This window comes from Nicotiana sylvestris, chromosome 7, assembly GCF_000393655.2.
Source record: "Nicotiana sylvestris chromosome 7, ASM39365v2, whole genome shotgun sequence".
Lineage (NCBI taxonomy): Eukaryota > Viridiplantae > Streptophyta > Magnoliopsida > Solanales > Solanaceae > Nicotiana > Nicotiana sylvestris.
This window is the reverse complement of record NC_091063.1, coordinates 100,389,315-100,461,403: the sequence shown is the minus strand read 5'-3', so window position 1 is coordinate 100,461,403 and position 72,089 is coordinate 100,389,315. Positions and strand designations below refer to the sequence as shown.

Here is a 72,089-nt window from a genome sequence, read left to right as displayed (position 1 = left end):
TGAGGGGCAAAGGCGTCGCGAGCTAGAGATTTCGCCGGTTCGAGGTGAGTAATGATTGTAAATGATATCCTGAGGGTTTGAAACCCCGGATTCGCACATTGTAGTGCTATATTGAGGTGAGACACACGCTTGATGATGAGCGAGGGGTCGTTTACTATTGTGGATTGTGACTTGGTCCATCCCGATTGACGCTTTTACCGCATATTTGATTGGAACTTATTTATTATCATCATTATTTGGACTGATTGCCATATTTGGGCTTCGAGCCAACTATTTGAACCCTCCGGGGATTTTTATCACTATTTCCTCACTGTTTTGACCTACTACTTGAACTTAGTCGTACTGTTTTTCACTGTTTCACAATTCAGCCACTTTTACTCGATTTTGAAACTAAAATGATATAGTAAATGATATTTTGGGCCGAGAACTACTGTTTTTACTAATGCCTGAGAGGCTTATGTGATTTCTGGACTGAGTATGGCCGAGGGCCAGATGTGAAGATAATAAGGGATCGGGCTGCGCGCCGCAGCAGTGTTATACTGATACTGATATGAGGCCGAGGGCTTAGATTTTGATGCCACGATATGGCTTGATATTGCGCTTGGGCCGTAAGAGGCCCCTCCCGGAGTCTGCACACCCCCAGTGAGCGCCGTCGACGAGATATATGGATAGGGCTGCACGCTGCAGCGGTGCTGGTACTGTTCTATGTTTTTACTTTATTTCACTTGTCTGCCATTATCTGTTATTTGTGCTACTTCATGTGATATCTATCTGATTGCCAGGCATTATCTGTTAATTGAGTGTTGTGCCCGAGGGGCGAATTTTCGTGCTTATCTACACTATTTGTTTTGCACTCATTTGTGTAACCGTTGAAAAAGTCATTTTTTTAAAAGAGGTTTAAACTGAGCTAAGATGTTTTTCCAAGGATTTCACAGTTTCACTGCTTTTACTCAAAGGGTTTTAGACTGCTCTATACAGCATGATGGTTGTTTTACGTGATTTCTTACTGCTCAGTTATTATTTACCTTTATTACTCACTGAGTTGGAGTACTCACTTTACTCCCTGCATCTCGTGTGCAGATGCTGGTATTTGTTCACCCGATAGCAGGTTTTGAGCTGGTCGGAGGCTAAGTTATCGGAGTTTAGTGAGGTGACTGCCAGCGTTCACAGCACCGCATTTCTTCCTTTTGTTTATCAATCCTATTTTATACGTTTCAGGCTTTGCAGTTGTATTTATACTCTAATAGATGCTCGTGACTTGTGACACCCCGGTTTGGGCTGTGTTTGGATTGTATTCCGCACTTAATAAAGAAAACTTTTGTTTAGACTGTGGTTATTTAATTATGCTAAAACTGTTTATTAATATTAACTATTCTGAAAAAGGCGAAATGGGTTGGTTGGCTGGCCTTCTCTTCACGAGAGGCGCCATCACGACCGGATCGGGGTCTGGGTCGTGACACTTCTGATCTCCAGTGAGTGGCATACTCACGGAATGTTTCTGTGGGCTTCTTCTTTAAGTTCTGGATGTAGAACACATCTAGTGCATTTTCTGTGTTGAACCTGAACCTATCCATTTTCTGTGTTGAACCTGAACCTATCCATAAAGTCGGACGCCATACTCACCCAGTTCGACCATTTCTTCGGGTCTTGGCTAATGTACCAAGACAGAGAATCTCCCTTCAGACTCCTCATAAAAAGCTTCATGCGAATCCTTTCGTCCTTCCCTACTCCAACCAACTTGTCGCAGTATGTTCTCAAGTGGACTCTCGGATCCCCGGTACCATCAAACATCTCGAACTTAGGAGGTTTGTACCCCTCGGGCAGTTCGACATCTGGTTGTATGCAAAGATCTTCGTAGTTCAACCCTTCAATCCCCTTACTTCCTTTAACACCCTAAATTCGACTAGTCAATTTCTTGAGTTCCGCAACCAGGTTCCTGATAAGTGAGTTTTATCATTAGAATCAGGTGTGTTTGAGACAGGTTGGGTGGAGTGTGGCATGGTTTCCACATAGATGGGGGTGTTATGGTGGAAATGGTCATTTATGGAATTCAGAGGTTCTGGGATGAGCAGTGGAGTATTGCTGGATGTGTGGCATGTATTGCAGTGGTGGTGAGGAGCGGGATGATTTTGTGGAGGCGTGGGGTTCTAAGCGTTTGGAAAATTGATATCCGGAGTGGTGAGGGAAAATGACAAGTTTGCCAGATTCTGGACCTGATCAAGTTCTTACTGAAATTTCAACAGTTTCTGCTCGAGTTGGGACGCACTTTCTTTGGAGACCTGAGCACCATGAGTGACCTCTACCCGTTCAGTTGAGTTTTCCTTTCTGGTGTTGTTCAAATCTTCCATCTTTCCTTTGTTCCTGCTTCTGATAGGACTAGGATGAGGAGTGAGTGGAGGGCCCTTTGATCTTGTGGAATATGATGACGATGCCAGAGTGCACGAACTAACCTTTGGGGAGGGTAGTAAACAAACAAAAAGTAAAAACAAAAAGGTAACAAGTCAGTGGGGATTATAAGAAAGTGTTGCGATATTTAAACACATAGTGCAAGAATGTAAATCGCGTCCTAATTTGGGAGCCTCGTTGTGCCCGAGGTAGGCCTAGCGACAAATTGATTTGGAGAATTTAGAATGCTAAATGCCTCATTTTATTGATAAAAAGTAGATGAATCTCAAAACGGTACTAAATAACAAGGAATAAAATGTCATTAGTGGCCATTGGCCTTATTACATTTCATAAAGTAAAAGAAAACTCCTATCTATTTGGTCCCAAAAGGACCTTCCTCAGACTCGGCATCTTTGGCTCCATCGAACAGCTTCACCAGCTCGCGAAGTCCCAGCAGTAGGTAGGCTCTGTCCAGGTGTCCACCCTCGTTTCATTCAGCATTCTGGCAGTCCTCGATCCTCTTGAGAAACTTCCTTTCCAGCTCCACTAAACCTCGTTCCAGGTATCCTAATCGCTTGTTGGCACTGACAGCCATGTCTTTCCACTCTTCAATCAGTTTTTGGTGGGCTTCTTGAATCTCACGCTGCTCGCTTTCACATTCCTGAATCCTCTTGCGCAGTTGGTTGTATTTGACATGTGCTTCAGCCCTTTCATCGATGATTCTGTGACCTCGAACAAACCCGGGTTGGCCCAGACCATTGTGATTATCCTCCAGCCAGCCTGAATAGTATGGGGTGCAGCCAACATGGTATCTATCTGGTTCGATAGTATCTTTTCCCATGATGATCTTGCAATGCCACATATGCTGAGCTTGGCACTTATAAGGACTGTCATTAGCTTGGAAGTCAGCCCGGAAGTGACTCATCTTGTCGACCCTTGGTATAACCTGCTTCCTACCAGCCTGTCTCATAACTCGAAGAGGGACATAAGGGTAGGTTCCTCTCAAACCGATCAATATCAGAAATGGTACGTCCCTGGATCGGGCGATGAACTCTTCAGTAGGGAACCACTCGAACATCCATTGTATTTGATCCTCAGTTAGATTTTCAAACAACTCCACCTACCCCTTGGCATCTTCTGGATGAGCAAACATGTTAAGCATGTAGTTCATTCGCCTTGGTTGATGGAAGGCTATATGATCGTCCCAGTCTCTACGCTGAATCTCTTGCCGATATTCACCTCCTTTGAAGATGCTCCATGAGCCAGAGCTAGAGTAGCAAGTTGCAGCCATCGAAGTGTTGGGCTCCTTGTTGACACTTTTCCAAGGCTCGGTATATCTTTGCGATGATCATGGGCACTATGCTAAATGGTTGTCCACCAATTCCCTCTATCAAAGTTTTGGTGACCATGGCTAGCCTGGTGTGTATCCTTGCTTTCTTCATTGGAAACACTATCATCCCCAAGAAGCAAAACATGAAGACAAAGACCCTTTGGTGAATATGCCCCAACGATGTAAGGGCGAGCTCATCCGGATAAGTACGGTAGGATTTGTTGTGACCGTATCTCTCGTACAAATAATCAAAGGGAATGTAATACTCCTTCAAACATGTCAAGTCTGGATTCTTCTTTAAGCCCATCATTTTGAGAAAACCTCTACCCTTGCGATTTTTTGGCATTAACAAACCCGGGGTCTTCCATGGTATACCAGCCAATCCTCCTATTTCCTCTAGCAGAGGTGTCATCTCAATCTCTCCGAAGCGAAACACAAACCTATCATAATCACAGAACATAGTAGCAGCTTCTATGATTTTGTTGTTGGGTTGGACCTCCAGGAGGGAAGGTAGATTTCCTAGGTATTTCCAGACAAGAGTCTGATCACTGGAATAAAGATCCTCCCACCAGTTAGCAACCTTGGGTGGATGTTTGTGACCATACCGAATCTGGGGACTTCGTGCCTCATGTTTCTGCAAGACAAAAAGGTTAGGCCCTTACCCCCACCAGACTCGACTATTAAATACCAATAATTGGCATAAAAGCATTTAGTTCTCCAAATAAATGCACACAACTTGATAGTGTCCGTTTGGGTTTTTGGGAAACCCAGTGGACTTTGGACAAGGCTATCGTAAAGAGTCATTATGCGAACAACATAATTGACTCGGCTAGGTTTGAACATGATGCATGCATAGTTTAAACAGAGTAAGGTTTCTACGGGGTTTTAGACTAGTACCCTTGAGCGGACAACTCAAGAGGGAAAGTTACGGAACCGTCGACTACACCGTTGATCGACTGGTTTTACCGTAAATATGCCTTTGCCAGATTTAAAGGGTGATAATATCGGAAGAGCGCAACTACTCATTATAAGCGTTGCTATGGTGTTTGTTTGGCACGAGTGGAATATGATGTTGGAAACATGTATATGCAATAATTAAAATAAGTTGTCATGTATTTGCACGTTCATAAAGTAGTAATTACAATAATTTAAAACAGTAATAAAGGAGTGCAGTAAAGGAAAGCAGTGAAAGAAAAAAGGGAAAGAAACAAGAGACAAATTAGTTTTTGCAGTAGAAGAGGGAATTAAATGCTTAAATGTATTTAAACAAATAAAGCACATAACAAATGTAAAGTCACAGTAATAGCTTGAAATGGTAAAAGCCTAAAAGTCATTCCCCAGCGGAGTTGCCACGCAGTCGCGCCCCCTTTTTCTCACGAAAATCGGGTTTGTGATATTTGGAAGGACAGCTAGTTCCCTTTCGGGAATTAGGTTTGAATTGAAGAGTCGCCACCTAATGATTAAAGTGCATTAGGACACTAGGAGGGGTTTGTTTTGAGTAACCAGAGATTGGGTAAGAGCTTGAAATTATCCCAAGAGGAAGGTGTTAGGCACCCCTCAGGATCCACTAGTGTGGTTCCTGGCCAAACTATTATTGTGACTTAAGTGCAAATAACACATAGGCAAATAAAGGCTTCAAATAAGAAGAGGTTTTCACGTAATGGTTACAAATAAACAAGAAGTAAGAAAAAAGAACGAAAAGAGTTGATTTTCTTAAAAGAAATGGTTTAAAAAAAATAAAAGAAACAAAGAAAACAAAGGAAGGGGGGGGGGGGGTCCTAGGTTTATTAATAATATGGATCGCCCCACACAACATTCGGTAATCACTCATCAGTGAGGGGCTATACGTGATGCTATTGCGTGGTCATCATATCCATATCTACCCTTCCCACCCCGTTAAGGTATTAAAGTGCAGAATGGTCTCGTTTACTTATTGCATGCTATTACCCGCCCCAATCCTACCAGCCCCGGAGGCACTTGGGACTACTAATCCTAGAGGGAGGAGGTATGGGCTTATTTGTGATTTCAAAAGGTAAAATACCAAGGCGACAAACAAAACACATATAAAAGTTTGGGGAAGCATATAAACACATAAAAGGGCTCAAACAGACCTCCTTAAATCAAAGAAAAACATATAGTTTAGCATGTCTTACACGTACTGATTAGGGTTTGATTAAACTTAACAGTTGGGACAAACTGATTTATTGCATATTTCATATAAGAAGCCCGAATCAGGCCTGTCTGCTGGTTGTAGTTAATAAAATCTGATTCAGTTTATAAACTATCATATGGCTTGTCTAAGTGTTATACGAAAATCTATAGGCATGATATCTACTGATTTTAGAAAAGATGAAGTATACTGACTTTAGAAAAAGGTTGTCAGTTATTCAGGAAAGACGAGTTTTGACAAAAGATCATAAATTCCACAGACGTTAGACAATGATTTTAGATTTGTAGACGAGTGAGACGTTTCAGACTTGGTTATTAATTCATATAGGCATGTTTTCTAGGCGTTGTTGATTTTAAACACTTTTACAGACATAGCAAGAGTGCAGAAATCCTATAAGCATGACATCTAAATATTGTACTTCGTTTAAGCCTATGAACATGATAACTAAATGCAGTTAGTTGTTTAAGCCCTATAAACAGGTTTGCCTAGTGACAGATGCATATGCATGATTCGGATTTCCAGTTAACTATGAGCATGGTATCTATATGAGAGATGCAGAAATTTAACTATAGGCAGGATATCTATATGGGTGCAGAATTCCTATAGGCAGGATATCTATGTGATATGCAGAAATCAGAAATTCCCTATGAGCAGGATATCTACTCTTTTTACATGCATGGTTACCCTTCCCTTTTCATTAACCATTCCCAAAAGTTATTACAGTCCAAATAAAATAAAGAAAAATACATCAGAAATTGAAAATTACAACCAAGGAGAGCCTGATTCAGACTTCCTGTCTGAATTATGAAGTAAACCAACTCCAAAGATCATGTTTCAAAGTCTTTCTCTCACTTGGGTGTATCAGAGTTCCCTAAGAGTTTCATAAGAACTCCGGGCAGTGCTTACACCCAAATGTATCACCATATTAAGCCAAAGTGCAGTGTGGAAGGGCCAGCCCTCAGGTGTCCAAGTTCAGAGAGAACTCAAGGTCCGAAGGCAAGGCTCACAAGAGGGGAGCAGAACTTAGGAACTAAGAGAGAGTGTAAGTGCAGAATTCTGAAATGGGGAAAGGGAAAAGGAAATAGCACACATGGGGATATAGGGAATGAGAAGTTGCAAGAGGTAAAAAACAGGCTAGTGGGCATAACCCAACAATGGGAGATGCTGACACACCCATAAGCCTACTAGAACACATTGTTTAGAGGTTAGGATCCCCTAAGTGATCAAGTTCAATCCATGGACAATAACTTGTATATTGCCATGTCTTAAACTGTAACTCAAAGCACATAAAGGAAACTAGGGAATAAGGATTCATAACAGAAACAAGCAAAAGGGAATCAACATGCTAGTTTAAGTATTTAACTCTGCAGAAGTAGTAAAGTAGACATAGATGCAGAAAGTTGTAAGTAAACACATTGTGGGGATGCTGAAATTTGAAATTAGGACATACCAGTTTCAAAGAAACAAGTAGAGAAAATGCAGTAGTCTGGTAAAAACCTCAGTGCAGACAAGAAGAGAGAGTTCTATTATGTGAGTAAGAGTTCAGAAGAGATTGTGAATTGTGTCCTCTGCCACGTGAAGAAAGGTCGTGCCCTTTTATAGTGTAAAAACCAAGTAGAAATAAGGTAAGAAATAATCGAAGAGCTGATTGTCAATCAATTACACATGACTCCCTTTAGTTAAGGGATTCAGATTCAAATAGGTATAAACCAATTAAGGAAAGAAATTAATCAAACATTTTGTGCAAAGTAGGCAACTAGGGGTGAATGCATAAAAGTTATTTAAGGACGGGGTTTTTGAAATACACGGTTTGTGCGAATAAGGTAAGAAGATCAATTAACAACCTGTAAATCAAAAGGGTCTGAGATTTTTTATGAATGAACCGAGTCAAAAGATGAGAAAGGTTTTTAACTTAAGCGAAATCAGCAAATAATGGAAAGGGAATCAATTAGACCCATAGTGAGAGGGAAGTAGGAACTAATCACAAATTCAGAAGCTATTTTAAAGGAAAGTCTATCATATATAAGGAGCATACGAACATGTTACGCATGAAAGAAGACTGTAGTGTCATTGTAAAATCAGTCGAAAATCCAGTAGAGAAAAGTTTAGCAAAAGGTCAGAGTCATATGAAAGCAAGGAATGGGTCTGAAAGAGTTAGGGTTTTTGAAATAAACGCTAAGTTCAATCAAATCACATAATCAAGCTTGGCGGAACCCCCAAATTCTAGGCTTTCCACACTGAATCAAATACAGAGATGAGAAGGCAAGTAGTTGAAACATGCTTAGAGGTTTCAGAGTTGAAACATCTTGCATGCTTCTTTCATCAACAAAAACTCATGAGAAAAACATGATAGCAAAGTAACATTCGAAACACAGTAGAAGGCCTCAAAAGAAAAACACTGATAGGAACAGTAAAAGAAACATGCTTAAGAGATTTTTCAGAAGAAACTTAAACAGGGCTTAATAAAAGAAAAATAAGGACACTTAAAAACTTAGCACGAAAATACAGTAGAAGAAACATGCTGGAACATAGTAGAAGACAAAAAATATAAGAATACAGTAGAAAAGCATATGAGAGCATAGTATGGAAAACAAGGTAAAAGAACATACAAGCATGAAGTATATAAAACTCAGTAAAAGAACATACAAGAACGGAGTGTAAAAACTCAGTAGAAGAACATACAAGGTAGAAGAAAACATAAGAACACAGTAGAGGTAAATAAACACAAAAGACAAAGGAGAGAAAGTCAGAGAAACACTTAAATATTTTTAGAAAACCCTAGATCGGAAACAAAGCGGTTTTGAAAGTAATTTTTGAAAGAAAAGTTAGGGAAATCGTTTGAAAACTCAAGGAGAGCACATATACACAACGGATCTAAGGAAATCAGAGAAAACCTCGAAGGGTTAGGGTTTCAAAAGAACCCTAGAAGTGAGATAGGCTTTGAAAGGTCACCGATCTGAGTCGGAGAGGTCGGAATCAGGCTCAAACCACCATGGTACGCCGGAGTAAAGCCGGAGATGGCCGTGGAACCTTGAATCGAGAGAGGTCTGGGTGCAAACCTTCAAGGTCAGGCCTCGAATCTTCAGGTATCAGGTGGGTGGGAGCAAGAGAATGTGAGTATAAGACTCCTATAGCCTGAGAAGCCATGGATTCCGGTGGGTTTCAAGGTGGAGGTGGTGGTAAGAGGCGGTTAGGGTTTGGGAATGTTCGAGAGAGTTTGAGAGTTCAGAGGCGGATGGTAAGTGAGAAATGAGAAGGTTAGGGTGGTCGTTTGTGTTAAAAAGGTAAGAGTGAATATGGGTCGTTGATCTTTGAAACGGTCAGGATAAGAAGGGGTCTGGATCGGGTAGGATTTAATCGGGTCAGGGGCGGGTTTAAATTAAAATTGGGTTGGGGAATTGAGTTCATTTGGGGCTCAAATAAGGCTAAAATTGAAATAAACGGGGCTAACATTTAAATAACGATTTTTCCCTTATTTATTTTATAAAAATAGTAAAATAATTTTTGGAAATAAATTAAAGGTACTAAATCGATTAATAATATTAAATTAAAAATATTGGAATCAAATTTATAATTATAAATACAATTAAATCTTAAAATAGACTAAAATTGTAATTATATGCAATTTAACTTTAAAAAGCTAAATAAATCTGTAAAAGATGTGCAAAAATTATCTTAGCTATATTTTGGTATAAATATGAGAATTCAATAAAGGAGTTACCAAAAATGATAATTTGGGAAATAATTATTTTTTTTCTGATAAAATAAGGCGATAAATTGATTTAAAAATCTTTTAAAAATTAAAAAAATAATAAAACACTTGGACATGCTTATATATGCGTACGTATGCTATTTTGAAAGTATTTTGCATATAAAAATATACAGGAAAAAATTGGATATAAACACAACTTTCTTCCTAATAGCAATAGGATTTCATCAGAGAAATTCTGGAAATGGCAATTGATGAATTCATCCCTTCCTTCATCCAAGTAAGGAAAGGGCCGATCGAATTGTAGGGAAGAGAAATAAAACAAATGCTTCAAACCTAAAATCAACACCTCATCCTAGCATCTTAACATCCTAGCATACAGATATTGCACCTGCTACTGCTTATTCTGGAAAAGAACACCACAAAAAGCAAATTCAATCAACCTCGAACACTCTCCATCGTTCTCCCTGTAGAAGAACTAAAAAAAGTTGGCCTTTCATCATAAACATCTTTTACCTAAACAAATTTACTCTAACAAAAACTCTCCCTCTTTTAACTTACCACATAGTCAATTAACTTGGTTCTATACTTTAGTGGTTTAGCACTCTGGACTTTAAATCCAGCAGCGACCTGGCTTCGACTCCTAGTAGAACATTATCAATCATTACTTACCACATATTCAATCAAACCACAATACTTACCACAAATAACAACTATACTTCGATCCCAAGCAAGTTTGAATATATACAAACTAGACTAGTACAAAACTAACAAGAATTATACCACCAGGAAATAGGTAAGAACAAAATGATCATCAAAGATATATTTTTATAAACAAAATGGCAATATGGTTTTCCATTTTCCTTTTCCTTTTAAGTTCAAAAGTCTATGTTACATTATGATCAAATTTTGTACACCAAAAGGGAGAAGCTCTCACCGGCATAGAAGAGCTACAACACACATCCAGCCTATCACGAAATCGCGATTCGTGCGACTTCAACATCACAGGCAATGACAAGCACACCCCTTTCTCAACACACATCCTGTGCCTCGGTTTTATCCTTTTCTCTAAGCTAAATGAGAAATACTGAGGGAACACAGTCAATTCCTTCAACTCCCTCCCCATTTCCACCACAAAGTAATCGAATTTCGGCTCCAAATTCTCTTCTATACTGTAACAGAACAACGATGGGAACCTCCTAAACATCACTTTCGCATCTCTCCTCGAAAACCCAATTCTCTGAAAGTAATCCAAACGGGGTATAAACTTAGTTTCCACAGAACAAGAGAGTAAAGTTGCGCACTTTGAAACATCCTCAATACCAATTGTACTCTGCAAGAAGTAAAGGGTGGGTCGAAGATTCTGTTCTACGGATTTGGTGAGCAGCCGGGGGCGGCGGCGGAGAACAAAGGGAAGATTGTCACCGGTGACGTGAGCTTCCCGGAGCAAGAAGGTGACGGCGGGGCGGAGGATGGAGGAAAGTGGTGTGGTTAAAATGTCCGGGCACATGTGTAGCACGCGCCGGATATCAAGAATGGTGAGATTGATGGAATAAAGAAAGTCAATAATTGATTTGAGATCGGATAAGGAAGAGGAGATAATAAGGGGATGCGAAGTGAGGCAATGGAAAGAGTCTATGCCAAGAGAATCCAAGAAGAGGAGTTTCTCTTGGAGCTGGAAGTTAGGGGAGGTGGTTGGAGGTGGGGGGAGAGAAGTGGCGGAGGAGAGTTGAGGGGAGATGGGGGTGGGTGGTTTGGGGTGGGGAGGGAAAGAAATGGTGGTGGATTTGAGGGCTTTGGGCGGAGAAATGGAGGGTTTAGGAAGGGAAAAAGATGAAGAAGTAGAAGAAGAAAGATGGAGAGTTTCTTGCATGGTGATTTCACATGGTTTATTTTTTGGGAAAATGGAGAAGTGGTGGTGAGGAAATGTGTATTGATTGTATCAGTGGTGTGGTGAGGAAGTGGGGAAGGGATAAGGGGATGAGTGAGATGGCATTTCTGGATTTGCTGATTTTGTGTTATCTCAAAATCCTTCGGGTAGAGGGAGAATGGATTGGATAATGTATATTAGGCCCAATGGGCTGGGTTTATTTGATAGGTCCAATCGGGTTAGATCTGCTGGGCTTAATATTGCAAAGAGGATTTTTTTATATATATACTATGTAACAAACTATTTTATCTGGTTTAACTGAACTTTGTTAATTATCAAAATTAATTATTTTTTTAATTATAATTTATGTATATATTTCCTTTAAAGGCTCCCATGTAACGCCTTGGTTGATGGTTTTGTGTATTTGAGCTCGTTTCCCTTATTTGATACTTTTCATATGTGTATTTATCGTTATATGAGTTGCAGGGATGGCTACTTTGGTTTCAGAAAGGTTTTGAAGTGAATTAGAACACTAAGTTCCATAACGGGAAGCTTAAGTTACAAGAGTTGACCAAGATTTGACTTTTGTATAAACGACTTCGGATTCGTGTTTTGATGGTTCCAATAGGTTCATATAGTGATTTTGGACTTAGGCATATGCTCTAAATTGAATTTGAAGGTTCCTATGATGATTTGGCTCCTTTTGCCAAAAGTTAGCAATTTGAAGGTTTAGAAATTTTATAAGTTTGACTATGGGTTGACTTTGTGGATATTGGGTTCAGATTGTTGTTCCGGGACTTGAATAGGTCCATTTTACTCTTTGAAACTTGTGTGCAAAGTTTAGTCTCATTCCGAATTGGTTTGGTAGGAATCAGACGCTTGGTTGTGAATATTGAAGTTCTTGAGTTTTAAGGCTTGTATGATGCATTTTGGTGTTCGATTCGGGGTTTCGTATGTAATTTTTATGTTTTCGAGCTTGAGAGCGAGTCTATTTAGGGTTTATGTACTTGTGTCTATGTTTGGTATGGGGCCCGAGGGGTTGGGTGAGTTTCGAATTATTTTCGGATGAGTTTGGGAATAGCTTCAGTTTTGCTAGTGCTGCAGACTTCGCATTTTGCGAGGGTCTACTTGCAATTGCGGACTCCTTATCGCATTTGCGAATAGGTGGTCATTAAGGGGGACATCACATTTGTGAGGGGTATGATCATATTGTGGATATTGACTAGGAGGCTGGGAATTCGCAATTGCGAAATGGGGTTCGCATTTACCATATCTTCTGGGGACAGCTTAGGTTCACATTTGCGAGCCCAAGGTGCATTTGCGGAGGTCGCATTTGCGAACCTCAAGTCGCAAATGCCACATCTATAGCTGGTTGTATTTTGAGCCCTAGACTTGGTGAGAGACGATTTCTGAAGAGGATTTTTACATAAAGCTATTAGGTAAGTGATTTTCACTTAATTTTTGATATTATATCTTGATTTCTCATGAATTTTTACACCTAAATCATGGAATTTGGAAGGGATTTTTTGTGATTTTTTTACTATGTTTTTAAAAATAAAAATCGGGGATTTGAGAATAGATTTTGGGTTCGATTTTGGAATTTAATCATATAGTAGACTCGTGGGGTTATGAGTAGTCAGGATCTACCCCTTGACTCAAATTTTGATCGTGTGGGCCCATGCTTGACTTTTGTTGACCTTTTGAAAATTGGGTAAAGATTGAGACTTTATTATTTGGAATTGATTCCTTTAGCATTGTTTAATGTTATTGAGTCGTTTTTGTCTAGATTTGAGTCGGACGAAGGTGATTTTTAAAGGAAATGTATTTTTGGGGTATTGATTTGGCTAGTTTGAGATAAGTATCTTGTCTAATCTTTTATTGGGGGAACATCCTTATGATTTGACCTTATTTCGTGTTATGTGAAAAACGGCATGTACGCGAGGTGACAAGTGTGTACACGGGTGCTATCTGTGGTTTATGACAGGATTAGACCTTAAGCTATCAATATGCCTTTATTTGATGGAATGCTTTATATGAAACATGTTTAATCACTTCGTGACTACAAGAACTTGATTGTTACAACTAATTTAGTCGTAGTTACGTTTTATATGTTGAACACCAATCCGTATTTTATTATTTTTATACCCTGTGCATCTTGTTAATAAATTACGGGTATATATATTTTTATGAAAATTTGGCATATTACTTTTGTGATAATTGTGACATATGTGGACTTATTGAGCGGATTGACTGGGTGATGCACGAGGTCTTGTCGTGTGATTTGTGATTATTGTTATGCGCTGTCACGACCCAAATCTCCCTTCATAGGAGGTCGTGATGACACCTAGTCTTAGGGACTAGGTAGGCCTAACATTTACTGAAATAATCAACCAAAATAAATAACGATTTACAATTGCAGAGAAGAAATATTAATACAAAGTTTATAATCCCAAAATCGATAGTACAAGTCATAAGCTCTACATAGTTTGGTAGAAACCTCTACATACAACTGTTTTGAAATAAGGGTAAATAGTGTAAAAAAATCAGAAGATGACTCTGAAGCCTGCGAACGCAGCAGCAGGATTACCTTGAGTCTCCCCAGCAAGATTTGTACAACTAGCTAACAATCGACGGACTCCGAATTTACCTGGATCTACACAAAAATTATGCAAAATCATAGTATGAGTACATCACAATGGTACCCAGTAAGCATAAAGACTAACCTCAGTGGAGTAGTGACGAGAAACAGTCAAAATACCTACTAGACTAAATAACATGAGCAAATATAAGTGTAGTACTAATAGAATACGATATCTCTATAAAACTATGCATATTGACGACGATAATATGATACTTGTAATAAGAAATAAAAACAACTATTAGTGGTGGAACACAACAAGTAATAACACAGTAGAGTAAGCTAAATACAGTCTAAATCCGGTGATCACAATTAAAAGAAGGACAAATAGCAACTAGATGATAATAATCACTTTCACATCAGGTTTTTATCCAATAATCACCACGAGATACCAAATCTCAGAATATCCACAAGTCACGGGTCCCACTTATGAACCCTAAACACTTGGCATTTTGTGCCCTCATTTCAACTAGTAACCATACTAACGACGCACATGCCAATAGATCTCATATTAGGTAAGTAGACGGGGTGTGTATAAATACTCAATAATATCATGATCCATCTTCTTAAACGATAGGAGTAATTAACTACATGTATGCTTGTGCAAGTGTTCTAATACAGTTCAGGTCAACTAGCAAGTGCAGAGAAAATGAACAGCACGTAAGAATTTTCCCCACAATTTTTCACAAGATAAACTCACACCGGTAGGTATGACACTACACAAATAAAAATAACAAGAATGCCCCCAGGCCATCACAGATCAATCCCTGACATAACCCACCTTGTCTCGCCACATGCATAATAATAAAGTAAATGTTCGCCTTGTCTCGCTATATGTGAATAATAATATTTCTACCTTGTCTCGCTACTTGCGCAACCCACATATATATAGCCCGCCTTGTCACGCCTCATGTGCACATATCAATAGTAACAATAGCACGACAGAAATCTCGTGCATCACAATGACAACCGTACGACAGAAACCTCGTGCATCACAACACTGAGTACAACAACAACAATGACAATTACACAAGAGTACGACAAGTAAATCAATTCAATAGCTTTCAATTGCAAAGAAACAGTAGAACTAGTTCACAAAGAATAAACACAATAGAGAATACTAGTCATAATAAGAATAGCTCAACAAGGGAGAAATAATATGTAGCAACGATCCCTCAAAGTACATTTCAATAAGAAGGGGTATAACACAAGTCAATAATTCCAAATAAGGATAAGTCAACTAAGATATATGATATCTAAACTTCTTTTAAGGTTGAGCAATTACGAAAGAGATACAACACATTCATTTTATGGTTAAGCAGCGGAAAGATAATCATAACCTCAATTAAGGATGAACAATTACTGAAGAGATAATTACACTTTCAATTAAGGAGAAATGATTAGGGAGGGATAGCATAGCAATAGAAGAGGTAACAACTTCAGTTAAGTCATATAAGAGTCGAATAGGCAATAAGAGTGGATCATGAAGCAATTAATTCTAATTAAAGCATGTAGAGATGAAACTAGTAATTGGGAAACTTAATCATAACAAAAACAACTTTATATTCAGTGAACATAAGGACCTAAGAGTCCTAAAAGGTCAACTTTTCACAAATAAGCTCGAGCACATCCTCATCAACTCGTGTACACGGACTTTACATGATATAATTAGCACAAAAGACTCAAATTCCAAGGGGTAGTTCCCACACACGAAGTTAGGCAAGATACTTACCTCGAAGAAGATAGACTGTTACTCCAAAATAAACTTCTCGGATAAAATAACCATCGGACGCCTCAAATCTAGCCAAAATAACTTTAAAGGATAAATAAAACTCATAAGAAACTATTCCGGATAATAAAGTTTCAATCTTTATAAAAAAAAACTAAAAATCAACCCAAAAGTCGACCCCTGGGCCCGCACCTCGGAACCCGACAAATTTCACAAATCCGAACACTCTTTCTGATACAAGTTCAACCATACCAAAATTATCAAATTCCGATATCATTTCATCCCTCAAATCATCATTAAGTTTTCTTCAAAATTCCCATTTTTTCCTCAATTCAAAACACTAATTTAATGATAAAAATAAAGATAGAATTATGAAATAAAATAAATTCTAGGTGAAGAACACTTACTCAATTAGTTTTCTTGAAAAAAACACAAAGAATTGCTCAAAATCGAGCTCTAGAACTCCAAAAATGTTAAAAAATGGCTAACCGTCGGAATAGAGTACTATATATTCTGCCCATGTATTAGTACATCGCGATTGCGAAAAAGGATTTGCGATCGCGAAGAGGAAAAAGTCCAATGCCAGAAATGGTGCTACGCGATCGTGTGAAGCAGTATGCGAACATGAAGAAGGGCGGTATAATTACGTGTTCGAGGACAGAAGCATGCGAACACAATGAGTAAATTTTATCTGCCCCAAAGTTACACTACGCGATCGTGGAGGAATCGATGCGAACACGATTAAGGAAACCAGACATCATAAAAACAACAGTCCAAAAATAGAAGGAAATGGCCCGTAGCCCATCCGAAACACACTCGAGGCCCACGGGACCCCATCTAAACATACCAACAAGTTCCATAACCTAATACGGACTCGCTCGAGGTCTCAAATCACATCAAACAACGTCGAAACTACGAATCATACCATGAATCAAACTCATGAACTTTCAAATCTTCCAACTTCTAAAACTCGTGTTAAAACCTATCAAGTCAACCCGGAATAACTTCCAATTTTGCAGGCAAGTCCCAAATGTCATAATTTAGCTGCTCCAACTATTGGAATTACATTCTGACCCCGATATCACCAAAGTCAACTCTTAGTCAAACCTCTCAACCTTCCAAAACTTCAACTTTTCCAACTTCCACCGAAATGCTTCAAATCACCCTACGGACCTACAAATCCAAATCCGGGCGCACACCTAAGTCCAAAATCACCATACAAGCTATTGAAATCATTAAAACCCCATTTCGTAGTCGTTTACGCAAAAGTCAAATTTCGGTCAACTTTTACCGCTTAAGCTTCCAAAACTAGAATCCTTCGTCCAAATTGATTTCGAATCATCCGGTAACTGAACTTGACCACGCATGCAAGTCATAGCACATAATACAAAGCTATTCAAACCTTATGCCGCCGAATGAGACTATAATTTATAAAATGATTGGTTGGGTCGTTACATGTGCATAGAGCGAAATAAGGTTAGCGTTTTCTTGGGTTGCCCATATGGCAAAATAAGGGTGGTGATATGCGCATGTGGCAAAATTAGGCAGATATTTCTTGATATTGCACATGCAGCTAAATAAGTACGGCATTACTGATGATGTTATTTGATGGTTTGACAGTGATTCCCTTAATGATGTTCATGTGATGAAACATGGATAATAGTTTGATCATATATATATATGTTTTCTTGAAATCTGTCATGTATTTTTAATAAGTTATCTGTTATTTTTGACAGGCTATCATATGACTATGTTTCTACTTGATGAATTGTTGTCAAAAACGGGTTCTCCTACGTTGAGTTGTTATCATATGTTCTAACAAGATTTGTGATATTGTTCTTCATCATACGTTCAGTTGCCAATTATTGATATATTACACAGGTTCTTTGACTAGTGAGTTATAGGACTTGAACCTCGTCACTATTTCAGCAAAGGTCTTGATACTTACTGTGTACCGATTATGGTGTACTCATACTATACTTTTACACATTATTTTTGCAGATTAGGTGTTGGATGCAGTGGACCTAGAGAGTGAGTGCATTCACTAATTACGAGAATTCAAGGAGGAGTTGCATGGCTGTCACCGTCCTTTGGAGTCCCATCCTTATATTGATATTGCTATTTTCATATATGAATAATATTGTATCTCGAGACATTTTTACGTATTCAGTTAGAACTCATGACTCTGTACTACCTAGTTTTGAAAAATTGTATTCGATATTGCCATGTTGGCTTGTGTTAACTCTATTTGTGCTTTTATATTAAATTTTATCTTATTATATCACATCTTGTTAATTTAATCATGTTAAGTGATTGGCTTACTTAGTCTTGGGGATTAGGCGCGATCAAGACCCCTATGGTGTGATTTGGGTCGTGACATCCCAACATCGTAATTATCCCATTCAATTAAGGATTTCAGTTACACCCTTTTTCCTTTCCCTTTCACTTTCCTCTCCTTTCTCCATGTTCATATGTCGCCTTCCTCATATCCCCCTAATCGCTCTTGTCCCTAGCTGATATCCAACCAAACCAACCCCCCATCTTTCCTCCTTCTCCTCGTCTTTACCCAAAACAGCAAGAAACCATTTCAAACACCACCTCTACTGTCTCACTGGCACTACAACATTTTAGGCCTTTAGCCACACTCAAAAAGTGTGGCCTAGGCTTTATGTCACGACCCCGGTTCGCTCTCCGTGAACCATCGTGACGGCACCTAGTCTCTACGACTAGGTAAGCCTAAACTTGCGGAAGATAGCCAAAACTTGCGGAAGTAAAATAATTTAAAAACAGAAATAAGGCAATAACAGTGTTAAATGAGCCGCTCGGCATACACCATATTTATATAGATCTCAAAACCAATTTATAAATCCAAGACCCGAAAACCCACAAATCACAAGCTTAGAAAAGGAAATACTACATAGCTCTAACTCCAGAATTTGTCTAATAAGAACAGAGAGTACAGAAGGGCTAAATACTAAAAGCAGGAATAGAAAGAGACTTCTCGTTCTGCGGACGCGGCAGATGTACCTCGAAGTCTCTAGAGCAGTCGCCCCTCTCAAGGATAGTAGGCCTGATCAGCGGTACCTGGATCTGCACATGAAAAACATGTTCAGAAGGGGCATGTGCACCACAACGGTACTTAGTAAGTGCCAAGCCTAACCTCGGTTGGGTAGTGACGAGGAAGGTCAGGGCCCTACTGAGGTTAAACAAATATAAAGGTCAACAGTATAGGACAGAACAATATAAATAAGTACGGCAGTAAAATAACATAGGATATACAGAAAAGCAACAATTATACAAAACACGGTAAACATGGAAAGGAAATGCAGCTCAACACCAATAGTAACAATCGGGGATCTCCTAGGATACTGTCCTGTAGTCCCATCTTTACATATCTAGTGAATCTCCCGGGATACCGTCCCGTAGTCCATCATATATATGTCTGAAGGATCTCCCGGGATCCCGTCTTGTAGTCCAACTCATAATGCGCGGGGATCTACCGGAATCCCGTTCTGTAGTCCCAAATATAAATACCAGTACTGGGGGAATCTACCTGGTGCATTCTCGTAGTTCCATATAACTGTGCAGGGGGATCTACCATAAATCTAACCCGTAGTCCCAAAGTAAATGTGCAGGGGGATCTACCAGGAATCTAAACCGTAGTCCCAAAGTAAACAGACAAGGGGGAGCTACCGAAATCCCATATCTGTAGTCCCAAAATAAATACACAGCATCAGCAGGAAGATAAACAGAAATAGAAAAATTCATATTAAGGCAATAAGTGATTCTAGCCTAGCATGCTACACATAATTCAAGTAAGGCGGTTAAATCAAATGAAACAATTAAGTCACTTAGACATGCTTTCCTAAGCTAACAACAGACTTAATAGTGCAAGTAATAGAAACAGGAAATGAAACATATTAGTAAGTACTTAAAGAAAACCGAATTTTCAACAATTAGCACAAGTACGCACTCGTCACCTCACGTACAAGGCATTTCAATTACCAAATATACCAATCTCAAGGGGAAGGTCCCCCACACAATGTTAGACAAACCACTTACCTTGAACCAGCTCAAAATCAACCCAACACCACGTCTTTGTCACGAGTGCTCGACTCCAAATTGCCCAAATCTATCCAATTCAATTACATAATGTAAATAACACTTCAAGTAACTGATTATACAATTAAAGTCTAAGCTAATGCATAAAATTATGTAAAATGACCAAAACTCCCCTCGAGTCCATATCTCTGAATCAGTGAAATTTACATTTTCAGAAACCTCGTACTCTCACAAGTCTATACATAACAAGAACACTGAAATCGGAGTCCAAATGTCCCCTCAAATCCTCAATTTAAGGCCTCTCAAACTCAAGCCCTAATTACCCATTTCCCCAAAATTTTCACCACTAATTTGGTTTTTAATCACATAAAAACGAGTTATGAAGTCAAGGACGTTACGTCCAAGTAATTCCCCATTGTTTTCCTAAAAAGTATCTCTCAAAAGCTTTAAACCCGGATGAAAATGGTAAAAGAATCCCTCAAATATGCGAAGGCAACTATTTATATGTTCTGCCCAGTGATTTCCGCAGTTGCGGAGATGCAGTCCCGCTTTTATGGACACAACGTCGCATCTGCGACTTTCATTAAAATGCCAGTTTTCGTATTTGCAGACCTCTAATCGCAGGAGCGATTCCACTTCTGCGAGCCCTTTACCGCATCTGCGGTTCCTTAGGAATTGACACAAAGCCGCTTCTGCGGCCCTTTAGCCGCTTCTACGGCGCCGCATCTGCGGTCCCAAACCGTAGATGCGAAAATACTAGAAGACCAGCTGCTGCAACAACTTCAACTCCAAAATTTCCTCTGTTAACCATCCGAATTCATCCCGAGGTACCCGAGACCTAAACCAAAGGCATCAACATATCCTAAAACCTTATTCAAACTTGTACAAATCTTCAAAACACCTCAAACAACATTAAAACAACCAAAATACATCGGATTCAAGCCTAAGTTTCTAAAATCTTCTGAATTCCACTTTCGATCAAAAACCCAACCAAAACACGTTCGAATGACCTGAAATTTTGCACACACATTCCAAATGACACAACAGAACTACTGCAACTCTCAGAATTCCATTCCAGCCCTCGGATCAAAATCTCACTATTGAACCGGAGACTTCCAAAATCCAACTTTCGGCATTTCAATCCTAAATTAGCTACGGACATCCAAAATACAATCCGAACATGCTCCTAACCCCGAAATCACCCAACGGAGCTAACGGAACCATCGAATTTCCGTTTTGAGGCCGTCTCCACACTGTTTTGACTACGGACACTTTTCCAACACTTAAGCTCTCATTTAGGGATTAAGTATTCCAAAACTCTCCGAAACTCAGAACCGAACATCCCGACAATTCAAAATAACAGAATAAACTTGGGGAAAACAGTTAATAGAGGATTGGGGCGTTAATTCTTAAAACGATTGGACGGGTCGTCACATCCTCCTACATTTAAACATTCGTTCGTCCTTGAACGAGCATAGAGACATACCTGAAGTAGTGAAAAGATGAGGGTAACGGTTGTGCATATCCTGCTCGGTCTCCCAGGTCGCCTCCTCGACCGGCTGGCCCCGTCATTGAACCTTCACTGATGCAATGTTCTTTGACCTCAGCTTTCTAACCTACCTATCCAATATTGTCACTGGCTCCTCAATATAAGATAGATCCTTGTCCAACTGGACTGAACTGAAATCTAACACGTGTGACGAGTCACCGTGATATCTCCGGAGCATCGAAACATGAAATACCAGGTGAACTCCTGCCAAGCTGGGAGGTAAGGCAAGTTCATAAGCAACCTCCCCAACACGCGTCAATATCTCAAAAGGGCCAATAAACTTCGGACTCAACTTCCCTTTCTTCCCGAATCACATAACGCCCTTCATAGGCGAAACCTGAAGCAGAACCCACTCTCCAACCATATAGGAAACATCACGAACCTTCCGGTCCGCGTAACTCTTCTGTCTGGACTGGGCTGTACGTAGCCTATCCTGAATCACCTTAACTTTCTCCAAAGCATCCTGAACTAAGTCTGTGCCCAATAGTCTAGCCTCACCCAACTCAAACTAACCCACCGGAGATCTACACCGCCTACCATATAAAGCCTCATACGATGTCATCTGAATGCTGGACTGGTAACTGTTGTTGTAAGCAAACTCCGCCAATGGCAAGAACTGATCCCAAGATCCTCCAAACTCAATCACACATGCACGGAGCATATCATCAAGAATCTAAATAGTGCGCTCGGACTGTCCGTTCATCTGGGGGTGAAATGTTGTACTCAACTCTACCCGAGTACACAACTCACGCTGAACGGCCCTCCAAAACCATGATGTGAACTGAGTACCTCTATCCGAAATGATAGAAATTGGAATACCATGCAGACGAACGATCTCCCGGATATAAATCTCCGCCAACCGCTCCGAAGAATAAGTAGTACACATAGGAATGAAATGAGCAGACTTGGTCAGCCGATCCACAATCACCCAAATAACATCAAACTTCTTCAAAGTCCGTGGGAGTTCAATTACAAAGTCCATGGTGATCCGCTCCCACTTCCACTCCAGAATCTCTATCTGCTCAAGCAACCCACCTGGCCTCTGGTGCTCATACTTCACCTGCTCACAGTTGAGGCACCGAGCTACAAATCCAACTATATCTTTTTTCATCCGCCTCCACTAATAGTGCTGCCTCAAATCCTGATACATCTTCGCGGCACCCGGATGAATGGAATACCGCGAGCTATGGGCCTCCTCTAGAATCAACTCTCGAAGCCCATCGACATTGGGTACACAAATCTGACCCTGCATCCTTAATACCCATCATCACCAATAGCCACATCCCTAGCATCACCGTGCTGAACCTTGTCCTTGAGGACAAGCAAATGAGGGTCATCATACTGCGGCTCCCTGATACGATCAAATAAGGAAGACCGAGAAACTACGCAAGCTAGAACCCGACTAGGCTCCGAAAGATCCAATCTCACAAACTGACTGGCTAAGGCCTGAATATCCATCGCCATAGGCCTATCTGATGCTGGTAAATAAGCCAAACTCCCCAAACTCTCTGCCCGCCGACTCAAAGCATCGGCCGCCATATTGGCCTTACCCAGGTGATACAAAATAGTGATATCATAGTACTTTAGCAACTCCAACCATCTCCTCCGGCGCAAATTTAAATCCTTTTGCTTGAACAAATACTGCAAGCTCCGATGGCCAGTATAAATATCACAGGGAACCCCGTATAAATAATGGCGCCAAATCTTTAGGGCATGAACAATGGTAGCCAATTCAAGGTCGTGAACAGGGTAATTCTTCTCATGTATCTTCAACTGTCTGGACATGTAGGCAATCACCCTACCGTCCTGCATCAACATCGCTCCGAGGCCAACCCTCGAGGCATCACAATAGACCGTATAAGACCCTGAACTTGTAGGTAGTATCACAATTGGGACTGTGGTCAAAGCTGTCTTGAGCCTCTGAAAGCTCGCCTTACACTCCCCCGTCCACTGAAACGGAGCACCCTCTAGGTAAACTTGGTCATAGGGGCTGCAATTGATGAAAACCCCTCCACAAAACGATGGTAGTAACCTACCAAACCAAGGAAACTGCTAATCTCTGTAGCTGAGAATGGTCTGGGCCAACTTTGCACGACCTCTATCTTCTTCGGATCCACCTGAATACCCTCACTCGATACCATGTGGCCTAAGAATGCCACTGAATCCAACCAAAACTCACATTTTGAGAACTTAGCATATAACTTTTTCCCTCTCAGAGTATGAAGCACAATCTTCAAGTGCTGCTCATGATCTTCTCGACTCCGGGAATACACCAGAATATCATTAATAAAGACAATGACGAACGAGTCAAGATACGACCAGAACACACTATGCATCAAATGCATAAAGGCTGTCGGGGCATTGGTCAGCCCAAATGACATGACAAGGAACTCGTAATGACCATACCGAGTCCTGAAAGTAGTCTTCGGGATGTCTGGCTCCTGAATCTTCAACTGAAGGTAACCTGAGCGCAAATCAATCTTAAAAAACACTCATTCACCCTGAAGCTGGTCAAATAGATCATCGATATGAGGCAAAAGATAACGGTTCTTCACTGTAACCTTGTACAACTGCAGTAATCAATACACATATGTATAGAACCATCCTTTTTCTTCACAAACAAGACAGGAGCACCTCAAGATGAAACACTAGGCTGGATAAAACGCTTATCAAACAATTCCTGCAACTGATCCTTCAACTCCTTCAACTCAGGAGAAGCCATATGATACGGAGGAATAAAAATGGGCTGAGTGCCTGGCAATAGATCAATGCCAAAATCAATATCTCTATCAAGTGGCATGCTTGGAAGATCAGTTGGAAACACATCGGGAAAATCCCGTACTACTGAAACTGAATCAACTGAAGGGGTATCAATACTGACATCTCTCACATAAGCTAAATATGCGTCACACCCCTTCTCAACCATACGCTGAACTCTAAGGAAAGAAATAACTCTACTGGGAGTGTAATCTAAAGTACCTCTCCACTCAACATGTGGTACACCTGGCATAACTAGCGTCACAATTTTGGCGTGACAATCAAGAATAACATAATGGGGCGACAACCAGTCTATGCCCAAGATAATATCAAAATCAACCATGCTAAGCAACGATAAATCAGCTCTGGTCTCAAAACCACTAAGAGCAACCAAACACGACCGATAGACGTGGTCCACAATAAGAGAATCTCCCACAAAAGTAGAAACATAAACAGGGGAACTCAAAGAATCCCGAGACACACCCAAATGTGGAGCAAAATAAGAAGACACATAAGAGTAAGTAGATCCTGGATCGAATAGAACCGATGCATCTCTATGGCAAACCAATATAATACTTGTGATGACAGAATCGGAGGCAACAGCCTCGGTACGGGCAGGAAGGGCATAATATCTGGTCTGGCCTCCCCCTCTAGGGCGACCTATACCTCCCCGACCTCCACCTCTAGCTGGCTGAGCAGGTGGGGTAGCAACTGGAGCTGTAATCATAGCCTAAGAACTATGCGGGGCACGATGTGGCTGAGAAATCTGTGGAGGTGCACTCTTACCAAGTCTAGGGCAATCCCTCACCACGTGGCGTGTGTCACCACACTCAAAACAAGCTTTGGGAGGATGTGGCGGCTGTGATTGGCTTGGGCCAGGTATGCTGGACTGGCCTCTCTTTCCTTATTTTCTTGTCTATATCTCATTACTTTTATACTTATTATCTCTCTCACATGCTATTTATCTTGTCATCTTACTTGCTATTTTACTTTTTATCTTGTCTCGTTATTTCTCATTACTTAATTGCACATACTAATGTGTAGATGTATTGTCTTAGCCTCGTTACTACCTCGTCGGGGTTAGGCTCGATGATGACGAAGTATATTGGATTGGTTGTACTCATACTATACTTCTACATTTATTGTGCAAGATTTTGGTGCTGGTTCTGGTAGTACCCAAAGAGCAGACTAGCTAGATGGTGGAGGCAACATGAGGTAGTGACGTACTCTCCTTCGTAGGTCTTGGAGTCTCCCGTCTGAGAGTCATATTACTGTTTATTTATTTCGAACAATGTACTATTTTCCATACTTTGTATATAGTTAAATCTGTAGACGCTCATGTACTTAGTAACTCCAGTTTCTGGGAGATGTTAGATGGTTGTGGGTTTTAGACATGATCTAATTCTTCTAAATTCTATCTTTCATTTATAATATCATGTCATTTGCGTTTTGCATTGCCTTTATTATTGTTATTTGTTGGCTTTCTTAGCAAGTGGCGATGTGCGCCATCACGATCCCTTTTGGTTGAAGATTTGGGTCGTGACACTAGCTTATAAAAAAGAGCTGGTGGCCATTTTGGATAGGCAGGTTCAGAAGTTGAGGCCAAAAGAGGTTGCATTAGTGAAGGTTCAGTGGAGAGGTCAACCGGTCGAGGAAGTGACTTGAGAGCCCGAGTATGATACGTGGATATGATATCCTTATTTTTTTGGTATTCTAGGTATGATTCTAAATCCGGTCGAGGATGAATGATTTTTTATGAGGGAAAGAATGTAACGACCCAGCTGGTCATTTTGTGCATTAGATCCCTGTTCCCCTATTTGATGCTCCCCGTATGCTTGTTCGATGTTTTATGATTTATGAGGATAGTTGATTTGGTTTTAGAAGGTTTTAGAGTGAATTGGAACATTTACTTTCATTTTTGGAAGCTTAAGTTGAAAGAGTTGACCAAGGTTTGACTTTTGAGTAAACAACATCGCATTGGTAATTTAATAGTTCCAATAGGTTCGTATGGTGATTTTGGACTTGAGTGTATGTTTGGATTTGGATGTTTCTAGAGGATTTTATCTCTATTTGCTGAAAGTTGACAATTTGAAGAATTTAAGAGTTCGTAGGTTTGACCGAACGTTGATTTTGATGTTATCAGACTTTGATTATTATTTTAGACTTGGAATAGATCCGTGTTGTTGTAGGGAGCTTGTAAGGAATAGAAAAATGACGGACTCTATTGATCAGACTCGTTAGTTCCGTAGCTCTGGGAGAAAGTTCTATAATTCAATTAAAGATAGATAGAAGGGAGAATGCCGCTTTAGAAAAGATACAATAGTTTCCGACTCTCCCATAATTGACCCCTAAGATCGGGGGAATTGGTCGATCACCTCTAGGCTGAATTTCTAGTGAAAAGCACGTAATTTCACTCATAAGTAGGTTCACATCATGCTCTAAGTTTCATTTTCCATCGAGAGGTTATGATACTGGTAAAGAATCTTATTCTTCTCCGTGGGTTATGAAATAATTCAATAACTCCGGCTCCCTCACTACATTCAAAGTTTGGTTGAGATCCGAAGCGGTTAGGCATGAATCAAACGCATGGTTGGAAGTTTGAGAGTTTATGAATTTAAGAGAAGTTCAACATGTGATTTGATCTTTGATTCTTGGATGTGATGTTTTTGTGTGTGTTTGAAGGCTTTGAGAAGGTCCGAGTAGTATTTATAAACTTGTTGGTATGATTGGATGGGGTCCTGAAAGGCTTGGCGAGTTTTGCACGACCCCGAGCATGTTTGTGATGGCTAAATTTTGCTGGTATCTGGTGTTCATCGCGTTTGCGAGGGGAGTCTCGCATTTGCGATAAAGAATTTGGGTTGGGGTTGTTTGTTATTCGTAAAGGGTAAAATAAGTAAAATGAAGAGTTTAAAATTGAATTATTTTTAAATTTAAAAATGTGTCTTTATTTTAGAACAAACTAAAAATTAAAGTAGCTCGTCTAATTTGAAACAGAGGCAATACTATTTAAATGTACACCTATTTAGAAATAAAAATAATATAATATGAAATAAATATTATCTGCAGGTTAGATTTTTAGAAGTAATAGTCCTATTTGCTGCAATAATGTTTGCCGAAACGCCCCCCACCCAACCCACCTACCCCAAATGAATCACTCTGCTGAAGGCTACTATTATCTTGTACCAACCATCTCTCCACCTTAAACCTTCAATTTCAACAGGTAGGGGAGCAAAAAACCTTCCAGATTCTTCGACTCATCTTTTTCTATCTATATATTTATCCATTTCATCAAATCTTTCTCACTCAAAACCTCTTTCTTTGTCAATTTTCAATGGCTTGCAGTGCTACGTCCACTTCTCTTCTTTCTTCAAACCCTACCCCCAAATTCTTTGCTTTCAACCCTTCACCTTCTCACTCAACCATTGTTCCTTCATCTTTCAATGGACTCCGTAACTGTAAGCCTTTAGTTTCTCGTGTCCCATGTTCAGTTTCTTCTCGTGTTTCTCACTCCAAATCATCCCGCTCCTTCGTCGTTCGCGCCTCTGTAAGCTACATTTTCGCCCCTTTTCCCTTCTTTTCTTGCATTCTTTTAAAATGCTTTTGTATTGCGTTGTGATAAATGTTGAGTGGAATTTGTATGCTTTTGTATATTTGAATGTGGAGTTTGGTTCTGGAAATTTCAACTGTTGTTTGTTGCTAATAAATATAATCATAAGCAAAAGGCGTAGTTCTTAAAAGACCGAAGTTGAGAGTAGATAAAAATGCAGATCTTGTGTGATCTTAGTTCAGTTAAACAAATAAGATACATTATAAATTTTCTGTTAAGATTGCAGGGGAGATTCTGTTGAGGAAACCAGCATCATGAAAAGATGCTCATTGATATCAGCTTCAAAAGGAATTAGATGCCTTCTAAGTTTTCGAAACACATTATTTGAATAAAGCTATAAAGAGGTATACTATACTTGAAAATGTACCTTTAAGGTATGACTGACAATGCAATTCACAAATAATATGTCAACTCAATATTGACCAGATGCCATTTCATCTTCATGGCATCTTGTGAGTGTTTGAAACATGCCATGTCCATTAGTAATTTAGTATTTGACGAATCATTGCCCATGTAAGATGTTACTAACTACTGAGGGGAAATGTACTTGCATCAGTGTTCCCTTTCTGCTATAACAGTTAACAAAGTTATCTTTTTTACTCAATAGTGACCCCGGCATTACTTAACGTAGAATGAAGCTGAAGAATTGAGGGTAATAGTGAAGATTATTCTTATAATTGTAAGAACTTTTAATGACAACAAAGAATCGAAGTTGTTGTAAACTTGTTGAGTTTACTGCTTGACTTCTGAGACCGACAAATTATCATCTTTAACATCCCAAAGCATTGTTTAAGTGAAAATGATTTAGTTCTATGTGCAATTGATATTTACATTGCTTTTGTTTATGGCTTAATTTTATGACTATGAAGAGTATTCATTGCACTAGTGTTTTTGGACTTTGAAAAAGATGAAGCCAGTGCTCGACTAATATTTCGGACAGCCTAGATTAGATGGATTAGTATATCTTTCTGGTGGTATCTGAATGAATTTGCATTAGTGATGATGTTTCAAGATCTTAAAAGCTTCATATGTGAGTGTGTATACTTTTATATAAAAAATATATAGATAAATTACATTAGAAGACCAAGGTAAATAAACATATATTCCCGTTTCCTATTTGAGGTTGTTGAATTCCCATCCTCCCTACAATTTACTTTTTGCTCTACTTTATATAAGAGGTGTTTTGTCCTTGTATCTGGATTGTGATTGATCTCTCTAATGTCATTTCTTGTCGCTTCTCCTAACAGAGTGAAGTTCCGCTTGTTGGAAATAAAGCACCAGACTTTGAGGCTGAGGCTGTTTTCGATCAAGAATTCATCAAGGTATTGTATTGGCGAACAATGTTCAATGAATTGGCAATATTAATTGTTAGTCTGAGATCCTCTGCGTGTGTGTGTGTGTGTCTGTTTCCCTTTTCTGCTGATCAAAAAAGAAAATCTTTCTCTTCTCTTTTCGACTTTCTCCCTTTTTGTTGATTATAAGGATCTGCCATTTCTTTCATTAAAAAAGCACAAAAAAAGAGAAGAAAAGAAAAACAATCTGAGATGTCAGTGGCTTGCTGCAAGAGTTTGAATCTTTTTGCTAGGAGATCGTCGAACAATACCTTATTCTTTTGGTTGACAAAAGAGTAAAGTTCACTTCATGAAGGCATGTTACTTGTTGGCTAACCTTTTTGAATCCCAATTAGACAAGAAAGTGGGACATGGAAGGAACAGAATGCAGTAGAACTTCACCATACAAATTTTTCCTCGTTCGTTTTATGTTACATCAAATTTTGTCACAATTTTGTCCTAGAACTACTTTTCACTTATTTCCCCCTTTAATAATCTCAAGGCTTAGCTTTACACATCCAGTCATTATGGATGGGTTTCTTGGCTTTTATAATTGAACAATGTTTTATCTGCAGGTTAAACTTTCTGAGTACTTTGGGAAGAAATACGTGATTCTCTTTTTCTACCCACTAGACTTCACATTTGTTTGCCCGACAGGTTAGCTTGTATCCTAAAGTCACTCAGCTGCTACTTTCACTTTCTTATAATGAATTTGAACTGATTGCTGTTGTTTCTTAATGTATTTTTTCGCTATTATCTATTCCTGCTACTGTAGAGATCACTGCTTTCAGTGATCGTTATGAAGAATTTCAGAAGGTGAACACAGAAATATTGGGTGTCTCCGTAGACAGTGTGGTAGGTCTTTCTTTCCTTCAAAAATTTCTTCTAAAATAATTGGTTGATTACTTTTTGTTTTGTGCATATGATATGTTTGCACCAATGTGATATAGTAGTGTAAATGTCACTTTCAATAGAATACCTTTTGACGAGTTAGGATACCTAAATGGTCTGTGCCTTGTCAGATTGTGCTGCTGCTCTTCTACAGCCCGTTTACCTTATTAGAAAAGGCCCTTTTCAATTGTTTTGAACTTTATTCTATGTGGTCTTAGATGAAGAAGTGGCAGAGGAACTAGCTTTAGAAATTATTGAAGTATACAGAAATAGTTGGAGAAAAAGTTGAATAATAGTGAATTGGAAGAGGACAAGCGAAATGCCAACTGAAGACATTACAAAAGAACTTGTAGTTAAAAATAAATATTATTTTAAGTAAGGAAGAGAATACCTAAGATAGGAAGTTGACGACAATGAGAGACTATGAAATGTGATTTTGATCTTGGCATAGCTATCTATGCTACACCGTTGACAAGACATAAGCAATCTAGAGAATAAGTACAGATGTCCATGGCTTTGGTCTAGTGATTAGAGCGTGGCACGTGATATGTGGATTAGGCACATGTCACGAGTTTGAACCGTGCTGTACACAAAAGCCTGGTACTTAAGTTGAGAAGGGTCGAGGGGAACATTTACTCACTGATATTTGAACCGTGCGCCAACTGGCTTTCGGGGATTTTTTGGTTAACCAGAAAATAAGGAAGAATAAATATATCTAAAGTAAATTTACTGAGAAAGACTAATAGCATTTACTTGTAGATCAAGATATCATGTATGCTTGAAAAATCGTTTCAGTACAAGGCAAGTAAATATCATTCAACTGTAATGGTCTTTGTCACAGGTCACGTTAGCATAATTTTTACCTAACATTGTTGATCTCATGTATTCTTGTAGTTTTCCCACCTTGCCTGGGTCCAAACTGATAGGAAGTCTGGTGGCCTTGGTGATCTGAACTATCCATTAATTTCGGATGTGACAAAGTCAATTTCAAAATCTTACAATGTACTGATACCGGATCAGGTATGATTGTTGTTGATTCCTATAGTGTAGCTTTTAAAATTGTCTTTGATATTGTTTTGGCAAATCCTTGTAATTATTCGTCTACGTTTTTGACCTGCTAGATATATGAGTGAAAAAAATTTAAGTTTGGGAATAGTGCCTTGGATGCAGTTATGCAGGGCTGCTGTTATTTTATAACATAAGCAATCAAGTCCACGTATGTGCCATCAAAATGGATCTATAATGGTAACATGCTTAAGGGTTTCGGAGTAGAATTTGAACTATGAAATCAAATTGTAGAGTTTCAGATTGTACTGTTATTACTTTTACTTAACTGCAACAAGTGATTTTTTGCTAGATGTATCAGTCAAATAGGCTTTAATCCCAAAGTAGTTGGAGTCAGCAATATGAACCTTTTATATTCATTCTGTTTTTTATTCCAATAGTGGTAAATGATGTGTCTTTTAAAGCAAATTAGGTTCTCTAGGTCTCACACTCATCCCTACACCAACGTACGTATCTCAAACACCTTACATAATGTAAGTGTAACAGCAACAATAGCTGAGCCTTAATCAAATGTTTTCTGCGATAATATCTTAAAACAACCAGTTATGAGATAGAGTGAGTTGTTGTGACTAAAGTGGCATCTGGCACTTGTTAGGGTTTAGGATAAGAATAAAGACTATTGCAGTAAGTGCTTTAGATTGGATTTGTGTGCACTTTTCTCCATTTCACTTAACTACAGCTTATGCCTTTTCTTGTTATTCTAACCTTATATTCTGTTAAACCTGATACCTTGAATTTCATGGCTGTCAGCAGTCTTTATGATTTATTCCGGCGCAGACCGGAAATTTGCTTCTATGCAGTTTTGCACCATCTTTCTTAAACATCAGATAATGACTTCTAAAGTTGCCTCTTTACTGAAGAGGCTTTCTGTAAAACAACTTTTACTATTGCTTTAAAATTGTTAGAAGTATGTTTGAAGTTGCTATTTGTGATGAGCATTGCTGATATCTTTCAGTAGATATTTTCTCTGAATCTTCCATATGGGTTCATCATTCCAAAATAAGCATGACAGCAAAGCCTTATTGGAATCAGCTCCCTGATGTTTCTTATGTTGTTTTAGGGAATTGCACTGAGAGGACTTTTTATCATTGACAAGGAAGGAGTTATCCAACACTCCACCATTAATAATCTTGCAATTGGCCGAAGTGTTGATGAAACATTGAGGACACTTCAGGTAATAGACGTATCTGGGCGCGAGTATTATACTATCATTAGACAATCTGCTGCTTAGAGTGATAATTAATTTGGTCTCGTGCGACAGGCATTGCAATATGTTCAGGAGAACCCAGATGAAGTATGCCCAGCTGGGTGGAAGCCTGGTGACAAGTCAATGAAGCCAGATCCTAAGGGCAGCAAAGAATACTTTGCATCCATATAAGGGGATGGGATGGTGCAATATCTCTGTTCATTTGTTGTTTAGAGAGGTTGTAGAGCTTCTGTAACTTTTTTTTTCGTGACTCGCTGCTTTGAGATTTGAGCATTTTTCCGAATAAATTGCACACCTGATGTATGCCCAAGTCATCCATATTTTCTGAACTTAAATCATAGATCAATGACACCATATTGAAGGACGGGTTAAGTATTATTCTCAGCCAGGAATGCGAACTTCTACTATCTATGAAGTTTCTAAATTCCATCCATTAATCTATGTCAATTACTGCCATAACAGAAGGGTCAAAGAAATCCATAACCTTAGGCTTTCTTCCTCAACATTTAAGATAAATCGGTCAAACCAAAACTTTTGTTTGATAAGTAGTTGGGGCTTAATCTTGAGTTTGAATTAATTAAATCCATATCCAATCATACTCTATGTGACGATCAGGTCGGTCGTCTTAAGAATTAACGCTCCGATCCCCTATTAACTGTTTTTTCCGTGTTTATTTTTACTATTTTGATTTGCCGGGGTGTTCGGTTTTGAATTTCGAAGCGTTCTTGGATACTTAGTCCCTAAATGAGACCTTAAGTGTTGGAAAATTGACCGTAGTCGGAACAGTGTGAAGATGACATCAAAATGAAATTTCGATGGTTTCGTTAACTTCGTTGAGTGATTTCGGGTTGAGGGGCGTAATCGGATGGTGTTTTGGAGGTCTGTAGCTAATTTAGGCTTGAAATGCCGAAAGGTTGAATTTTGAAGTTTGCGGTTCGATAGTGAGATTTTGATCCGAGGGTCTGAATGGAATTCCGGAAGTTGGAGTAGCTTCGTAGTGTTGAATGTGACGTGTGTGCAAAATTTTAGGTTATTCGAACGAGGTTTGTTAGACTTTTTGATCGAAAACATATTTTTAGAGTTTTGGAATTTTTAGGCTTGAATCCGTGGTTGATTCGTCGTTTCAATGTTGTTTTAGGTGTTTTAAGGATTGATATAAGTTTGTACAGTGGTTTGGAGTTGCAGCTTCAGCTGGTTTTCTGTCATAACCGCATCTGCGAGTTTGGAAGCGGCATTTGGCATCGCAAAAGCGGAAATGGGGAGGTTCAGCAGGAGCCGCAGAAGCGCTAGAATTTTCGCAGGAGCGGTACTGCATCTACGGATGGGGAGTCGGGCATGACTAATTAGAGGCCTTTGAGTGATGATTTGAGGGACCAATTAAGGTCCGATTTTGGTACTTTTGGTATGACTGAACTTGTGAGGGCGTAAGGATTCTTGAAATGTAAATTTTACCTGATTCCGAGACGTGGGCCCGAGGGGCGTTTTGGTTATTTGACCTAATTTCGCATATTCGTTTAGAATTTCTTTATAGAATCAGTTACTTGAAGTGTTATTTACATTATGAAATTTAATTGAATAGATTTGGACCATTTGGAGTCGAGTACTCGTGGCAAGAGCGTAGTTTCAGATTGATTTGAGCTGGTTCGAGGTAAGTGGTTTGCCTAACCTTGTGTGGGTGACCTTCCCCTTAGGATTTGATATATTTGAAAATTGAAATGCGTTGTACGTGAGGTGACGAGTGCGTACTTGAGCTAATTGTTGAAAATTCGGTTTTCTTTAAGTAATTTTAATTGTGTTCCTTTTTCCTGTTTCATTTTACTTGCAATTTAAACCTGCTGCTAGCTTAGAAAAATTATGTCTAATTGACTTAACTGTTTATTTGATTAAACTGCCTTAATTGAATTATGTGAAGCATGCTAAATTAGAATTACCTGTTTTATTTGGTACGAAATTGAGTTTAATTGAATATTCTTATGTTGCTGCTGTGTGTTTTACTTTGGGACTACGGGACGACATCCCCGGGAGATCCCCTGTACGTATTTATGATTTGAACTGAGGTGCGGGATACCAAGAGATCCCTGACACGTATATTGATGATACCAAGAGATCCTCGGGATACCAAGAGATCCCTAGCATATATTGAGGATACCAAGAGATCCCTGGCACGTATTTTTGAGGATACCAAGAGATCCCTAGCATATATTGAGGATACCAAGAGATTCTCGGGATACCAAGAGATCCTTGGGATACCAAGAGATCCCCGACATATATATTGAGGATACTGAGAGATCCCCGGTTATCATCCTTGTTATGAGTAGTATTTCCTTGTGATGGTCTTTATCTCTGTTTCAATTACTGTATTCCTTATTATCCTGTATTAAGTTCTTACTGTAGATTCTCAATTGTAATGCTTATCTTATTCTGTCATCTCTATATTTATTTAATCTCAGTAGGGCCCTGACCTTCCTCTTCACTATCCGACCGAGGTTAGGCTTGGCACTTACTGAGTACCGCTGTGGTGCACTCATTCCCTTTATACGCATGTTTTTCATGTGCAGATCCAGGTACTGCGACTCAGTCCTATCACTCTTAAGGCGAGGCGACTGCTCCAAAGACTTCGAGATATATCTGTTGCGTTCGTAGACCGAGGAGTCCCTTTCCATTCTATCTTGTAGTGATAGCCCTTCCATCTTTTCTGTTGATGTAGACATTCCGGAGTTTGAGCATTTTATTATATTCATAGCTTGTGGTTCATGGGTTTTCGGGTTTTGGGACAACTGTATTAGTTTATGAGAGTTGGTACTGTGTATGCCGAGTGACACTTTTAAACGCTGTTATATCACTCTATTTCTGTTTTAAATTATTTTTATTCCGCAATTTAAGCTTACCTAGTAGTAGAGACTAGATGCCGTCACGATGGTTCACGGAGGGCGAACCGGGGTTGTGACACTCTACTCATTTTATATTATTAGTGGTATCACGCGCACTTGCGTTTCCCCGAGGAAGTAACAAGTTCTTCACGGTCTTGGTATGTGCATATAAATTTTTGAATAGTGAAAATCACTTGGGAAATTTGCATAAAAACAACCAAGTTCAAGAATAATAGTCAATAAAGGTAACATGAATATATTTTCCAAGGCCTCACATCATGTTGAACAAGTTCAAAGGGTAACTTCGCATGATTTGTAGACTCAGCTCCAGAAAGAGTTACACTGTAGTTGCCAAAGCTGGCACGACGAGTGAAGTGATTGCCTAGAAAAGGATCACGGGATCATCTACAAAAGATTAAAAAGGCCTGGATGTCCAACACAACTGTAAACAAGTAAAAGAGGCTCAGCAACTATACAGTGGAAGAAGCACCAGACGGATACCATATACCTTCAAATGCCCTTTCCTCCTGTACCTCAATTCTGCATCATAATAGATTTGTCACTAAAACTTATGGAAGAATCAAATGTTTATGTACATTTGCTAATAGAAATAAGATGTAAAGTGCATTCGGGAAAACATTATACAAAGGCAAGAGTTAACCATACCAACCAGAAACGCCCATGTTGCTCAGTCTAATCCACTTATAATTCGAGCACTCCGATATTCTCCTTATGTGATGTCGAAAATATAGAATAGCTTGAATATCAGAACGAGTGATTGTGACATAGTTCAAGAAATCAACTGATCTCTTATATCTCTCGGGTAAATAAGAGACTCCCCTTTCATGAGAGGACCAAACAAACACATTAAAATTTAGTTCACTTTGTTAGAGAGAAGATATTCTCAAACGACATCGTTACAAAAATAGTAAAGTAAAATAACTTGCAGACATATTCAGCAATCCCTGTTAGGTTCTCGAACTAGCAACCAATGTGACAAGCTTGTCACATATGAAAAGTATGTATCAACTTGAAGAGATGTGTTAGATAGCTAAGTTTAGTTTCTTAGAGGATTAAAGTGTGTACACGAAAGTCGTAACCACATGGTACAAGTATAAAGATATACATCTAAAGTTTGTATGCTATAGGAGGAAGATATTTGTCTCAATCTTCTCTCTGGATTCTCTAATTTCTGATAGACATGCTCTAAAACAAGAAATAATGCACAATTATTTGGACTGGGTCTCCCTAATTGATAAACAATATTCCATAATCAAATTCAGTAATTACATCCATTAATTACAGAATATTTACAAATTTTATTGGATGAGTGTTACCGCATTCTCCGTACTATAGGTATTCAGGATCGAGCGGGGTTTCTTTCACTACTTTTCAGCTTCGAGGAGCCGCCTATGAGTGGTGGCACACCTCTGAGTTAGACAGTTCGGATGAGGCTGCTTCACTGACTTGGACTCAGTTTTCAGATCTGTTCCTGAGAGAGTATGTTCCTCAGAGCCTTAGGGATGCATAGCGCACAGAGTTTGAGCATTTGCGCCAGGGTGCTATGACTGTCTCAGAGTATGCTGTTCGTTACACTAGTTTGGCTAGACATGCCCCAGCCTTGGTTTCTACTGTCCGCGAGAGGGTTTGTCGGTTTATTGAGGGCCTTATTCCCAGCATCAGGTCTAGCATGGATCGTGAGTTGGAGATGGATATTTCTTATCAGCAGGTGGTAAGCATTGCTAGGAGGACTGAGGGTATGCATGCTAGGGATAGAGAGGAGAGGGAGGCCAAGAAGTCTCGAGAGTCGGGCCATTTCTCTGTTGGCCGTGCCCCTACTGCAGGTCATCATGGTAGGGGTTATATGAGTCGCCCTGTTCATTCAGTCCTTCCAGCAGCCAGTGGTATTCCAGCTCCTCCTGGGCCTCAGGAGCCTTATTATCGACCTCCGGTATCTAGCGCGCCTCCTGCGCGGGGTGCTTTTAGAGGTCAGTCCAGAAGACCTGGCCCGAGCCAGTCACAACCACCACGTCCTCCCAGGGCTTGTTTCGAGTGTGGTGACACACGCCATGTGGTGAGGGATTGCCCTAGACTTGGGAGGAGTGCACCTCCACAGACTTCTCAGCCACAACGTGCCCCGCAGAGTTCTCAAGCTATGATTACAGCTCCAGTTGCTACCCCACCTGCTCAATCAGCTAAAGGTGGAGGTCGGGGAGGTAGAGGTCGCCCTAGAGGGGGAGGCCATGCCCGATACTATGCCCTTCATGCTCGTACCGAGGCTGTTGCCTTCGATTCTGTCATCACAGGTATTATACTGGTTTGTCACAGAGATGCATCAGTTCTATTCGATCCAGGCTCCACTTACTCTTATGTGTCTTCTTATTTTTCTCGCATTTGAGAGTTACCGCATTCTCCGTACCATGGGTATATTAGGATCGAGCGGGGTTTCCTTCACTACCTTCCAGCTTCGAAGAGCCGCCTATGAGTGGTGGCGCACCTATGAGTTAGACAGTCCGGATGAGGCTGCTTCACTGACTTGGACTCAATTTTCAGATCTGTTCCTGAGAGAGTATGTTTCTCAGAGCCTCAGGGACAGATGGCGCGCAGAGTTCGAGCATTTGCGCTAGGGTGCTATAACTATCTCAGAGTATGCTGTCCGTTGCACTAGTTTGGCTAGACATGCACCAGCCTTGGTTTCTGCTGTTCGCGAGAGGGTTCGCCGGTTTATTGAGGGGCTTATTTCTAGCATCAGGTCTAGCATGACTCGTGAGTTGGAGATGGATATTTCTTATCAGCATGTGGTGAGCATTGCTAGGAGGATTGAGGGTATGCATGCTAAGGAAAGAGAGGAGAGGAAGGCCAAGAGGTCTCGAGAGTCGGACCATTATTCTGGTGCCCATACCCCAGCTGTAGGTCATCATGGTAGGGTTTATATGAGTCGTCCTATTCATTCAGCTCTTCCAGCAACCAGTAGTGCTCCAGCTCCTCCTAGGCCTCAGGAGCCTTATTATGCACCTCCGATTTCTAGCGCGCCTCCTGCGCGGGGTGCTTTCAGAGGTCAGTCCAGCAGACCTGGCCCGAGCTAGTCACAACCACCACATCCTCCCAGAGCTTGTTTTGAGTTGGTGACACACGTCATATGGTGAAGGATTGCCCCAGACTTGGGAGGGATGTACCTCTACAGACTTCTCAGCCACAATGTGCCCCGCAGAGTTCTCAGGCTATGGTTACATCTCCGGTTTCTACCCCACCTGCTCAGCCAGCTAAAAGTGGAGGTCGGGGAGGTAAAGGTCGCCCTAGAGGGGGAGGCCAGGCCATATACTATGCCCTTACTACCCGTACCGAGGTTGTTGCCTCCGATTCTATCATCACAGGTATTATACTGGTTTGTCACAGAGATGCATCGGTTCTATTCGATCCAGGCTCCACTTATTCTTATGTGTCTTCTTATTTTCCTCAACATTTAGGTGTATCTTGGGATTCTTTGAGTTCTCCTGTTTATGTTTCTACTCCTGTGAGAGATTCTCTTGTTGTTGACCGCGTTTATCTGTCGTGTTTGGTTGCTCTTAGTAGTTTTGATACCGGAGCCGATTTATTGTTGCTCAGCATGGTAGATTTCGACGTTATCTTCGGCATGGCCTGGTTGTCGCCCCATTCTGCTATTCTTGATTGTCATGCAAAAACCGTGATGCTGGCTATGCTAGGAATACCGCGTGTTGAGTGGAGGGGTACTTTAGATCACACTCCCAGTAGAGTTATTTCTTTTCTTAAAGCTCAGCGTCTGGTTGAGATAGGGTGTGATGTGTATTTAGCTTATGTGAGAGATGTTAGTGTTGATACCCCTTCAGTTGATTCAGTCCCAGTGGTACAGGATTTTCCCGATGTGTTTCTAGCTTATCTTCCGGGCAGGCTGCCTGATAGAGATATTGATTTCGGCATTGATCTGTTGCCGGGCACTCAGCTTATTTCTATTACTCTGTATCGTATGGCTCCTCCTGAGTTGAAGGAGTTGAAAGATCAGTTACATAAATTGCTTGATAAGAGTTTTATTTGTCTCAGTGTATCACTTTGGGGTGCTCCTGTCTTGTTTGTGAAGAAAAAGGATGGTTCTATGTGTATGTGTATTGATTATCGCCAGTTGAACAAAGTTACAGTGAAGAACCGTTATCCTTTGCCTCGTATTGATGATCCGTTTGACCAACTTCAGGGCGCACAAGTATTTTCTAAGATTGACTTGCGCTCAGATTACCATCAGTTGAAGATTCGGGAGCCAGATATCCCGAAGACTGCTTTCAGGACTCGGTATGGTCATTACGAGTTCCTTGTTATGTCATTTAGGTAGACCAATGCTCCAACAGCCTTTATGCATTTGATGCATAGTGTGTTCTGACCGTATCTTGACTCGTTCGTCATTATCTTTATTGATAATATTCTGGTGTATTCCCGAAGTCGGGAAGATCATGAGCAACACCTGAGGACAGTGCTTCAGACCTTGAGAGAAAAGAAGTTGTATTCTAAGTTCTCGAAATGTGAGTTTTGGTTGGATTCCGTGGCATTCTTAGGCAACGTGGTGTCGAGTGAGGGTATTCAGGTGGATCCGAAGAAATTAAAGGGAGTGTAGAGTTGGACCAGACCATCTTCAGCTATAGAGATCCATAGTTTCCTTGGCTTGGGGGTTTACTATCGCCGTTTTATAGAGGGGTTTACATCAATTGCAGCCCCTATGACCAGACTGACACAGAAGGGTGCTCCGTTCCAGTGGACGAAAGAGTGTGAGGCGGGCTTTCAGAAGCTTAAGACAGCTTTGACTACATCCCCAATTTTGATACTGCCTACAGGTTCGGGGTCTTATACTGTCTATTGTGATGCCTCGAGGATTGGCCTCAGAGCGGTGTTGATGCAGGACGGTAGGGTGATTGCCTACGCGTCTAGACAGTTGAAAGTACATGAGAAGAATTATCGGTCAACGACCTTGAGTTAGCTGCCATTGTTCATGCCCTGAAGATCTGGCGTCATTATTTGTACGGTGTGCCTTGTGAGATTTATACTGATCATTGGAGCTTGCAACACCTATTCAAGCAAAATGATCTAAATTTGTGCCAGAGGAGGTGGTTAGAGTTGCTGAAGGACTACGATATCACTATTTTGTATCACCCGGGCAAGGCCAATACGGTGGCCGATGCTTTGAGTCGCCAGGCAGAGAGTTTGGGGAGTTTGGCTTATTCACTAGCATCGGACAGGCCTATGGCGATGGATGTTCAGGCCTTAGCCAACCAGTTTGTGAGATTGGATCTTTCGGAGCCCAGTCGGGTTCTAGCTTGCGTGGTTTCTCGGTCTTCCTTATTTGATCGTATCAGGAAGCATCAGTATGATGACCCTCATTTGCTTGTCCTCAAGGATGAGGTTTAGCACGGTGATGCCATAGATGTGGCTATTGGTGATGATAGGGTATTGAGGATGCAGGGTCGGATCTGTGTACCCAATGTTGATGGGCTTCAGGAGTTGATTCTAGAGGAGGCCCACAGTTCGCGGTATTCCATTCATCCCGGTACCGCGAAGATGTATCAAGATTTGAGGCAGCACTACTGGTGGAGGCAGATGAAGAAATATATAGTTGGATTTGTAGCTCGGTGCCTTAACTGTGAGCAGGTGAAGTATAAGCACCAGAGACTGGGTGGGTTGCTTTAGCAGATAGAGATTCCGGAGTGGAAGTGGGAGCGAATCATCATGGACTTTGTAGTTGGGCTCCCACGGACTTTGAGAAAGTTCGATGCTATCTGGGTGATTGTGGATCGGTTGACCAAGTCCGCTTACTTCATTCTTGTGTGTACTACTTATTCTTTGGAGCGGTTGGCGGAGATCTATATCCGGGAGATTGTTCGTCTGCATGGTATTCTGGTTTCCATCATTTTAGATAAAGGTACTCAGTTCACATCACGATTCTGGAGAGTCGTTCAGCATGAGTTGGGTACTCGGGTGGAGTTGAGTACAACATTTCACCCTCAGACGGACGGACAGTCCGAGCGCACTATTTAGATTCTTAAGGATATGCTTCATGTGTGCGTGATTGAGTTTGGAGGGTCTTGGGATAAGTTCTTGCCATTGACAGAGTTTGCTTACAACAACAACTATCAATCTAGCATTCAGATGACACTGTATGAGACTTTATATGGGAGGCGGTGTAGATCCCCGGTGGGTTGGTTTGAGTTGGGTGAGGTTAGATTGTTGGGCACAAACTTGGTTCAGGATGCTTTGGAGAAGGTTAAGGTGATTCAGGATAGACTCCGGATAGGCCAGTCCAGACAGAAGAGTTACGCGAACCGGAAGGTTCGTGATGTTTCCTACATGGTTGAAGAGCGGGTTCTGCTTCGAGTTTCGCCTATGAAGGGCGTTATGAGATTTGGGAAGAAAGGGAAGTTGAGTCCGAGGTTTATTGGCCCTTTTGAGATATTGAGGCGTGTTGGGGAGGTTGCTTATGAGCTTGCCTTACCTCCCAGCTTGGCAAGAGTTCATCTGATATTTCATGTTTCGATGCTCCGGGGGTATCACGGTGATCCGTCGCACGTATTGGATTTCAGTTCAGTCCAGTTGGACAAGGATCTATCCTATGTTGAGGAGCCAGTGGCAATATTGGATAGGCAGGTTAGAAAGCTGAGGTCAAAGAACATTGCATCAGTAAAGGCTCAGTGGCGAGGTCAGCCGGTCGAAGAGGCGACCTGGGAGACCGAGCAAGATATGCGCAGCCGTTACCCTCATCTTTTCACTACTTCAGGTATGTCTCTATGCTCGTTCGAGGACGAACGCATGTTTAAGTGTTGGAGGATGTGACGACCTGGCCGATCGTCTTAATAATTAACTCCCCAATCCCCTATTAACTGCTTTTCCCGTGTTTGTTTCTGCTATTTTGATTTGCCGGGATGTTCGGTTTTGAGTTTCGGAGAGTTCTGGGATACTTAGTCCCTAAATGAGAGCTTAAGTGTTGGAAAGTTGACCATAGTCGTAACAGTGTGAAGACGACCTCAGAATGAAATTTGGATGGTTCCGTTAGCTCCGTTTAGTGATTTCGGGCTTAGGGGAGTGATCAGATGGTGTTTTGGAGGTTCGTAGCTAATTTAGGCTTGAAATGCCGAAAGGTTGAATTTTGAAGTTTGCGGTTCGATAGTGAGATTTTGATCCGAGGGTCGGAAAGGAATTCCGAAAGTTGGAGTAGCTCCGTAGTGTTGAATGTGACGTGTGCAAAATTTCAGGTTATTCAGACGAGGTTTGATAGACTTTTTGATCGAAAACATATTTTTAGAGTTTTGAAATTTTTAGGCTTGAATCAGTGGTTGATTCGTCGTTTCGATGTTGTTTTAGGTGTTTTAAGGATTGGGATAAGTTTGTACAGTAATATTAGACTTGTTGGTGCCTTTGGTTGAGGTCCCGAGGCCTCAGAATGATTTCAGATGGTTGACAGAATGATTTTTGGAGTTTGGAGTTGCAGCTTCAGCTGGTTTTCTGTCATAACCGCACCTGCAGGTTTGGAAGCAGCATTTGGCATCGCAGAAGCGGAAATGGGAGGTTCAGCAGGAGCCGCAGAAGCGGTAGAATTTCCGCAAGAGCGGTACCGTATCTACGGATGGGGAGTCGCAGATGCAGAATCGGGCTGAGTTAGTGATTGTCGCAGATGCGACCATTGGTCCGCAAAAGCGGGACCGCAGATGCGGAAATCACTGGTAAGAAACATATAAATACTTGCCTTCGCAAAATTCAGCCATTTTTTACCTCTTTTCAAACGGGAAGAAGCTTGGGGAGCACTTTTCAAGAGAGATTTTCAGAGAAGTTCACTGGGGTAAGGTCTTTGGTCCCTAAACTCGTTATTGGAATGATTTTTATCAATTTAAGCATGGAAAATTAAGGAAAATCAGTGATAAATTGGGGGTTATGACTTGACTAATTAGTGGCCTTTGAGTGATGATTTGAGGGACCAATTGAGGTCCGACTTTGGTACTTTTTGTATGCCTGAACTCGTGGGGGTGTAAGGATTCTGGAAATGTAAATTTTACATGATTCCGAGACGTGGGCCCGAGGGGCATTTTGGTTATTTTTCCTAATTTCGCGTATTAGATTAGAATTTCTTTGTAGAATCAGTTACTTGAAGTGTTATTTATATTATGAAATTTAATTGAATAGATTTGGGCCATTTGGAGCCGAGTACCGCGGCAAGAGAGTGGTTTCAGATTGATTTGAGCTGGTTTGAGGTAAGTGGCTTGCCTAACCTTATGCGGGGGACCTTCCCTCTAGGATTTGGTATATTTGATAATTGAAATGCCTTGTACGTGAGGTGACGGGTGCGTACTCGAGCTAATTGTTGAAAATTCGGTTTTCTTTAAGTAATTTCAATTGTGTTCCTTTTTCCTGTTTCATTTTACTTGCAATTTAAACCTATTGCTAGCTTAGAAAAAGCATGTCTAATTAACTTAATTGTTTATTTGCTTAAACTGCCTTAATTGAATTCTGTGAAGCATGCTAAATTAGAATTACCTGTTTTATTTGGTACGAAATTGAGTTTAATTGAGTATTCTTGTGTTGCTGCTGTGTGTTTTACTTTGGGACTGCTGGACGGCATCCCGGGAGATCCCATGTACGTATTTATGATTTGAACTGAGGTGCGGGATACCAAGAGATCCCTGGCACGTATATTGAGGATACCAAGAGATCCTCGGGATACCAAGAGATCCCTAGCATATATATTGAGGATACCAAAAGATCCTCGGGATACCAAGAGATCCCTGGGCATATATATTGAGGATACTGAAGGATCCCCGGTTATTATCCTTGTTATGAGTAGTATTTCCTTGTGATGGTCTTTATCTTTATCTCTGTTTCAGTTATTGTATTCCTTATTATCCTGTATTAAGTTCTTATTGTAGATTCTCAGTTGTAATGCTTATCTTATTCTGTCATCTCTATATTTATTTAATCTCAGTAGGGCCCTGACCTTCCTCGTCACTACCCGACCGAGGTTAGGCTTGGCACTTACTGAGTACCGCTGTGGTGTACTCATGCCCTTTATGCGCATGTTTTTCATGTGCAGATCCAGGTACTGCGACTCAGTCCTATCACCCTTGAGGCGAGGTGACTGCTCCGAGACTTCGAGGTATATCTGCCGTGTCCGCAGACCGAGGAGTCCCTTTCCATTCTATCTTGTAGTGACAGCCCTTCCATCTTTTCTGTTGATGTAGACATTTCGGAGTTTGAGCATTTTATTATATTCGTAGCTTGTGATTCATGAGTTTCCGGGTTTTGGGAAAACTGTATTAGTTTATGAGAGTTGGTACTGTGTATGCCGAGTGACACTTTTAAACGCTGTTATATCACTCTATTTCTGTTTTAAATTGTTTTTATTCTGCAATTTAGGCTTACCTAGTCGTAGAGACTAGGTGCCGTCACGATGGTTCACAGAGGGCGAACCGGGGTCGTGACACTCTACTCATTTTATATTATTAGTGGTATCACGCCACTTGCGTTTCCCCGAGGAAGTAACAAGTTCTTCACGGTCTTGATATGTGCATATAAATTTTTGAATAGTGAAAATCACTTGGGAAATTTGCATAAAAACAACCAAGTTCAAGAATAATAGTCAATAAAGGTAACATGAATATATTTTCCAAGGCCTCACATCATGTTGAACAAGTTCAAAGGGTAACTTCGCATGATTTGTAGACTCAGCTCCAGAAAGAGTTACACTGTAGTTGCCAAAGCTGGCACGACGAGTGAAGTGATTGCCTAGAAAAGGATCACGGGATCATCTACAAAAGATTAAAAAGGCCTGGATGTCCAACACAACTGTAAACAAGTAAAAGAGGCTCAGCAACTATACAATGGAAGAAGCACCAGACGGATACCATATACCTTCAAATGCCCTTTCCTCCTGTACCTCAATTCTGCATCATAATAGATTTGTCACTAAAACTTATGGAAGAATCAAATGTTTATGTACATTTGCTAATAGAAATAAGATGTAAAGTGCATTCGGGAAAACATTATACAAAGGCAAGAGTTAACCATACCAACCAGAAACGCCCATGTTGCTCAGTCTAATCCACTTATAATTCGAGCACTCCGATATTCTCCTTATGTGATGTCGAAAATATAGAATAGCTTGAATATCAGAACGAGTGATTGTGACATAGTTCAAGAAATCAACTGATCTCTTATATCTCTCGGGTCAATAAGAGACTCCCCTTTCATGAGAGGACCAAACAAACACATTAAAATTTAGTTCACTTTGTTAGAGAGAAGATATTCTCAAACGACATCGTTACAAAAATAGTAAAGTAAAATAACTTGCAGACATATTCAGCAATCCCTGTTAGGTTCTCGAACTAGCAACCAATGTGACAAGCTTGTCACATATGAAAAGTATGTATCAACTTGAAGAGATGTGTTAGATAGCTAAGTTTAGTTTCTTAGAGGATTAAAGTGTGTACACGAAAGTCGTAACCACATGGTACAAGTATAAAGATATACATCTAAAGTTTGTATGCTATAGGAGGAAGATATTTGTCTCAATCTTCTCTCTGGATTCTCTAATTTCTGATAGACATGCTCTAAAACAAGAAATAATGCACAATTATTTGGACTGGGTCTCCCTAATTGATAAACAATATTCCATAATCAAATTCAGTAATTACATCCATTAATTACAGAATATTTACAAATTTTATAACACAAATAATCATAACAGTATTGTTGAACGACTTCCACCATGCCTCCTAACCACGGATGCTCATTTGCTAAATGTGGACACTCCCAACATATGGCAGAATGAGACTCTAAATCCATGCTGCCAGAATATGAGAATAACATACGACATGCAATACATGAAAATCATTTACAGTATCGCTTTTGTTTGCAAGGAAGAATAGGGCCCATTCTACAAAGAAGTCACAAGCAGTAGGTGGAAAAAGCTCCACAGCCAACAAACAGATGCAGTTTACAGGAAGATAAACTCCGCAGTATCTTTCTATTTCCACTTTCTAATTGATCCAAGGTGTAGAAAATAGCGCACTGAATATTTCCCACTTCTTAGGAAGGCATCAACTCGACATATATTAATTGCAGGGAAGCATGTCGTGTCCCCAAATCACTGCATTAATTGCAAGAACACTTGCACATGCACATATACATGCAGCGAAAAGGACTGATACCATATTAAAACATCTCCATCGATATCTATATATTTTGTTATTACTACTGAACAACATCAAAAGAAAAAAAACTACAGAACCAAGCTACACTCGGATGCAAACAAAAATGAGAAAAATATACCTCCACTCCATCTCGCACAGACACCCCTAAATCTTGGGAGTAAAAGGCACGAGCAATGAACTTCCGAGTCCTTGTATCTTTCGCTCCTAATAAAGACGAAATGTCTTCAATAAGTTATCACTCTTCTTGAATGACCTGTTAAAAGCAACTCATAAGCTAAAAAAACAAGAAAAGAAAGATGCAATAACCTGACATAGCATCTATTTTCTGTCCCAATCTACGCTAGCACCTAAACTAAAGTAAACCAAATTCTATAAATCCTATTCCTGGATACATACTGATATTCTACAATATCATGCAACGGAATCTCAAGATATCCTATTCCTGGCTATATCCTCATATATCTACTAGGTATTCCACAATATTAGGCAAAGTAAATCATGACATAGAAAAAGAGACAAAAATCAATCTCACTCTTGTTTTTATTTTCTTTTTACACAACTTGAATTTCTATTCAAGGAATTTACCAGGGAGCATTGCTCTTCCAGTGCGTCGAAATTAATGTATATAATCTTTTAGCTGTTCCTTGCATAAGACATCAGATAACTGATCCATAAAGTCAACAACAACTATTATGCCAGGTAGATGACTGTGAGGAAACATCTAATTTATCAGCATCCGTGAAACCTGAGATTTGCTATGTAATAATTAGATCTTTTGGTTGCCTTGGTGCACATTTTAGCTGGAAGCTGCTAAGCATTTATGTGTAAGCCTTCTCCCTTGACTGAAGGACAGAGCAAACTAGAATATAACTGATACTTCAGTGAACAGCATAAGTTAGATACAAATAAATGAACATAAACTTGCCCTATTGGTAAATCAATAAGAAGTCTGGAGATATTTGCAACAAACCTTCCCCCTCAATGTCAATGACAGTCCAAATTAATGTGTTTCAGATAGAGAGAGGACTTTTGTCAATTGGAAGCTCAGCAAGTACCATATCTACTAAAGCACACTAAAGTAAATAAGCTAAAAATTTGTTGATCATACTTAGTGAATTAAGTGAGTTACAAAGTTTTGGTGCAACGGTAAAAGCTGCCGCCATGTGAGCAAGAGTTCACGGGTTCAAGCCGCGGAAATAGCTTCTTGTAGAAAGCCGCGTACATAAGACCCAATGTGGTTCGACCCTTCCGTGGACCCCGCGATAGCAGGAGCTTGCTTAGTGCACCGAGCTACCCCCCTCCACGTAATATGAAGTCAAACAGCATCAACATGGTAGCATCCTCCTCACTGATATCTCACATCATAAAGTGTTATATCATAAAGTGTTAGCCTGACTATGATGGCTACCCCAACGACGTCGACGAGCTCTCCTCTTTCTCCCATCCAGTTTTGCCTTAGCTTTTTCTGTCAAGTCTCTTTCACCACGTCGCTTGTACATCTTGAAAGTCATATTTCTCTCTGCAGCCATTTTTCTCAGCTTCTCTGTAATCTCTGCAGCAATCTGTCTATTATAAAGCTTCCTTAGACCCCGCATAAGCTTAGCAAATGTGTCTGGCTGAGGCATCAAACCAGCATCCATCATATCTAAGAAGTACGAACAAGCCTCTTTTACATCTCCATTTGAAAACAATGCATGAATCCAAATGGTCCATGCATACTCATTAAGCTCACATCCTTTGGTCATTATGCAACTCCAGACATCTTTACCTAGTTCAAGTTTCTCTGCTCGTAACAGAGTATTCAACAGGTCCTTCAGAGTACCATATTGAGGAGCAGACAGAAGACCTCGTCCGATCATTTCTTTAAAGTAATCACAAGCTTCTATTAGACGCCCTTGATCAACACAACCATTAATCATAATGACAAAGGTGTCAACCCCTGGACTGATCCCGTTCGTTTCTATTTGGTTCCATGCTTGCACAGCTTCATCAATTTCCCCCAATTTACAAGCTAAACGAATTACTGTATTATAGATGCTAAGGTCAGGAGGTATACCGATATTCTCCATTTCCTTAACAAGTTCCAAACACTCTTCCAACTCTTCCTTCTTCTCATGGGCTAACATTATATGCAAATAAGTAGTCTGATTTGGATTATACCCTTTCTGCAGCATATCATCCAGAAGTTCATAACCTTTTTCAATCTTTCCCCACTTACAAAATCCACTTATCAAGGTAGTATACGTCACAACATCAGCTTCACATCCGTTTCTCTCCATATCCAAGAATACCCGCATAGCTTCCTCCATCTTGTCTTGCGAACAAAGTGCCTGAATTACTATAGTATAAGAAGTTGCATTAGGGTTGCAACCTTTTTTTGTCATCTCCTGCAGAAGATCAAATGCATCAGCCATTTTCCTAGACACTGCATAACCATTAAGCAAGTTGTTATAAACCACAATGTCTGGCTCGAAACCTGCCTCCCTCATTTTCACCAACACGATTTTCGCCTCAGTAAGCTTCCCCTCTTTACACCAACCATATAACAATGAAGTAAAATGCTTTATGGTAGGGGTAAACCTAAACCTCATTTCGTCAAACAATACAGCTGCCTCTTTTACGCTACCATTCTTACACAAAGCATCCAACAGACACCCGAACACATAGTCATCTGGCTCACAACCATATTTGGGCATCTCATCCAACACCTCGATCGCTTTCTTTACCATTCTAGCTGAGGCAAATCTCCTCATCAATACAATAAACACTTCTGGTGTCAAAAACTGAGGATTCTCTTTTCTCATCTCCTCAACAAGTGCCCATACAGTACCAAACTGCCTCATTTTCCCCAAAATCTTGACCATTGATTTGTATGTATCATGACTATGCCTATAACCAGGTTGCTTTGAGGCCCATACAAAGAATCTGTAGCCTAAATTCCCAGCATCACCACAACGACTCAACACACGTTCGGTCAAGCCTGAATGTACTAGGACACCAGATTCTAGCAAAGCAAGCTCAAGTTTTGGAACCCTTGAATGAAACTTTCTCAAAATTCTATAAACCTTCTCTACATCAGCTGAAAATTCATCATGATTCTTGGCAGAATTTAAAAGGGCTGACTCAGAATGTAAAAAAGATTTACCATTTGAGGCCATTTCCGGTAGAATGTGCAGTGAAGATGCTGCACGGAGGCTCAGTGATGAAGGCAAAAGATTGATACTTCTCAACATCTGGAGAACTTCAAATTGGTTTTGTTAGGTTGGTCTCTGCAGATATTTTGCCTCATTCAAGATTAACACTGGGAGTGGGAGGTTGACGGGGGAGGAAGGTGGCAATTGGCGCCGTGCTGGTGTATGTACGGTGGTTGGTGTATTATGGTTGGGCCAACATAATAGAACTAATTTATTTTTGAAAAAAATACATTAAAAATTGCACGAACATCTTATTTGGTCGCCTCAATTTAACCTATATCCATTTTTTTTACCTGTACTTACTTTTTAAACAAATTCAGCCTCTTTCTCCTCCTCCTCTTCCTCAAAGTTATATCCACCCCTATCTTACTCAATGTTGTATTAGGCGATCAATGCCAGTGCGACCTAATTTCTAATGGGAAGTTCACATGTTCCTCTGTTAGAAAAAGAAGCAAAAATGACATCTTTTCTAGGATTTTTGCGCAAAGGAGTTCCATTAAATTAAGCTTCATTCCTTAGTTGGAGAAAGAAGTCCCCTTTGGATGATACCTTAGCCAAATTTAGTCGAAATATTATCTCCAAATGCCCTTGTTGTAGGTCTCCTCAACTAAAAACGTATTCATTGAGAGTGAGACTGCCAATAGAATCTGAAAATACTTTTCTCAGACTATGGATATCAAGATAGATTAAAAATCTCTTTCGGAGCTGGTGGGGGCATCAACACAACAATTCTATGCAAGGTATAACAATACTAACGCGAGAACAAAAACTTCAGCTCTAGAGCTGAAGTTCGCCAGTTACAAAATAAAAACTTCAGCTCTAGAGCTGAAGTTCGCCAGTTACAAAAACAAAAACTTCGCCAGTTACAAAACAAAAACTTCAGCTCTAGAGCTGAACTTTAGGCCCGGCTACTAGAATGCTGAAGTTTTGCATGATTGCCTTTGCTACTTCAGCCCCGTATGCTGAAGTTATGCGAAAAAGCGGGTACCTTGTAATATTTTTTGCAAAGCGGGCACAAGTTAAAACGTAACACAAAAAGCGGGTATAGATGCAAATGCTCCATAAAGATCAGCTATACAATGTAATTTTGGGGCATTTGCATCTATACCCGCTTTTTCTGTCACGTTTTAACTTGTGCACACATTGTAAAAAAAAAATTGCAAGCGTACCCGCTTTTTCACATAACTTCAGCATACAGGGCTGAAGTAGCAAAGACAATCACACAAAATTTTAGCATTCTAGTAGCCGGGCCTGAAGTTCAGCTCTAGAGCTAAAGTTTTTATTTTGTGAGTTTTTGTTCTCGCGTTAGAATTGTTGTAGCTTGCATAGAATTGTTGTGTTGATGCCCCCACCAGCTCCGAAAGAGAGTTTTAATCTATCTTGATGTCCATAGTATGAGAAAAGTATTTCCAGATTCTATTGGCAGTCTCACTCTCAATGAATACGTTTCTAGTTGAGGAGACCTACAACAAGGGCATTTGGACATAATATTTCGACTAAATTTGGCTAAGGTATCATCCAAAGGGAGCTTCTTTCTCCAACTAAGGAATGAATTTTAATTTAATGGAGTTCCTTTGTGCAAAAATCCTGGAAAAGATGTCATTTTTGCTTCTTTTTCTAATAGAGGAACATGTGAACTTCCCATCAGAAGTTAGGTCGTACTGACACTGACCGCCTAATGCAACATTGAGCAAGATGGGGGCGGATATAACTTTGAGGAGGAGAAGGAGGAGGAGAAAGGGGCTGAAGTTGTTTAAAAAGTGGGTACAAGTTAAAAGTTTTAAAAAAATGGGTATAGATTAAATGGGGACGACTAAATAATGTGCCCCGTGCAATTTTTACGATCTTTAGACAAATAGCCAAATTCACTGTTTATTTTTTAGCCGATAATTGTTACTTATATATAAATTATACATCTATTATACACTATTATATTTTATATATTTTAATTATTTTAAGTTTAAGTATTCGGGTGAACTGAAATTTAAATTAACTTTTTTTACTTTTCTTTTGGAATGTCGATAGGTCGAATTTTGAATTAAATTGAAACATATACACAGTGCCAGTGGTACATAGCTTGTCTAAATTAAAAACGGCAAAGAGCAAAATATACCCATGTACTATGAGAAAAGGCTTAAATATACCCTTCGTTATATTTTGGGTCCAAATATACTCATGTCGTAATACTATTAGTTCAAATATACCCCTCTTCTGTTAAGTTTGTCCAAATTAGACATCCAATCCAACGTGACACTGACATTCGATGATCATGCCACCTCAATGCCCCTAACCCATTTAGATAAAGGTAATTTAGAGAGAGATAATACTAGATCTTTTCTTGACTATGTTATTACAAATGAGTAGAGAAGTCTCCTATTTATTAGAAAGTTGCTTTGTGACCTAGTAACTAATCTTGGTGGCCAAGTAACAAATCTTGGTGACCAAGTAACCAATCTTAGTGACCAATTAACTAGACTAGTTTATGATTAACTAACTTTCTCCCAGGTAATTTCATACTACATGATCTACAACACTCCCCATTGAAAGTCCATTAGTAGATAATATGACTCGTTTGAACCTTAACTAAAATAAAATTCAGTGGAAAAAAATTTTCGAGAAGGAAAAAGAGTACATATATTTAGAAATACGCCTTTTGGTTGCCTCGTTAAAAACCTTGCAAGGAAATCCCAGTGGGACAAAACTTTGTAAGGAGAAAAGAGTACAACACATATTAACTCCCCCTGATAAGAGCATCAATTCACATCTTTGAGCCTTCACATCTCAATCTTGTATACTAGCTTCTTGAAGGTTGGCGTAGGTAGAGATTTGATGAACAAATCAGTCATTTTATCACTTCAATGAATCTGTAGTACATTGATATCACTATTCTTTTGAAGATCATGTGTGAAAAATAACTTTGGTGAAATTTTCTTTCTCCTATCTCCTTTTATGAATCCTCACTTCAATTGGGCTATGCATGCTGCATTGTCTTCATACAAAATCGTGGATAGTTTGTCACACTTCAAATCACATTTTTCTCGAATAAGATATATTATAGACCTCAACCACATACATTCTCGACTTGCTTCATGGATAACAATTATCTCAGCATGATTAGATGAAATAGTCACGATTAATTGCTTAGTTGATCGCCCAGATATGACTGTGCCTCCACATGTAAATATGATATTTGGCTTAACGTATGCACATTTATATGCATATCGCCTCACATTTTACTCATATTTTGTGGATCTTGGATGTGGAATGTAATGATTTATTCTAATTCGTGGTAATTTATGTATAGGAATTACCCGGAAGGAATGTGGAACAAAAGTGCATGAGTTGAAGCATAGAGAACAAAAGAAAAAAAGGGTCAAGTGTAGTGCCCTGGGTAGTGCATCGCGCACAGGCCAGCGCCAGGGCTAGCGCGACGCACTACCCTGGACGCTGGGTGATGGGACACTCTCCTGTTTCGCTCGGGACAAGGTTTTGATGCTCCTATACAACCCAACTCGTATAAAAAGAAGTCTAAACCTATTTTGGAGAAAGGAGGACGCTACTTTGAAGGAGAATTCACTTTGGGGATACATTGGAGCAAACTTTCTACTAGTTTTCTTCTCTTCTCTTCCTTTAATCTTATAGTTTATTAGTTCTAGAGTTGTGGGGTTTTATGAATGTTGTAGTTTGATTCTTTAATTGTTTTTATTATTTTATCATATTATTTTATTTATACAATCTTGCGCTTCATTGTTTGATTGCTTGATCATCATTTGAATACTATCTAGGATTGAACTCGAGATATGGAATTTTTAGATTGCATGTATGATTGAGTAGAGCGAGATCTAGAACCTCAGTATCAAGAACGAATTTGCGATTAGGATAGGGATATACCTAATCGCCTTGCTTGGTTACTATACAGGAATTGTTAATGCGTTCTTGTTAATCCTAATTCTATAGGAATATATGTGTTAGATTAGCTTGAATAGGCGAGTAGTACTTCGGGAGAATACTACGATTAATATTAAGTCTGTCAATCAATAAACTAGATAGATTAATTAGGCAATTTAAGTGAAAGATTCAACGGGATTGTTAGCTAACCCATAGATCTAGAATATTTTCTCCAATTGAATTCGTCTCTAAGGTTTCCGACTTGTTTTCTGTAATCGCTTAATTTGCTACTCTAGATTAGTTTTAGTTAAATATTCATACTTTAGAAAATTGCTTGAATAGATTAATTGTCTTAGTTTAATTTAATAAATAGTTAATCAAAAGTTCCCATAAGTACGATATCTAGACTTATAATCTTATATTACTTGTATGACCACGTATACTTGTGTGTGCGTTTGGGAGCAACAAGTATTTGACGCCATTACTGGGGACTTAGAAATTAACTATTTTACTAGATTAGATTGTTACTTTTTGTCTATTCAAGTTATTTATTTATTTATTTATTTATTTATTTATTTATTTTAGCTTAGTTTAATATTTAATTATCTTTGTTGACATGACATCTTGGAATGAAAATTTGTCAAATATTGGTCATTCTTATTTTGGTAATCCTTGTCTATAGTATGGAGAACCGCACTTATGAAAAAATTGTGAGAATATTTTCGGGAGCGAGTTGGGTACACCATCTCAATCTTTTGCGTGGAATATTTGTAATGTATGTGGTGGTCAAGGTGGCCATTGGGATGATTGTCCTAATTTTTATTATCCCACTCGAGCTCTTATTATGATTTATCTATTAATGTTTGTAATTTTGTTAAGAGCATTGAAGTAAACGATGTGGAATGCGCTGCTCGTATTATAGACACAGTGCGGCAAATAATTGAGAAAAATGATGAAATTTAAAAAAAATTGCCTTAGAAGTCAAGGTACCGCAGGCTAGAATGGAAGAATTAATGGCCAATTTTCTAGAGCAACCTCAACTCGACGAAGAGAGTGAATTCCTACAAGTTGTAAAAGTTGAAGAAGCAGATATAGTGAGCCAATCTTGGCTAGAGGAACAAGCTCAGCTGGTAAAATTTCACCGGTTTCTACATAATGGTCTTTCAAATATGGCAGAACAGCTGATAGAAGGAAGAAGTGATCTAGAGTAGAACAATTTGGCTCAGATATCCATGACCTGCATGTTAAAGCGTTTTTAGAGTTGGTGCGCATTGGACCTCATTCTGTCACGACCCCAAAATTCCGCCAGAGGATGTTATGATGGCACCTAGTCCATATGACTATGTATGCCTAACACATACTGAGTTAATAACATAATTAAAATTTTTAATCATTAAATCATAAAACACTAGACATACATAGTTCCAAACGACCCATAGTTATACATTCCCAAAACCTATCGTACGGAATCATAAGCTCTACTGAAATACACTGAAATTTCTAAATACATTACTATTTTAAAATGAAGATAAATAGTAGTAACGATATTATTTGAAGGTGACTCCGAGGCTTGCGAACGTCGTGTAGGTATACCTTGGAGTCTCTAGCCACGCAGATACAACTCTCAACAACACGATCAGAAGTACCTGAATCTGCACAAAAATATGCAGAAGCGTAGCATGAATACACCACAATAGTACTTAGTAAGTATCAAGCCTAATCTCTATAGAGTAGTGACGAGGCCAGGTCAAGATACCTACTAGACATAGAAAACTGTTCAAAATATACATAAAGCTAACAATGGAAAGAACATCAATATAAGGCTAACAGAGGAAATATTTTTGATTTACAACCAACAATAAAATAATAGAAACACAAATGACAACAACTAGTAAATGGGTAATAAAGAAGCAATATAATCAGAACACCGATGAGATATGAATAAACTCAAATAGGGAAAAACAAATGACAACTCAAATAATCAAATCGTTCTCAACGCATGGACTTATAACAAGAATTACCCCGAGGCACCACACCTCGTAAATCACAAATCATGAACCACAAATTCCAATTCTCACACATATGGCACCTCATGCCCACAACAACCAATCACCTTCTCAAGGAAAAGCCCACGTGCTATCATGTACATTTCAACCGTGATAAATATCAATTAAAATAATCGGGAGATATATTTAAATACCATAAAACATAAAATAAATTTTGAATAAAATAAGGCATCAAATAAAATAATAAGTTTATATTAAAAATCATATAAAGTAAATTAAGATATAATTTATACAAAAATAAAGTATCAGATGGGTTTAGTTTGGAAATCAACAAAATTGAGTAAAAATATCATATTTAAACAAAGCAAAATATTAATTAATTAACAAATTAAATATAGAATTTGTTAAAAGAAAAACATGATAACAATTTTAAGTAAAGTAATCATCAAACAAGGTGACGAGTAAAATTTGATAACCCAATTATAGTGAAAGTGTGATAACCATTTAAAATAATAAGGCGCCGAGTGAGTTAACGAGTTCTATCTTAAGAGACACATAGAATAAAGCATGTTAATAATTCTTTTACTTAAACTGTTATGTTACCAACAACTCAATAGAATATGATATAGTCACTCCACATAATTAAATTCACATTGATAATTAATTCACCAAGTTATAACGGAGGCAAAGATTGACATTTTAAAGCGATACAATAAATCACGTAGAATGCACGACTCACACGAGAAGCCATAATCGTTTCAACACCAAGATAATAATAAATAACCAAACACAATCAAAATACAAGTGAGATGGTTTAAGGAAAAATAATAGCCCTTCAAGTCAACAAGTTGTCCCAACATAGAATGTATAACTAAGAATCACAACCAAGGTACCGCCTCGAAATCACATTTCACAAGTCATAATCACAATCTTTCCTTATATCACCGCGTGAACCTTGCATTTATTTTTGAAAATATTTTTCCGAAATAGCTGCACGCGTTTTAGCTCCCTTATCTCACCGCGTGGCTTCAAGTAATTGCCTTACTAGCAACACGCGTATAATCCCACCTTATCATACCGCATGCGTATCAACCCCTATCCTTATACTACCGCATGCATATCAATATCACAACATAATAAACAACTAGCACCACATGTGCCCATAGGCTACAACACTTTGCCAAACTCAACAGTACCAATATTACAAAAACATATAGCCCATGGCTGAACCACAATATGCACAAGAATATCAACAATAACAAAATGAATGAGAATTACTCAACAAGGAAAGGTATCGCAATAATCAACAACTTCAACCTCAATGTGATAATAACTTTTATAGCTTCAACTTCAATAGCTAAAAATGAATGGACTCTCACGAAAAGACAACTTCCAATTCAATTATATAATATAAGCTTAACAACAAAACTATAGTATGAAATAGTAACTACGTCTAAATGCAAGATAATAATTCAACATGAAGAGACATCATGAAATAGCAACTTTACATGAGAATAACTCAACAATAAAAGACACGTAACAATAAGAGAGATAACAATATCAATTAAGGCATATAAGAGCATGTTCGACAATAAAAGATAGAACATGTGATAACAACATCAAATAAAGCATGCATGACCAATTTAACAACGGAAGATATAACATGATATGACAATTACAATTAAATCCGTGAAAGAGCCAAAAAGTCTAAACCGGTCAGAGTACCACATATAAGCCCGTGTATACACTCGTCACCTCGTATATACATCTTCCACACAATTCAAATAACACAATTAACCCAAATCCTAAAGGGTGGTTTCCCCCACACAAGTTCCAAACCATCGAATGGAATGCTAATGCTCAAAATGATAGGTCGGGTCATTACATTCTCTCCCAATCACTATATAAACTCACCATAAACAAACCCATAGGTGACCCCACGTCCCCACAACCTATATAAGCTTATTAGCAAAATCCCGAATGAAGATTCTTTCTTCCACCTTAATACATAACCCTTAGAACCCAATCTCCAACATCCAAAATTCCTTATAAGGCCCGATTCTCGTATCTATACACTGTATAAGTCTAAACAAGCTGCATCAAGACATAGCCATATTCCAAGATATAATCACACGATGTACCACATAACTCAGTTACTCATAGTAATATATCCAAGCTATAATAGGTGCTACCAAACCGGTACCGACAACATACTTCGCATCATGAAAAACCTTGTTTCGAACCATTGAAACACCGCTAAAAATGTAAAGAACATGTAGAAACTCATAATCACTCAACAAATATCCACAAGTCATTGAGTTCTCTCGTCCGACACGAACCATCGCCAAATTCTATTTACTAATGACATTATTATTATTATAAAATACCTTATCCAAATCCGATTACTCTAATTCCAGGTCCAATAACCTCATCTTACCCAGTACAAGATGCTCATACAATATTCCACACCTAAAATGCACCAAAAGCCACATATGACACAATCCATACACCCAACAAGCAACAACTCAAATATAATCAAAGATGGAAGGAGAACTAAATAAGAGAACTACCCAACAAATCAAACAGGTCAAATCCCAACGACACCATGCTATGGATCTATCCCATAAGGGAGAAGAAAATAAACAAAATAATCACAAAGTATCACATCCTAACATGACTCCGTTCTGGCACGTAGCCTGATCCAAACATGCCGATGCACATAGAATACCCATCGATCCATAACGCTCACAATCAACAACATAATGTATATCAACAACAAATACGTAAAGTGTATGATCATAATAATGGAGAAACAGATAGCACAATATACCACAAATAGGAAAAGCACGACTAAGGTACAAATAGGCAACTCAACATCCCGGGAGCCATCTCGCTCTAAAGCTCGCCACCAGGCCTAAACAAAACCACATCATGCGTGTGAATGGTCAAGTAGTTTTGCAGTCCATCGTAGCATAACATAGTAACACATGAGACATATCAGGACATGAGTAACATCAACTCTAACTGATGACACCCCCCACCAATAATTGTTGTCCGAGTAACCAAACATGATCCGACGTAGAATACACCTCCTTATTAGGCCTACTAATGGACCCCCAAATATATTCCAATAATCCTAAAATAGGTAAAAAAAAACCCTTTCAAAGGTCCCCAATAACGTACCCATAATACATACAATCAACTGTCTAACCCTAATATACCTTCACAGTTCGCGACCAAGGAATAATCTTCCTCTGAGAACATCTAGCCTCTAAACCTCAAGAATACCAGAATCTTTACATTTACTCTCTAACTTTCCAATTCAAATGACTGATATGTCACTCACGCATAATCGCCTTATGAGAAATACTCCTATAAGCCTCCCATATTATGTAGAAAAACCTGAACATCAGTAGTCAACAACCGGGCGATTACCATAGTACTAGTCAAGCATCCGCAAGTCACAACACAATATATGTTCTACAACATACACTCTTCTAAGGCATCACAAGATAGTTCTAGCATCTCTAAACATATGAAATCTCACATACTGTCTAAAACTCATGACCTTCTTTCCGGAACTAAACCGTAACCTTGCCTATGAAATGTCAATCCCACACGACGCACCACCTCTATTATGCAAATTAGTGAAAATATAAAAATCTCATAATTAACTCTAAAGCACAAGCAGGATAAACACCTCATCAACCAAGAACCTTCCATTTAACTCAATCTAGGAGAACATCACAACACGCAACAAACCTTCTATACCCATAGAAAATATCAACCTCAAGCCGTGGTCAAAATTCTCATGAAATCTTCGGAACCCATTAGCACCTAACCAAGCCATCAGGATAGAATCCATCTAAATCAACCAAATCACACAGTCTGGAAAAACCAAAGTTATCTCAAACAGAAATGCTTACTCCAAAGAGACCTTTTGTGAATTCAAAGCTATTTCTTTCATATCCCTAACATTGCAAGAACCAATAATAATATAGAAATACCACGAGTCTCAGTGCTATCCAATGCAAAACCTCAAATCCTAGCCATACACAATTCTAGAAATCTTCAGATACTGCACATGGATCGTGAACCCACTAAAACCATTCTCGAGAGTCACTCACTACGGCCAAGTCCCAAATGTATAGCAAAAATGCAAAACAACTAGCGCTTCACTAGCACACGCATACCACGAAAGAAGCAACCGAGAATTTCCTTCCTCCTACAAACTACATCCATAAAGGAATAACAAACTTGAATCATCCCAAAATTTCTATATTCTCCTAAAGATAGTACATCATACATCCAACAAATCCCTCTCTTAAATCATCCTCAAAGTCAACCTCTCCAAGTCATAACTAATCATCCACAAAGGCCCCTTAGTCCAGGAACTAATATAACACATGACCATGCAATCCGATCGTCGATAGAAAACTTCCTCACTTGGATCAAAGCCATAGAACATATCATCTATAGCCCACAGTACCTTCCTTTGTAGCTGACCTGATCTTGCACTGTTAATTAGCTGAATACCTCATAAACTCATGTAATACTAGTCATAACACTCCAAATCAACTACCAAGTGCACCCTCATCCTCATGACAATCAAACCGACATTCTCAAGCAATCTGAACTCTAATTGTGGAAGATACAACCAATTGGATAGAAGGAAAGACTCTTGATAGAATCTCTCGTAAGAATCACATAACCTTAAACCTTTTAGCAGGAGATGACCCACCTACTTAGCCTATAAGCGACATCTCTCTATGACCCCACCATGGTTACAACCACTATTCAATCAATTAATCCTCCTATCCGTACTCATCCACCAGATACAAGAATCCACTCATCCCACTAATGAAGAACTGAAAGATCTATCAATGTATCCGCTTCCAAGACTAGACAACACATTGCAATGATTATCAAGCATCCATAACCCTATAAAGCCCATTCATAGAATCATAAGCTGTCGGTGCACAACTGATGCCGAGTATTTAATGTCGCACACGAATCAAAGAGAAAGAATCTGGAGATTGAGGCTTGAAGCTGAAATAAGGAAGCATAATAAGGAAAGAAAGATGTGAAGTTTCCTAAATGCCCATCAACCTTACGAAGATAGGTATGTGTTACACCCCGCAATATTACGTCAATATTACGTCCCTCAGTATTATATTATGACAATGTTATGCTCTACAGTAATATATTATGATGATGTCACCCTTTGCAGTAATATATTACGATGATGTTACGTCCTGCAGTATTAAGTTACGACAATGTTCTACTCAGTAGTATTACATTAGGGTGATGTTACGCTTCACAGTAATAAGTTACGATAGTATTGCACCCTGAAGTATTGTACGTTGAATTTGTCGTAAGGTAATTGACATCAGTCCAAGGAAAAGATTATTTCGGGATTATAAAGATCATAAGTGATGAGTAAATTCATGAAGGTGAAAGGGTAAGTGAATCGAAGGAAATAAATTTCGTCGAAGTTTGGCATTTTAAGATAAAATATGGCCGAGCTAAAATACCCGATATTTATGGGCTAGTACTATACAAGGTACCACATGGCCATGATAGTAAGAGATATAAGGTACATTAAAAGTGAGTAATATTTTCAGTAAGTGGGAATAATTCTCAATTTTTCGGGCAATTGATTAATTACCGGGTAACAGAACATTACCCAATTAACTAACAAGCGGACAATTTTTTTTAATCAATTACATCAAAAGAAACGTGGCAATCCCCTTATTGGTATAAGGTGATTCATTACTCACCTTTACATGTGTCACAAGCTAATTTACAAGGTCATGTCTTATCAAATAAAGATTGGTGAGCTTTTAGAATGGATAAGCTCAATTCATTAAAAGGGAAACAAAAAAATATATGCCTTAAACCAAACAAAAAATAAACGTGACCGGAGCAAGGTTCATTTTTTGGAAATTTCTTTCTTAAAGACTCCTTAACAAGTAAAGTTAAGGATTCTTCTTTAAAGAATGGAAATTCAGTTACTAAATTTCATATAGAAAACGTAGAAGATAGAGGCTTGTTTGTTTATTTGGATCAAATAAGCAGAAGCAATTTCGTCCAAAAGTTTCAACGAAATCCAAAGCCAAATTTTGTGTATAAATTTCAAAGGAGCAAGAACAATTTCGTTCAAGAATTTCGCAGAAACAGGTATGTTAAGGCTATCCCTTCTTTCTTTTGGCATGATCCATACGATATGAACGAAACGTGCAAATGCACAAATTCCATATATGACCCTATTCATAGAAGTATTAGAAGTGTCTATGTTCTTGAATTTCCATATGTCTTATTATTCCATCATCTGTTCATGGGTCTCAGAAGATACGTAAAATGATTTTATGATATTAATCAGAGGTATAATGGTCTTATGACGTACCGAGAGATTTTGTTATCGTATTTCATATGCATTTCATGCATTTATACATGTACATTGACCCATGACTTAAACGTCGTTATATACACACATATATATATATATGTATATATATATATATATATATATATATATATATATATATATATATGGGATATGGGAAAAGGTTCCGGCGTTATATACGCACCACCACCTGATCAGCTGGTATATGATGATGATGTTGCCCACAGTGGCTGAAATATGATTCAAAAGGCGCTATATATGCGTATATATGTATGTATTCAAAAGGCGCTATATACGCATATATATGTATGTATTCAAACGGTGTTATATACACATATATATGTATGTATATATATGTACATGGGATATGAGAAAGGTTATGGCGTTATATACGCACCACCACCTGATCAGCTGGTATACGATGATGATTTTGCCCATAGTGGCCGGTATGATATAATGGAATGCCTTCAGAGACTAATGATGTTATGAAACATGTACCTATGCACAACATGACATTCATACGCACATGCAAGACGCTAAAAGTAATTTATGATTTACAAAGTTATTCAGACTTGCAGGTTGAGTCATGTACTCTATATTTCTTCTATGTCTCTGATGTACTTACTTATGTGCCTTACATACTCGGTACATTATTCGTACTGACGTCCCTTTTGCCTAGGGACGCTACGTTTCATGCCCGCAGGTCCCGATAGATAGGTCGAGAGCCCTCCAAGTAGGCTATCAGCTCAGCAGAAGATGTTGGTGCGCTCCATTTGCTTCGAAGTTGTTTGTTTGGTTAGTGTGATTTAGACGTGTATTGTTTGGTATGGCGGGATTCTATCCCGACCTCTATGACATTTATGTATTCTTAGAGGCTTGTAGACATATGTCGTATACGTAAAAGATTGTACGGCCTTGTCGGCCTATGTTTGAGTTTATAAATGATTATATTGGCCTTCTAGGCCCGTATGTCACGTGTATATAATGATGTAATAAGAAAGATACGCTACGTTGGTACTCGATTAAGTAAGGTACCGGGTGCCCGTTGCGGCCCATCGGTTTGGGTCGTGACAGTATGTACATAATCATATTGATGCGCAAGACTCTACTAGACACTTGCTCATAACTCGTAGAAGCTATGAGCCTAGAGCTTTGATACTAACATGTCACGACCCAAAATCCTACCAAATCGTGATGACACCTAACCCAACTCACTAGGTAAGCCAAACTGTAAAACCTACTATCTTAATGAGAAGTTATCAATATTATAAATAAAATTGTGAAAGAATTCAATACACCTATCCCAAGGACTGGTAGTACAAGTCAAGAGCCACTATGACTTAGATTTAAAAAGCTAGTGGAAAAGAATAAATACAACATCTGTTTGATGTTTACATAAATAGAACTAAAGTTCTAATCTACCATGAACAAATAGTAGCTTGAACCTAGAGCGCAACTACAACTTCAATGCCTGCCTTCGTCATCCACAACAACTCATCTCCAAGAATCTGTATGCAAGGTGCAGAAGTATAGTATGAGTACAAATAACCCCATGTACTCAATAAATATCTTGACTTACCTAAGAAAAGTAATGACGATGTTTTTAGTCAAATGATACTTGTGAGCACGTGATTTTTGCTTCACACGACAATCGCTCCAAAAAGAAATAAAAAATATATAATTGGCCCTGCTGTACAATTTCGGATTTCTGTGCGGCACTTTGTTGATTTATTTATGACTTTGGCCCATTTTTATTTATTTACTTTATTAAAATAAAATTCAAAAAAAATATGTGTCCTGCATAATTCAAACCGTAATCCGGTCGTTAAATAGAAAATCGTGATTAGGCATTTTCGTCCGTGATTTTATTTGGTTTGACCTTACCTGTTTTGAAATATTTTAGTATGTGTGCAAATAATTGTATTTGAGTGTGTATTTAATTTTAATTTGATTTTTGGCTTAGTTTTGTTTTAAAATAAATAAGAAAAAGAAATAAAAAAAATAAAATAAAAAAAAGGGAAAGGAAAGACCCCTTCCGGACTTGGGCCAATTTGTTAAAATTGGCCCAACAAACTCAGCCCAAACGGACAGCCCAAGCCACCAGTCCAAACAGCCCACCCCCCAGGCCATGAAACGACGTAGCTTAACACCAAAACTACGTCGTTTCGATGCCAACCCATCACAACCGTTTAAACCAAGCCGATCCAACGGTCCAAGATCAATCCCCATAACCCACCAATAAACCCGACCCGTCTCACCCGGACCGACCCTAACCCTTCACCCTTGAAACGACGTCGTTCCCTGATAGTCAAAGGATCCTGGCCCTTCCTCTCATCTCATCCAACGGCCAGGATCCATTTGCTCACTAACTATATAAACTCCTAACACTACCCTGCCCCCTATCCAAACCCCAGCCTTCGTCTCCCCAAACGAACAGCCCTAAAACCCTAGCCGCCCCTGCGTACTTCCGCCATGAAAGCCGGCGGCATGGATGCCGGTGACCTTCCCTTGAACACCATAGGACCCCCATGCCATCCTGAACCCAAATCTACCAACCCCATGGTTCGAATCACCCCCAGGTCCTCGAATCTTCATTCGAAGATTCGAGTCAAAACTCGATCTAACCCAACCAACCCCAGTTTCGTACCAGACACTCTCCAGACCCCCCTCGTGACCAAACCATACTTGGTTTGGTCCGAATCTGATCAGGGAAGCATGAATCCCAGATCTGAGTTTTTGGAATTTGTGGGTTCTTCGTCACTGGTCCATATCCGTTCGAACCAAAGAGGTTAAGGTCTAATGGACTTTAATCCAAGTGTTTCTCGTCTGAGAAACACTTCGTTTAAAGTCCGTTCAGCCTTAAGAAAGGTTTGGCCAAGTCCGAGTTAAGGTTTCGATCTTTTTGCGGTTTAAGGTGAGTTTTCTTTCTTTTCTTAGTTGTTTTGGTTTGTTTGATTTGTTGTAAGGGTCTATTCGTTTGCTGTTTATGTCCTTGACCTCTATCAACTGTGCTTCAACTACTTCGCCTGAACCTCTGTTTGTTTGTCTAAATTCCCCCCCTCCTATTCTGATAAGGCATTGTGTATTTGTTCGTGCAAGTAGCTGATTTTCGAGTTTGGACCGATTAATTGACTCCTCGAGTGTATTCCTGTTTAGTCAGTATAATGCGAACCATGTATCAATACTGTTTAAATGTTTGATTTTTGGCTACGATTGTGTATGTTATAACTAATATAGTCGAGTCGACAAATGTCGTCAATTAATTTCAGTAGTTCGAATGTTAACGATTGAACATTTTGCCTGCTGCAACTTTGTTTGAATCAAAGTAAGAATCAAGTAGGGTCATTTATAGTTGTATTTGAATCTGAAAATAAAAGGATAGATTGTTAAGCTGCAATCTGAATTGAGGGCATGTGCACTTGTGCACAGCATGTGCTTTGTGCACAGCCTGGTTCCTGCATAAAGGCCCTTTTTGAATTAAAAATAGTTTGACAGCATGTGCTGTCAAAACACACCCCTGCTGTCCATGCTCTACTTTAGTTTAAGAAGTATTAAACCTCACTTAAAAGAGTAAGACTGCCAGGGAATATCATGGGGGGTTTTGTTTATACTTAAATAGCTAAGTGGAATCTGAAAAGAGGATGGCACATGGGAGGGGGTTTCTGATTGTCGAACAGGCTGTTAAAGGGATGATTTTAGGCTTATAAAAGGGGGGGACTTCCATGATCTGAGGGGGGATTTTTGGGAGAAGAACACAAAAGGAGAGAATACACAGAGAGACATCGATAGATACACAGAGAGATAGAGGACATCTGGATAGGGGGAAGGAAAAGGAAAATACACAGTTTGTGAGGAATTCTTTGAAAAAGAGATATTAAACCAGAAACTGCTACTGTTGAATCGAGAAACTGGAAAGAATCTGTCTGATAACTCAGACAAACAAAAACCAGAAATTGCTCCTTTTCTTTTGTTTTCTGACTTCAACCAAATCCGGACCTATTCTGTGCAATACTGAGTCTCTCACAAAACTGAGTCTGTTTGTTCACTGTTTGTTCTACTCGAAAGTCTAGTTTAGTTGAGGTGGATCCCACTCCAATTGTTTGAAAGTTGTAGTTGCTACTCTACTGTTTTTTTGTTGCTGTTGCTATACGGCCCTGCTGCTACTGTCGGTGTTGCTTCTGCTGCTGCGTTTGTTCATTGTTACTCTACTGATTCCCCTTTTCCTCAATTGCAAATATTCTCAGGTACACAATCTTCGAACCTTGTAGTATTGAAAGTGTGAAGTTGAAGCAGAAATAAAGAAGTGAATACCAGTTTATGTTATAGCATCGGTGTAAAAGGATAGTTCGAATGTTAGTTGGGCCTGTATTTTTACTACGAACTATTCTGTATAAACTAGCATACATTCTTTTTAAGATTGAACTGTTAGATAGCATGGCTCAACAGTAATGACAGACGACATAGACAACATGTTTTGGTTTAGTATACATTCAGCTCAGTATAACACTTGTTTGATTTAGTATGACTGTATAGCATAGAGTAATGGTAACATTTGCATTTTACCTAAGACCACTGCATTGACAAAACTGTGGTACTGGGTCCGGGATAAATGTATCCCCAAACAAACTCTCATATAGTCACACTAAGAGTATGGCTATGAATGCCAGTTTCTCTTGTCAGTTCATTCGTTCCAATACAGGTTCGACACTGAGTTTCATTACAGATTTTTATGTAATGATTGTTGCGAAAAACTGATAATCATTTTTGAGTTCAATTAGTAGTAATTTTTTCCTACTAAAGCAGCCGTTTTTTTTTCTTATCAATTTCGAATAGGTTAGAGTGTTAAGAATAGAATTTGGAGGTCGTTAAAACGTAACTCAACATATGTTGTTAGTTTGTTTGGCAATCTCACTTAGCGAATTAATAAGTATATTCACTTGTTTAAGACAAAGCATGCCGTCGCTCTCACCTCATGAACAATCAATCAAGTAATCAAACAAGTTTAGGTTCGGCAAACATAATAAGGATTCAGTCCGTATTTGTCTAAACCCGCAAAATTCGGCCTCATCCTTCCCTTAAAAGATAAATGCAGCAAAAATGTAGTTCTTGTAGGATACCCTTCTAAAATAATGAGATGAGCCTCGCCAAATCAAAAGGCCAATTGCGGGGCCCTCAAAATTGGTCATAATAAATACTTAGAATTTGGGACGGGCTATTTTAGTGAATTCCACTGCCCTCCCCGAAGACGACAACGCGTTAGATTCTTTAGGCGCGACTTAATTAAATCATATTCTTAAATTCGGGTGCACATTGACTGTGACCCAAATCCAAATCTCAACGAAGTCAAATATGTTGACGATCACGGGCGCATTGATTGTGACGTGGTTCGGGATGCATTTTCACGACGTTGCAATTCTATAAAAATAAATGATAATGATAAAAGCGGTTTAAACTTAATGAAAGCACGCAAGTCATAACATGTATTTAAATCAGATATTTAGCCATTATAACAATTTAAGCGACCGTGCTAGAACCACGGGATTCGAGGGTGCCTAACACCTTCCCTCGGGTCAACAGAATTCCTTACTTAGAATTTCTGGTTCGCAGACTTCATTTGGAAAAGTCGAAATTTCCTCGATTTGGGATTCAAGATAAACCGGTGACTTGGGACACCAAAAGCCAAACCTTTCCCAAGTGGCGACTCTGAATTAAATAAATAATCCCATTTCGAATATTGTCACTTAAATTGGAAAAACTCCCTCGCGCATTTAACCCTTCGGGGCGGGCGCGCAAAAAGGAGGTGTGACAGCTCTGGCGACTCTGCTGGGGATGTGATGAAAACCCAGAACCACTGGTTCAGGGTTCAAGAATTCGAGCTTAGAGTAATTGTTATATCTGGCTTATTATCTGATCTTTATTACATGTTTTGCATAAAAGTGCTAAATGTTGTCTTTTACCGCTTTTGATATTATCTGAACTGTATATAAACTGTGCCGAAACCCTTCTTTTCTTACCTCCGGGGAGAAGCTCGCTGGTCGAGACTCCCTATTCTGTTAGTGTCAATACTTGAAATAAGAAAGAGGTCGGACAAGTTACAAAGCCGGACGATCTCGCGGGTCCCCGGTACGTAGCCCCCTCCTCGACTCGAGTTGTCCGCTCGGGTACACAGTCTAGGGCAAATACCAAGGTTTAAACCTAGTATAACGAAACTTCATGCCGGATCCCTAGTAGGAACGCTTATTTGCATCATATGGCATTTGACTTAGGGGACTCAACACAGGGGTTGGGTCCGTCTAGGACAGGCAACCTGAAATGGAAAGACCATCATGCTGCATTCCTATCTGTGTTATGCATTTATCTGCTTCGGTTCCGCATGTCGACCGGTTCTAAAAAAAAGGGAAAATAGCAGCGCAGGGGAGATAATTACTTATTTTTGGAAAATAGAACCAATGTCCAAGTAGTGTCAAAATCTCGCCGGAATTTTTCTAAAAAAAAACTGTTTTGTTTATTGAGAGTTGTTAAAAAAAAAATTTCTTTTATCACTTTCAAAGATAAAAAAGGGGGTATTTATTTTAAGGGTAAAAAAAAAAAAAAAAAAAATCGAAATTCATAATTCAAAAAAAATGAGTTGTTTCTTTCGTAATACCCCTTTTATGAATTCAGACTAATAGTCCAAATTTTTCTTAAAAAATAATAATAATAATAATAATATATAAAAAAAATATATAGTTTCTTTAATCTTTATCTCTTTTCAAAAAAAAAATGTAAAAAAAAATACGCATTCCTGATTTCTAGGTTTATTCGATTTTTTTTCCTATGTTACGATACCCCGAACTACGCCGGTTTGATTCTCACCGGATGTGAGATACGTAGGCAACCCTCGTCGGGTTCAACCCCCCATTTTGCTAAAATAGCCAAAATCAAAAAATATGTTTCAAATTTTTAAAGAGTCATAAATAAGTCAGGTGATGCTGTTTTGACATGAATAGCCGAATGTTCCCGAAAGGGACGCCGGAAGGCTGACTTTGCATAAATAGCCACTTTTGGGTTTTGCTTAGCATTTTTAGACCCACACAGCCTTAAAATCTTCGTCCCCGAAGTGCTTAAAGGCCGTGTTCAAAGCTTGGTCCCCTCTGTAAAATATTTTGAGTCAGTCATTTTTGTTAAAATCACCTTAATAAATGTGCAGGATGAGCACGATGCAAAATGAACATTTTTCAATAATGACCAAAATCCCTATCAAGTTACGGCTATGGTGGAATGATCTAGGTGTTGAAGGGCAAAATGAGGTTAAGAAAAATCTGAAAGGTCTTGTGGGTCTGTTGGAAATCCAGCCTCGGGGAGATATCATAAGAGCTTTGGTTACCTATTGGGACCCGGCGCACAATGTTTTCCATTTCTCTGATTTCGAGCTCACCCCAACTTTGGAAGAAATGGCCGGGTACATCGGGAATACTGAACTTCCGTTGAAGGAAAAATACTTGGTCGCCCCAAGAGTCGTCACGGTACATCGGTTCCTGGATTCATTGAAAATACCTAGAACAGTCCACAACCCGGATCTAGCAGCCGGATTCTGTACTCCATGCTTCATATATGATAGATACGGTCACGAGGGGGGATTCAATAATCCAATCAACAAACTGTGCAGCAAAGGAGTTCGTCAGAAGTGGGACGAGCACAGACGGGTGGCGTTCATGATAACGTTTCTGGGTCTTCTGGTATTTCCCAGGAAAGATGGAAACATTGATTTGAAGATATCGGGGGTCGTCAGCACTTTACTCACGCAAAGTGACAGTACTCTCGCGCCTATGGTGGTGTCCGACATCTTTCGAGCTCTCACAGCTTGTAAAGCTGGGGGAAATTTCTTCGAAGGTTGTAACTTGCTCCTGCAGATATGGATGACCGAGCACCTTTGCCATCATTCCGAGATTTTGAGCCATGGTTCCCCGGAAAAGACCCGCATAGAAGAATCTTACGCGAGAGCCAAAGAGATTAGTTTGCCCGAAGGAGTCCTGGCTTGGAACCTCGTTCTTTCAAGCTCTTACTGCCAGCCAAATACAATGGAAGTTGGGATGGTTGCCCGTTGATGAGGTCTTATATATGTCAGCGGCTAAAACTCATTTCTTGCTGATGGGGCTTAAGAGCATTCAACCTTACGCACCCGGCCGAGTTTTAAGACAGTTCGGAAAATGCCAGACAGTACCTCATGAGGAAGATCTAAGCACTCAAGCAATTGAGATAAGTCCTAACGGACAGTTCCCAGAAGCAAAGATTCGCCAAATCTGGAATGAGGGTCAATATTTGAAATCAGATACTTGCGTGCGGGATCAAGCCAAAGGAGAAACGGCGCCAGGTTACCTTGCATGGTACAGAAGGGAACTCGAGCATGAAAGGCCAGCTAAGAGACCCCACATCCGGAATTTTACCGAATCATCACAAAAGCAGTGGGATTGGTTAGCAAAAGAAAGAGGCTATTGCACCGAAATCAGCAGGTTAAAGCAACAAGTGGAAAAATTGAAATATGAACACAACGTGCAAGTTGCTACCGATCTGGGAGAGCGGAACAGGTTGATTCAAGAAAATGAAATGCTCAGAGCCCAGATCAAACAGATAAGGTTGGATGCAGATAGACAACCAAGGCGTCGATCGGACGAGCAGCTGATAAAAGGGCTAAAAGGTGAAATCAGGGAATGGCGAGATGGTTTGGAGAAATCTGAAAACATCATAGCAGAGCTCAAGGCACAGTGGGATACAAGAACGGACAAGCATCGCAGGTACCTGAATCGATTGGAAAGCGACCATGAGAAGACTGTTGTTAAAATAAAGAGAGAGATGGCTGCACTTGAGATCAAGGCAGCTAATCAGGCCAAGGATTTCCAAATTGAGAGCAGATACTGGTATGACTCAATAGCCCAGATGAAGTTGGAAGTACGACGACTGAAGCATCAGCATGTACAAGATGCTCAAGTTTTCAAGATATGCAGCGATCAGACAAAACGCCTGCTCGTAGAGAAGAAGCAAACCAGAGATAGGATCAAGGCCATTGCCCATGCCATCACCAGACGATGCCTACGATGTGAGAACATGTCCAGCGCTACCGTCCTCTCGGCAGTAATGGGTTATGTCAAGCAGACTATGCACGAGCTAGAGCAACTTGAGAGGGATCTCACGCCTAGGACCGCGGCGAGGCCGAACGACGCCCCGCGGAAACCAATTTTTAAAACCATAATGCATTCATAGGTCAAATCTGTATCTTAGCATCTTCTGCCTGTTTTTTCATCAGGGTGATTTTTAGTCTATTTTTTGAGTCTAGGTTTATTTCCAAAGTTTGCTTTTTCTTTTGCAAAGTGTAGTTTGTAATAGACTGCTTCAATAATAAAGAGTTTGCTTCTTTCACGCTCATTCGTGTTTTCGAACTACGTAATGATCTGATTCACGTGAGTATCGTGATACGTAGGCAATCCTCATCGGATCCGATCGCATTTTATTTTGCTACAAAAAAAATATAAAAGAAAAATAAATAAAATAAAAAAAAAAAAAAAGGGGGGAAATAAGAGGAAAATACCGGAATGACGCGTGCTCTCGTAGCAGACATATAGTAATCCACTTAACTGTATAGGTGCATCATGCCCAACGTGAGATTAACTATCTGTTATTTGCTGCAAATTAACCGTGCGCTTGTCATTGAGCATGTTTCCAGGGTTTTTGAAAAGACGGTTGGTTTGGTGAAAGTCTGGCCTCGCACTCATACTTCACGAGGTCAAGGAGAGGTGTTCAACTACCTATTGTTAGGACCAGAAACAGTACTCACACCTACTTCACCAGGTCAAAAGGAAGTGTGGAAATGTCTTCGGAAATTCCATTGCAAACAGTCCCCGTCTCTGAGGAGAGCTCAATCTCAGCCGTCCTCACGCCTGAATCCGCAACTGCAGAAGAAAATAGAATCCTACGGCTCCGCATGTTGGAAATGCTGGATGATTGGAACAATGGGAAAGAGCCGCCAAGTGTCGTCCCCGGATTCCCTGAATTATTCTCCAGGTCAGGTGGGACTTCTAATGTCCCCATAAATTACCCTGCTACCCCATTCGGGTACCCAGCCAACTCCGTTTTCTCCGCCGGATCACCTTCTGAGCCTCATCCCCGAATGTCGGCCACCGATGCAAGCATGAATATCTTTACTGCATCGCCTTGCCCAGCTACGGCACAGCCTGCCACATACAAGCCAAGCTT

At 39.5% G+C, this 72,089-nt stretch overlaps 4 protein-coding genes and 1 long non-coding RNA gene across 7 annotated transcripts; 2 read left to right on the top strand and 3 right to left on the bottom strand.

The window, feature by feature from the left end:
• Window positions 1-9,784: 9,784 nt before the first annotated feature.
• On the bottom strand, window positions 9,785-11,577 carry LOC104245699 (protein SEEDLING LETHAL 1, chloroplastic). Of its 3 annotated transcripts, none has more exons than XR_011401228.1 (3): window positions 10,532-11,577; window positions 10,156-10,237; window positions 9,785-10,072 (listed from the first exon to the last, which is right to left on the bottom strand). XR_011401228.1 is itself a non-coding variant. In XM_009801352.2 (2 exons), the coding sequence occupies exons 1-2, from the start codon at window positions 11,465-11,467 to the stop codon at window positions 10,029-10,031; spliced, it is 969 nt and encodes a 322-aa protein (XP_009799654.2). In that variant the 5' UTR covers window positions 11,468-11,577; the 3' UTR covers window positions 9,785-10,028. The 3 variants fall into 3 exon arrangements, 1 of the variants encoding a protein (XP_009799654.2); XR_011401227.1 differs by having other exon boundaries at window positions 9,785-10,061; XM_009801352.2 differs by lacking the exon at window positions 10,156-10,237 and having other exon boundaries at window positions 9,785-10,061.
• Window positions 11,578-27,310: 15,733 nt separating this feature from the next.
• Window positions 27,311-32,664, top strand: LOC104245700 (2-Cys peroxiredoxin BAS1, chloroplastic-like). The gene is made up of 7 exons (XM_009801353.2): window positions 27,311-27,743; window positions 29,054-29,128; window positions 29,713-29,794; window positions 29,913-29,992; window positions 30,923-31,048; window positions 32,154-32,267; window positions 32,355-32,664. Exons 1-7 carry the CDS (start codon window positions 27,531-27,533, stop codon window positions 32,469-32,471), a joined length of 807 nt encoding a protein of 268 aa, XP_009799655.1. The 5' UTR covers window positions 27,311-27,530; the 3' UTR covers window positions 32,472-32,664.
• A 2,695-nt stretch (window positions 32,665-35,359) lies between these two features.
• LOC138872650 (uncharacterized) lies at window positions 35,360-36,485 on the bottom strand. Its single transcript, XR_011401123.1, has 3 exons — window positions 35,837-36,485; window positions 35,679-35,710; window positions 35,360-35,612 (listed from the first exon to the last, which is right to left on the bottom strand). It is a non-coding gene; the product is annotated as an uncharacterized lncRNA (long non-coding RNA).
• Window positions 36,486-38,393: 1,908 nt separating this feature from the next.
• Window positions 38,394-39,791, top strand: LOC138873511 (uncharacterized). The gene is made up of 2 exons (XM_070151981.1): window positions 38,394-39,285; window positions 39,733-39,791. The coding sequence occupies exons 1-2, from the start codon at window positions 38,394-38,396 to the stop codon at window positions 39,789-39,791; spliced, it is 951 nt and encodes a 316-aa protein (XP_070008082.1).
• A 7,484-nt stretch (window positions 39,792-47,275) lies between these two features.
• On the bottom strand, window positions 47,276-49,860 carry LOC104245701 (putative pentatricopeptide repeat-containing protein At5g65820). The gene has a single exon (XM_009801356.2). The coding sequence runs from the start codon at window positions 49,596-49,598 to the stop codon at window positions 47,742-47,744; it is 1,857 nt and encodes a 618-aa protein (XP_009799658.1). The 5' UTR covers window positions 49,599-49,860; the 3' UTR covers window positions 47,276-47,741.
• Between the last annotated feature and the right edge of the window lie 22,229 nt (window positions 49,861-72,089).

Coding starts and splice junctions, on each gene's coding strand:
- LOC138873511 (XM_070151981.1), top strand. CDS start 38,394: ATGGTTACATCTCCGGTTTCTACCCCACCTGCTCAGCCAGCTAAAAGT. Junction 39,286..39,732: donor GAAAAAGGATGGTTCTATGT/GTATGTGTATTG, acceptor TGGCATTCTTAG/GCAACGTGGTGTCGAGTGAG.
- LOC104245701 (XM_009801356.2), bottom strand. CDS start 49,598: ATGTTGAGAAGTATCAATCTTTTGCCTTCATCACTGAGCCTCCGTGCA.
- LOC104245700 (XM_009801353.2), top strand. CDS start 27,531: ATGGCTTGCAGTGCTACGTCCACTTCTCTTCTTTCTTCAAACCCTACC. Junction 29,795..29,912: donor CACATTTGTTTGCCCGACAG/GTTAGCTTGTAT, acceptor CTGCTACTGTAG/AGATCACTGCTTTCAGTGAT. Junction 32,268..32,354: donor AAACATTGAGGACACTTCAG/GTAATAGACGTA, acceptor CTCGTGCGACAG/GCATTGCAATATGTTCAGGA.
- LOC104245699 (XM_009801352.2), bottom strand. CDS start 11,467: ATGCAAGAAACTCTCCATCTTTCTTCTTCTACTTCTTCATCTTTTTCC. Junction 10,062..10,531: donor GTTGTAGCTCTTCTATGCCG/GTGAGAGCTTCT, acceptor GTTCTTCTACAG/GGAGAACGATGGAGAGTGTT.